At 33.4% G+C, this 72,089-nt stretch overlaps 1 protein-coding gene across 2 annotated transcripts; it reads left to right on the top strand.

Moving 5' to 3' along the window:
* Positions 1-28,254: 28,254 nt before the first annotated feature.
* Positions 28,255-63,902, top strand: LOC129230675 (sorting nexin-2-like). Of its 2 annotated transcripts, XM_054865090.1 has the most exons (11): positions 28,255-28,382; positions 37,350-37,401; positions 37,870-38,054; positions 40,491-40,731; positions 42,373-42,647; positions 52,483-52,515; positions 52,609-52,702; positions 53,024-53,229; positions 55,760-55,903; positions 59,936-60,088; positions 63,523-63,902. In XM_054865090.1, exons 1-11 carry the CDS (start codon positions 28,299-28,301, stop codon positions 63,571-63,573), a joined length of 1,518 nt encoding a protein of 505 aa, XP_054721065.1. In that variant the 5' UTR covers positions 28,255-28,298; the 3' UTR covers positions 63,574-63,902. The 2 variants fall into 2 exon arrangements, with proteins under 2 accessions (XP_054721065.1, XP_054721066.1); XM_054865091.1 differs by lacking the exon at positions 52,483-52,515.
* Positions 63,903-72,089: the final 8,187 nt, after the last annotated feature.

The following is a 72,089-nucleotide window of genomic DNA, read 5'->3' as shown; positions in this document are numbered from 1 at the left end:
AAAGAATAACCACTCAGGTACACAACTATAAAACGGAAATAATTATGAAGCGATACGAATTAATACGAATTGAAATGAAAAGATGCACAAGTCAGCAAATATATGCATATTTTTTATTAATCTCCAATAAATTTACATTTTTAAATAATTTCATTCAATAAACATCATTGATTATGAAATAACAAAACAGTGCATAACATTTCAAATTCATAGGTAATTCTTAAAAAACCACTCTGAAATCCATAACTATTCAGGGGCGAACAGGATTCCCCAAGATAGAACCAACCTTGACTCCCAAAGGTTTCAAAAAAAAAAAAAAAACCTTCGAAAGCCCACAGGTTTAAGGGGGGGACACCCCTAAAGCGCACAGGTTTTAGTCCGTAAAAAATTAAGTAAAATAAAATAAATAAACCGAAGGTACACAGGTTCAAGGGATGAAAGAAAAACTCAGCTTAGGTTTGAGGAAGCAAGAAAAAAAAAGAAAAAAAGAGGCTCAGGATTGAAGGGGTGCAAAAAAAAAAAAAAGAAAAGAAAAGAAAAAGAAAGAATGAATGAAAAAAAAACGAAGTCACACAAATTTGAGGGTACAAAAAAGAAAATAATAATAACGAAGGTGCACTGAGGGCGCATCGGCCGGCGGACCCGTCCGCCCCTATCACTGTCTGACCCCTTTTTTTCCAATTATACCAAAACCTATGTTGCAGCTGCTCTTAATTTTCGTCATTAGTTATTTTATTTTTGCTTCTGTGTTTTAAATTCATTATAAACTACACCCCCCCCCCTCACCAAACGAAAAAGGGAAAACAATATAGAAAGGAATACTAAGAATTAAAGAATTTATTTCAAAGCACTGGGATAGTTTTTGAAAAATAATTTAAATGAAGTATGAAAAATTCTCCTGTTTCTTGGAAATGTCATGCCCAGGGCACGGGCAAGGGGAGCCCGTGCGATAAACAGTGCGAGCAGAAAAATTAAAATTGAAGATGCAAACCAGTATTGAGCTGTGGAAATACGTAAGTCACTGCTTCCAGGATGACGTCAGAGACGGCCGTTTCCCCCCTCCTTTAGCCACGAAGCGGCGAAACTGGAAGATCAAAGACACGGTCCCACCCTCCTTTTTAAACACCCTGCTTGTTAGTTGTGTTTACTTCCCCCATGGGAGAAAGAAAAGGGATGTGTGTTAGTAAGTGTCCGAAAGATTTATGACCGTGGTGTGTCCCACAAAGCGAGCAAGAATAGCCGGATGGAAGAGAAGAATTACGTTTCGAAAGCTTCAATTTCGAAAAATTACAGGTCCTCTAAAAGTTGCTCCTGAATCATGGATTGCCTTCATTTGTAATTTAAAGAGTTCAATTTTGAAAAAAAAATTGGGAGTGGACCTCAGAATCTCTCCAACCCTTAAACCTTACCAAAGATAGCCTCTTTACAGCTACAATTTCGGGGGGGGGGGGAGCACTCCAAACCTCTTCTCCTCTACCATTATCAAAGATAATTAGAATGCATTTTCAGGACTGAAAATGAAAAAAAATCTTGTTGTGGGTCCTCGAATTTCTCCTCCACGTATCATCACGAAAAGATCGCATTACACTGCGTTTTTGGCTCTACAATTGAAAAAAAAAAAAAAAATCCGCCGGAGAAACCCAGAATCTCACTCTTCTTAACATTGTTAGAGATATGTTGCGTTTAAGGTTTCAATGTCGAAAAATGGGCGGGTGGGGGGGGTCGCACCCGAGCCCTTAATATTACGAAAAACAGTTAAAATGCATTTCTAAGATTACAAATCTGAAAATTTTTCTTAGATGGGCCCTTAAATCTCTGCTCCCTCTAACATCACCAAAGATCGTCTAAAACTGCATTCTTAGAGCTACAATTTCGAAAAATGGACAGGGGAGGGCCACCGAACCTTTTCTCACTTAACATTACCAAAGATCGTCTAAAATGCATTTTTAAGACTACAAATTCGAAAGATTTCCGAAGGAGAAACCCGGGACTCCCCACTTCGGAGTTAATATTTTACATACGGTTGGTTGAAATCGGCTTCCTCTTAAATCAGAAGTCGTATACAGTCAGAACAAACGGTACTGATCACAGGTATACCACTTTGAGGCGACGATATGTGCATACGTTTGTTAAGAAAAGAGGAAAATTATTGGGAGGTTACAGCCTTTATGTTAAACTTGCGTCGCCTAGTGAAAAATTCCTTAAAAAATGCTGTAGTTAAAGGTGATTGATATTTGTAAGTTGTATTGTTGACTCTATTGATATTTGTAAAATTCAAAAATTTTCCAAAACATCGTATTTTTCCAAATGGCTCCCTCCGAGAATTCTGTCTGGGTCCGCCCCTGTTATGAACAGACACCACGAGGTCAGCTGGTTCGTTCATGTTCATTTGAATTTCATGAGGCTTTAGTTCTAAAAGTAAGGAACTTTTGCACATTTTGAAGAGAGGGAATTTTGTTTATTTCTCATCCTTTCTTCATCCTGTCTGTTGCTGGGTATCATCAGATATTTCGGTTTCTGTTGCTGGAGGTCGGACCTTTTTCCGAAATTGAGCAAATAAAAATAGAATTAACTAATTTAAGAATCAGAAGCAGCCAAAAGTTAGATGGGATATTGTAGCATGAGAGAAAAACAGTTTAAAAAGTCTAACTACATTAAAAGGCACAGAAAGTTGAGTTAACCTGAGAACGATGTTTTAAATTTATCTGTGACCGGTGCCATTACCCTAACTACTTTCCAGATATGTGGGCACTGGGCAGTGGTGTACACAGAATATTTACAGCTGCATGTTTTGACTGAGCTGTCTCACACTTCATTAGAACACAAAATTTGAAGAAGTTTGTACCGTCAGGATCTTAATCGTAATCCTCATTGGATAGGACATCAAACTCAGTTTTGATGTTAATACCTGTGATATATATATATATATATATGTATACCAGCCACAGGTATATATATATATGTATACCTGTGATTCGCTCATTGATCCTGATTCTTCATTGATCCTGAGAGGACTTATTTCTGACTTATCCTCTTTGGTTTTAAGAGGACTTTTGGCTGGTAAATTCTGAAACGCTGGAGCACATAATTTGTTAATTTTCCATTTTCTCAGGAGAATAAGCCTAGCAGATATCCTCTCATGACAAAAGAGGATAAACTGAACTGATCAGATGTCCACTCTTGACCAAAGAGCATAAGACCAATTGGAAGCAATATCATCTGATCTAAAATTAGCGGCCTATGCCATGGTGATTAAGTTCAAGACCCAAATGGTGCGGACTTCTCCCTCGAATTCCTTTGTGCTCTACAGAAGCTTGAGACATCTCTGGCAAAATCTCCAGATGCATCCGATACAGATCATTGTCTGAAAGTAATATTATTGAAGCTCGCTGTAGAAGGTGAATCCGTTTACATTGTAAAAGCTGTTGGTCTTTACGAGCCTCGAATTTCAAAGGAACACTCCGTATAACTTTTAAAGAACTGACACTTAACAAAATTCAAATTGATAATGTTTGTAAGATTCCGGGCTGTTGTGCCGTGGTCTGCATGTTGTTACACCAAACGTTTCGACCGCATCTACCAGAAACAAGAGCGAACTTCTAGCTCTTCTCTCATAAATATGGGCAACTCTTTGATATCTGCATCAGTTGCTAGGAAGTCGCTTCCCTGGAAGCTTCGACCACGTTAACACTGAAGATGACCTTCGCAGAAGCGGTCGGAAGGTTTGGGGTAACCACACTCAGACTACGGCACAGCAGCCCGGAATCTTGCAACATTATTGACACCGGCAGTGAAAGCCTTCATTCTTACAAAATTCGAATTGATTTAATTAAATATTTTAGATTTGCACTTACGACATCAGCATGATTGAAGTCCCACTCGTAAGCTTTATTGCATTGGTTCCAAAGGACGGATATGAGTCGCTTGTCGTTCAGCTGGACAGCGAGCATGAGAGCATTCATGCCATCCTGATGAAAATAATTTAAACATTTTTACTATTAACACATTGTATAACACCAGAATCGATTATTTCAGAAAGGGCATAAGTCACTTTTTTTTTTTTTTTTTTCAAAATTGAGTTAGCTGTGGTTTCCCCATATTTGTATGTAGAGAAATCGGCTAGAGTCAGGGGCGTAGCTAGACCCGACTTTCGGGGGGGGGTTACTTCTTTTATACACACACACACACACACACACACACACACACATATATATATATATATATACATATATGTGTGTGTGTGTGTGCGTGTGTAAATTTTTTTTAGTATTAAAAAAATAAGAGGGAGCTAGATCTTACATACTTTGGAATGGAATGCCCCAAGTCCGATACTTGTGTCAAACAAAACAAAAGCAAACAATTTTTTTTATATTTTCTAATGTTATGGAAAGTTCAACTTCTTTTTCTTTTCCCTCCATTTAATTTAAAGAAAAATTTTCTAGCAACTGTCTTGTCAAAACCAGTCAATCCAAACCAATGAGCGTGTTCCGTTCATTTCAAAGTGAGTGCAGACTGCTTAATTTAGAGGCTAACACACATCTACAAAAGCTGGCATCCCTGAAAGCTAATAGATACTTCCATTTCCGCTTGTTTGACTTTCAATCTCATCGGTGGTCAGACTATAAAGACTATTTTTACTAACTTGGTTTGCACTAAAATTTTGAAAAAATAAAAAAAGACTTCTTACCCTCAAAAAATGAAATTGCTTTTCATATCGTTATATTTATATGTTGCTTTTTATGTATTTACATTTATGCTAATTTTAAAACAGTTAATAAAATTTGAATTAAAAAAAATAGGGAAGAGATATAGGCGGTAGAAAGTTGTTCGCTCAAAGCTGCATACCATCTGTTCTTCTCTCAAGTTTCTATTTTTAATTTTATTATCTGCTTTAGAATTTACATAAATATCTATTTGAGAGAGCAACAGCAATTTTCGAATGTTATAAAGAAAAGTCTTTTTTATTTTCTACTTTTTAATGCGAACCAACTAACAGAAATAGTCTAGATTCATTTCGTTTTTTAACATTTTATTCGCACACTTTCTTGGAAGAAGAGTAAAGGGGTGAAATTCACAGGTTTGACTTTTAAGATGAACATTTCAAGTTCATGGTTAAAGATCATTCAATTTAAAAGCCATTTCACTATGTTATCTGGATTAGTACTGTTCTTTGGTTGATCTCTTTCTTAAAATTGTGATTCCTTAGAAAACCGAAATGATAGGAGTAAAAAGAAAGTATAAGATTTTTTCAAGTGATGAAAAAAGGAAAATCGTAAAATATTGGCCAAGTTAGATTTGCAGCAATTGCTAACCTCAAGAGGATAAATAATGAATCCAAAAAAAAAAAAAAAAATCAGGAACCAAAAAGCAATAAGACTTTTTCTTGAAAAAGATATGCTTAAAGTTTCTTTTACTGTGAAAATGATTCCTTAAACTTGCAATAAAGCACTTAATAATGTAATAATAGAATAAATACCTAACAAAACTAATACAGAGGAATTTTAATCAAGAGCTCACATTGTCTCTAGTATCGATTTCAAATTTTCACCATCATATTCCAAATTTCTATAAAGTTTCTTAAAGCACCTGTATCTCAAAACCTCTTTATCTCGATTTTTTTCTTTTCTGTGAAATTCGAAATATACAGATTCGACTGTATGCAATATTCCCACTACGCCACTCATAAAATTAAACATATTTAGCAATTTGCAGAATCGATGACGAAGAAAGGCTACATATACGTGGATACAATTCAATCTCATTTCTAAAGCGAAGTGTCAAATTTCAGTCAATTATCAAAAAATTGTCATAGCAGAGGGAGGCGTCTTTATGCTTGAGGAGCAGATTTTCAATGGCATTGGTGGTGGGGGAAGCAAAGTGAATTTTTGACCTTTGTTACTCAGAAAAAAATCGTATTTATTTTTTTCTTTTTCCTCTTCTTTTTTCTTTCTCTTCTCTTTTCTTTTTCTCTTTTTTTTGAGACACACGTTTCGGGGGGGGGGTTTGTCCCCAAACCCCCCCCCTTAGCTACGCCCCTGGCTAGAGTAGCAGGGAAGTCACTCCTTAGCACTTTATTTAGGGTGCTGAACCTTTTTCGTTTAGTGCAGAAAGGACATAAGTCCCGGACTTAGGACCTATCTGCCCTAAATGATCAAAAATCGAATTTTCGAAAAAAATCTCCCATTCAAAAAATTAAAGAAAAAAATAATTTGCACTTTTCCATAGATATCTATTCGTAAAAAAAATAATGGACGAAATCGGAGACATGACGGCACGGCCGACTATTTAATTTAGACGATTTGACGTGAAATGATCCTAATACTTAATTTGCAAACTGCATCCTTATTGTGATATCCGTTCCTGGGAAGAAACTAAAGTTATGTGGAATTGGACTTACTTCGCGTGGAATCGTGGGGTCTGCCCCCTTCTGAAGCAACATGTGCACAATTCTCGGAGATCCTTTCTCCAAGGCCAAAGTCAGGGGTGTGTTTCCATCCTGAAATGGGAATCAAAATCAATCAATCGATGTTACTTATCATAGATATGTTGAAACAAAATGAATGCAGAATTCAATGTAAAGCTGGTGATTTTGCCGCGAGCTTTTTGATATGTCATTTAATAACTTCTTTAAAATTTTCCAAAAGGATACGTGTAGGGTGTTCTGGTTTAAATGCAAGACCTCCATTTTTGCAACCATTAGGCCTAGATGCATACTTCCTATTGCAAAAATGTTCAAGATCAGATGCAGAATCAAGATATTGAAAGTTTGAAGCATAAAAATGAGTTAAAAATTACAAAATTTAACTTTTTATGCTTGCCCTAGGTCCCCTTTCCTTTTGTTTAGAGAAATAATTTTCATTGAAAAATTATTCCAACATAAAAAGTTTAACATTAGTACGACCAATATTCACCAAGATATAAAGCGCAGCGTTTTGTGACTTACACCACTACACTCGCTATCAATAACACCTTTCGGGGGAACATATGACGGGGTAACAATGGTTTAAAATTATATGTTTGTACGGTGTGAAGTTTTTCAAACTGTACGAGGTTTTGTAGTGTCTTTTTGCTTATCATGGCATAACATTTGCATTTATTCTTGAACAGCAATGAAAAATAAAAATGCTTTTCTTTTTTACTTCGACAACCTGTCATTCTTCTGGAAGGGCGATAAGTTCCAATCTCATCCTGTGTATGGTCCCTAAAAACTTAGAACTCGACTACCTGCTTGAGTTTTTGTCGCACAAATGTCAAGTTTTTTGTGTTATTTATATTTTTCAATGGAGATTATTTCCCTAAAGATAAGTTAGGGGACCTAGGGCCCGTATAAAGAGTTAAATTTTGTGTTTTTGACTCATTTTGATTTTTGCTTCAAAGTTTTAACATCTTATATCAGCATCTTATTTTGAACATTTTCGCAATTGGAAGTATGCATCCAGAACTAAATGTGGCGAAAATAAAGGTCTTGCAGGTTAAAGCGAAACACCCTGTATACTGCAACGAGTTACCGCTTCTAAGGCAGAACTGCATGCAATATACAAGACAGCGCGGTTATCACATTCAGAGACAGCAGTTTCGTTCTTATCAGAACTCATCTCGCTGGTGAGGTACATTTCCCCTATCTACCAGTTTGTTGGCACTCTCAGCTTCAATATGACGTCAGCCTTCAGCTCGGTTAGTCACTGTTCTTCAAATGCAGACAGGACCCCCCCCCCCCCAGAGAAAAGGTCTCTATCTTTCTTCCTAGCTGTTCTCAACAAAGCTGACAAGTCTAACGATGTCTTCGGAGTCATTGACATCGGATATCTTCGGATCTTCGCTGGAACGACTGCGCCCCAAAATTACTGTCATGCAATGCTTCAGATGCCAGAGATTTGGTCATACGGCGACCAAATGCTTCCGATCCCCCCGATGCCTCAAGTGTGCCTAAGAACACAGGTCGTTCGAATGCCCCAAAGACAAGACCACCCCTGCCTGCTGTGTCCTTTGCGGAGGCGCACACACAGCCAATGCTCCAATATGCCTGGAAAGACCAAAGCTCCGACAGCCCCTGATCGCACGGACTTTCCTTGCGCAATACGACAATGCCTAGACCAGGAGGATCCCAAGTGCAGCTCCCAAGACCCCTACCGACTTCATCGCAGTCGGTAGACTGGGTAGACTGTACCGACTTCATCCCAGTCAATTCAGTTGCCTCTCACTCTAAGCTTTTCTCACCCCTCCCCCCCCCCCCAACTTTTATTTCTATGTAAGTGTGCTTCGGCACTTTTCTTCTTCTCCTACAATCTTTACCATGTCAGGCAAATGGGGGTCTCCCCAGGACTGTTAGATATTATATGGCTTGGCTGACTTATTCACTAATCCAGACTGATGAGTTCTGATACGAACGAAACTTCAGTCTCTGGATGTGGGCATATTGTCCCCATTATATATATATAGATATATATATATATCTTATCTTAATGTATAAAAATCTTTTGTGCGGACGTTTGTCACCATAAGGCTTTTAAACGGCTGGACCGATTTTGATCTTTTTTTTTTTTTTTGGGTGTAATTAAGTTGTGGCAAGCATGGTGCGATGGATCGAATCGGAAACGTTTTTGTTAATTAATTAATTCATTTAAACATTGGATGGTTATATCTCCCAAATGATTAATATTTATTTTAACCCATTGTTGAGTGAGAACTGAAATACATATTGAACCCGTTGCCAAAGGACAATACAAAAGCCAGCTCTGCTTTTTGTAATGAAATTTCCTACCGTGATATGTCAATTGAGAATAGATAAAACGTAGAGAAAGAGTGAGTGAAGCCTTAATTTCTCTCTCTTTTTCTCTTGAAAGCATAGATTGTACTGTCTGACCACGGATTGTATGGAAAGACAAACATTCGTTTTACAGCCGGAAATGGACAAATGTATTAATTTTAGCGAGGTCAGCCTTTGCAGATGCAGAGTCTCATTCAAATGAGCGGAATACGAGCATCAAATTTTTACTTTTCCCCCTCATTCAGATAGATTCGTCTCATCTGGACGTTTGAAAATTCCATACAATCCGTGGTTGGACAGTAGGTCCTGTGACACATTTTAAAGTACTGGACGGTTCACGCAAAACGTGTGTTCTGCCGTCGTAGTTGAACCATGAGACCGGATAGGTGATTTAGGTTTTCCTAACCAAATGATCGGAAAGAACCGAACATAGCAACATTTGTTGAATGCTTAACGGATTAACTAATCAGTATGTGGCGTACTTCAGAAAGCACATAATCTAACTTTGCCGCCGAACCCTGAGGTCCTTTTGGTTGTGTGGTTAAAGCATTGGGTTAGCATGACAAAGATCCGTGGTTCAAATCCCGACCTGGGCAATCATCGTCCACGCAATGATGATCCGTACGTAACAAGTACATTGTTAAACGAAAAGATGATGAAATTCAAAGACGAAACAAATTTTATTTTCGTCCAGATAACAGCAGGGTAGTTATGTACACAAAAGATCAGTGCAGTGGAAGATCTTCAACTTTAGTGGAAAGAACTAATTAGGCAATAAATGAAGTTTAAAAAGTTTTCGTTCAAAAGATCGGACCGCTAATCGGTCGGAGTTAGCTTTGATCACTGATCGGCTGGATTACAGTAACGTGGTGGCTTGGCAGCTTTGGCTATAAACGATAAAGTTGCATGATCATTTGTTGACATTTTAAAGCTACTGTTAATTTTTTTGTTTATTTGGCGAAACATTTCAAATTGAAAAGAATTGTTTTTCGTTTTTAAAGAGTGTTTGGTCATTTTAATTGAAAAATGTGTTTATTTTACATCGGAAGGGGCGGGGGATGAGTGATTTACGCTTATCCAGAGAACTGTTTTTACCTTTATCTTTTTTTAAACGATATCCTTTCGATTGTTTTATTCTTTTTCATTTGGGGGATGTTGCAGCGGGAATTCCCGTTTGTTCTAGTTTGATACTTAGTTTTTTACACTTAATATCTGAGGACGCTTTTTGTCCTTTGAGCATGGCTGAAAGAACAAGCCATCAAGTACGGGAGAAAAAATAGTTAATGTAGCAACTGCTCAGTGGGCATTAGATAAATCAAGTTGTAATAAATATATGCATTCTGACACCAAGCAGCTTAAAACATTTCCTTTTTACTTATTTTTTTCAACAAAACGGTTTAAACACTTGATAGTTTATTGAAATTTTTAAACTTTTCAATTTACAAAGTTTGAACAGAACAACGTCTGTCGAGTCCTCCAGTATACACACACACACACACACACACACACACACATATATATATATATATATATATATATATATATATATATATATATATATATATATATATATATATATATATATATATATATATATATATATATATGTGTGTGTGTATTTATATATATATATATATATATATATATATATATATGTATATATATATGTATATATATATATATATATATATATATATATATATATATATATATATATATATATATATATATATATATATATATATATTTATATATATATATATATATATATATATATATATATTTATATATATATATATATATGTATATATATATTTATATATATATATATATATATATGTATATATATATATATATATATATATATATATATATATATATATATACTGTCTTTATATATTTTCAGCCTTTCAGCGGAGGCATCCTCTATACCAAAAAGTGGTCTCGTATATCTCTCAGATATAATATTCCATACAAATGTTTGGCATATTTCGCTGGTGTACCTTGTGAGTTTAATGAACTTGGCATTATGGATTATGTATTGAGACTATTTTTATGTTTAAATGAATGAATTACCAACGTTTTACTGCAGAAAAATTGAAATTATTGCAGACATGTTTTTCGGGGTTACAAAGAACCCCTTTTTCAATGCAAAGAAGTGTTAGCTTTTGGATGAATTTGGCTTTACTCGGATGACTTTTCACCTAAAATCTCACACTTCTTTACATTGAAAAAGGGGTTCCTTGTAAGCACGTGTCTGCAGTAATTTGCAATTTTTGAGCATTAAAATATTGGTAATTCATTCATTTATTTCTCACGCATAAAGATATTTATTTGCTATTTTTATGTTTATTGAGTTTAGTGTTAACATAGAAGCACTGCAATTGAGAGGTACCCGCAACTGTTTAAGAAAGTTCTTGTAACATTCGATTTGCTATATTTTTGATAGAAGACTCTTTTACAGTGAAGACTGTTTAAACGTATTCTTTACACGCCATTCCAGAAAAACGTGTAATATTTAAGCCTAAAATTATAGGTAGGCAACCTTAGTTTAGCGTTTTAGTTCCATCTTTTACTCTTCATTTATGATAACAATTTTCGGAAACTTGATGAAGATAAATTGCTCATTTTTAGGCACATTTCAAGCCCTTGCAACTCTGATTAGTTCACGTGAAAGAGGTAGGAATTCTTACTTTCACGTTTTATTTACATTTTTTACTCCTCATATATGGTAGCAAATTTAGGAAACTCGAGGAGGGTAGGTCAATCCTAGTATAGACTAAAGAGTGTTCAACATTGCGTTTTTAAAACTACAAGTTCAAAAATTTTCCGGGGAGAGCCCCTGGACCCCCTCTTTTTAAAAGAGAATTTTCTTCCAATGTGCCCCTCTAAAACTATTTTCTAGTTGCGCCACTGCTCCTGTTGTCATGTTTTGACAGGCATAAAAGTTTTATTAATTATGCATCACTTGAAGATTAGATAGATATTCAAATTGGCGTTAACTTTGATATTTAAAATGTTTTTCTTTTCCAAAATGCATTATTAGCATATCAGAGGAGCTGCTGAACTCCAAATAATTTCGAGACATGAAGTAAAAACGTACACCATATTCCAAAGTTAATATTCACACATGATTTTTTGTATAAATTAAGTGTCAAACGTATTTTTTCCCTTTTTAAATTTGCATAAAAACATCTCTCAAGGTGTTAACTATATATGTTCCCTGAACGCAAGAGCACAGAGGCACTCACAAGATATTTGCACGACGGCGCCGATCAGGCTTGGCGCGGCCCTGCAGGCACGCACACACATACACTCAAACGCACACATGTTTTAACCGTATAGACTACGGGGTCCCACCCCTCCTCTCGTTTTGCACGCCAACCCCAGTTCACCACCTACAATGGCTTACTGCCGCTGGGTGCAGGTAACAATTGATGATCTTGATGTTTTTACCCCTGAATGTCTGGCCCCTAAAGGTTTAGAGGTGTGCGACAGGCTAGAATGACTTTCCCTGGATGCCCCGCATTTAACGGCACAGTATTGACCTGGTAAACCGCACCAGTACGGAGGAGATAGGGTTACAGATACACATACACACACACAGAAGTTATTAGTATAGACTAGAGGGTTCAGTCCCTGCTCGTTTCGCTCGTCAACTGTCCATTGAGCCACCCGAGGTGGCTCAATGCCTCCTGCAGCGGACGACAATTGATGTTCAAATGATTGTTGTCAATTGAGCATTAATTGCTCCTCTATTTCCTTTGAAAAACGGTCTGTTCGTGTAAGAGATATTGTTGCCAACTGCTGAGACAGTTTTGATGACCATAAAATGATGTAAAAATAGAGGCCAAGTATAACATTGCGCAATTCACACCTGCGAATGAAGGTCTGGTGAATGTGATTCTAAGTTCCAAAGTAAATATTACTCGTCTTGGTAGTGCGTCTGTTATTTTGACGAAACTCTTTTTGATCACTCTGAAAAACCGTATCGGTGTTTGATTATTAACGCAACCACCGCTCACTTGGTGAAGTGAGTTCATTTTGGCAGACATTGTAAAAGTGTTCATGATTGTACACATTAAATGTCTGTAGTATTATTTATTAAAAAAATGTTTTAAAAAATTACTAAAGTGTGCTTTATAAAATTAAGGTGAGCCACATCCGATTAGACTCGGCAACATTCTTCCGTTAGTACAAATATTGTTACTGCATGGATATAATTTTGATTAAGATTGTACAAAGTCATTGGTGGCCAAAAAAGAAATCGTTATTTTTTTCGGAATAAATCAAAAGCTTACCGGTAGTACAAAGTTAATGTTCTCGTATGATTCTAAAGCTGCTTCCACTGCTTTAGGGCCTCCTAAGAAGATTGCTCTAGCAAGCAAAGGTTGCCGTTCCTGCCATAAAAGAATATCATGCATTACTCGTGTGAGATCTGTTATCAGGACCAGATTTGGATAGCACCAAAATGAAAATTTTGGCAAAAGAATCGAACATAAAAAGTCACCAAAATATTTACGACCATGTAAAATTAAAGGAAAAGAAATACAGTAACCCCTCGTTATATCGCGCTTTTCGGGGGACAAAGGAAAAGAGCGATATATCCGAAAGCGCGATATAACGGAGGGCATTAAAAATAGTTATGTCTAATACACAGGTAAATTGGCATTCGTTCTTTTTGACATTAGTTTCTAACGGTTTCGATGTGGGTACCATCACACCTATTAAAATTTAAACAAGATTGAAATTCAAGTAAATTTTCACCGTCAGAAAGTTAAAATCATCAAATGGCGAATGAAGACGATCTTTCTGACCAGGAAACATCACGAGTTCAGTAATCATGAAAAAAGTTAAAAATGGTCACATTCGAAAGAGTATCTTTAGAAAAAAATTTGACCCAAATATTGTGTGCCCTCGTCCTTTTGTTTTTGAGATATGGGGGGTCAAAGTCTGTCGAAATCTTACGAAAATTCGCCAAATTTAAAGACTTGGCAAGAAATGGAAAATACCACGTTATTTCATCGCCTGCGTCTAGCAAAACTCTCATTTCCATTCCTGGTCATCTGCAAAGCGCGTAAACGATGTTTCGAATTAACCCTTTACTTGTGTGGGTAAAATTAAAATGTAACTAATTTAACTTTGTAATCGTGATAATAATGCATTTCAGAATTTAAGTGCATTTCAAGTGTGTTTTACTTAACTAATTTAAGTTTGTACTCTTGTAATGAAATGTGTTGTAAGTAATTAATAATTATGTACGAGAATTAATATGAATAAGTAAAAAAAAAAACATGCTTATTAAAGCTTATATATTGAAAATATATCACAAAGGAAGATGTCAAGTAGTTTACAGACCATCTTAAACTGAAATATAATGTAGGGGAGAGGGGGGGCACATGTAAACATGGGGCACATGTGAACAAACCATATTTTACCCAGATAACATGAGGGAAAAAATCTGAAAAAAAAATCATGTAGATGACAGCAGTAGTACTGTATGCTGCCTGAAATTTCAAAGATCTCAACCATTTTGTTTTTTAGTTATCATAATAACTTCTGTTTTAGAAGGTGCCAATAAACTTTCATGTTCCAGTTCTCAGGGTAAAAACACATTCAACACTCTCTTTATTGTGATTTGAACTTTATTCATTTTGAAGTGGGATTTATAAAGTAAGTTTTTGTACTCTATTTTTTAAAAAAAATTTGAAAGAAATATTGCTTTTTATCAGATTAGGCTTAAGTTGTTATATGGGGCACATGTGAACACACTATGTAGGGGCAGGTGTAAACTGTTTACATGTGCCCCCATACTGTTTTTTTTTTTTTTTTTTTCAGTTATTTCAATTTCAAAAATTGTTTAATTTTTTTATTTGGTTAGGTTAATTAAGAAACATTGAATAATTAAAAATTTTAATAATTGAAGTTGGTATCAGCTGTATCGCGACTGTGTTGGAGGCTCCAAAAGTGATCGCGGTTTGTGGAGAGAAACAAGTTGGACAAAATGTTTCAGGCGAGAGAGGTGAACTTGTATCATTTTGTGGTATAGTTAATGCAATGGGAAACACTGTACCTCCTGTTTTTGTATTCCCAAGAAAAAGATACAAAGATATTTTCTTAAATGGAGCACCATCAGAAAGCTTAGGGTTAGTATCCAAAACTGGATGGATGACAGCAGATATCTTCCTAGAAGTTGTAAAACACTTCCAAAAGTACTCCCGCTGTACCGCAGCAAATCCTGTTTTGCTTCTACTTGATAATCATGAAAGTCATATCAGTTTGGATGTAACATTATTTTGTCGTGAGAATGGAATAGTACTCCTTACATTCCCCCCTCATTGTTCACATCGCTTACAGCGTTTGGATGTAGGTGTTTATAGCCCCTTTAAATCTGCACTGAAAACTTCTTTCAATGACTGGTTGACATTACACCCAGGAAAAAGAATAACTATATATGAAATTGGTCAGTGTTCTTCACCAGCTTTCACAGCAGCCTTTACATCCAAAAATATTAAATCGGGTTTTTCTAAACCAGGAATTTGACCGTTATCTCGGCTTGCTTTTACTGATGCTGATTTCATCCCAATTCAAATAACAAGCTTAATGCCAGTTAATCTTGAGGATGCCTCCACCAGCTGCAATGCACATTCATGTCCTACCCCACAATGTGTGAGACCATTGCCTAGAATAGAATTTCACGATTCCACTCTAGGGAAAAGTAAGCAGCGTCAAAAAAGAAAATCGAGAATTTTAACAGACACCCCCGAAAAAGACATTGTTGTCAAAGCTATGGAAGAAAAGGCAGAGAAATGAAGATAAAATGTGAAAGAGTTGCAAAGAAAAGAAAGTTAGAACTTGCTGAACTGTTGAAAAAGGAGCAGTCAAAGGTTGTAGTCAGTGACTCCGAGTCCGACATTAGCTTTGAAGAGAGTAGCCATCAAGAAATTTGTGCTGAAGTCAACCTTGCACCAAAAAATTTAGCTGTGAATGACTTTGTTCTCGTAGAATTCACTACAAAAAAGACAAAAATTCACTATGTTGGCCGTATCGAGAAAATGGAGAGTGATGAAGCAAATGCTAAATTCATGAGGAAGCAGAAGAAAGAAACCTTTGTATTTCCAGAAACAGATGATACATCGATGGTAAACACTGATGATATTCTGCTAAAATTACCCCCACCTACAATTTTAGGTAGCACATATCGAGCTGCTTCTTCAGTTTCTTTTTCTGTAAAACTTGAAGGCTATAATGTTCGTTGAATCAAGTTAATTTATTATGTACTCAATATTTATATTTTCATTGTGTTTATTAATGTGTAATAAAGAGTACTTAAAGATATGCTTAGGTGCATTTTATACCATTTATCTATCTGTTCACTTGTGCCCCAGGTGTGTTTACAACTGCCCCCCCCCCCACCGGGGCAGATGTGAACAAAATGTAACATATTTTAGAATTAATTTTTAGGTTGGAATTAACTCTTGTAGAAGGGGGATAACTGCATGAAAATATTAGCAAATGTTTGATTCATCATATTTAGCACCTTTTTCTTTTTTATCTCAAATCAATAATGAAAAATATAGAAAAATGTCGTTTTTGTTCACATGTGCCCCCCTCTCCCCTACATTTGGATGACAGGAATTGCTGCTGCTTTTCCAGCGAATTCAGAAGAATTGCTTCCTTTTGTTTATTGACAAAATAGAGAAGAAAGAGACCTTCTCTGTGCAATACCATATGTTTTCAGAAATTGTTTCAAACTTAAAGCAAAGTTTTTTTCTTATTTTAGGCTTTAATATTTCGGGAGACAGAAGAAAAGAGCGATATATCCGAATGAGCGATATAACGAGGCGCGATATAACGAGGGGCTACTGTATTGCGGCTTCTTATGAATCTTCTTGCGACTATTCTGGTTTGCTACTAGTGAGGTATTCTGGTTTGTTCCTGTCCAGAAAGATTTCAAAATTAATCAAGGAGTCACTTAACCGGAGGAAATTTCGATATTTACGAGCGTGTAAAATTAAAGGAAAACCAAAATTGCGGCTTCTTATGAACCTTCTGACGACTATTCTGGTTTGCGGGGATATTTCGATAATTGGGAATCTGGCGATATTTCTTCATTGGCGTCAATTTTTGGCTTCAGCCCCTGCTTGGCAGATATTTTTCGTCGCAAATCTAAACAAAGAGAAAGGAAACATCTATTAACGTAGGGTTACTATAAATCAGCAGGGTTACCAAAATAAAATTATTTACGCTAAAAATGAGACGACCACGCCAGATTCCCAGTTATCGAAATATCCCCAGTTTGATGGGCTAATGTTTCTATCTCTAATGCAAATTGAAATTCTTGGCTGCATTACGTTTATTCTTAAATGGCTTTCTTAATTCATGCCTCAGCGATTTTGAAAATGAGAGCTAAAACCTCTGCGAAATTATATTAGCAAAACAAAAAAACTATTCCCCTTCTTAGCCTAACTAAACGACTTAATTACTTCAGTACTCTTACCAATTCCATGCATGTTGACTTATCAATTCGTTTGCTGCGGAGAGCTGTTTCTATTTCGAACTGCACCCAAGTTTCGACACTTTTTGTAGTTAAATCCACTTGATGAGATTTCGAAACCTTAACATTTCCACCGATCTGTTTGTCTTTCTTTTTACGAAATGTCAATGCCTTTCGATATCTGTTTGACTTATCCATTATTTAAATTTGAATGAACGCTTCTGATGACACATAGATTGTTATTTTCTTCACAAGAACAGTGAAAGCAATTCAAAAATAAAAATTTGCAAAACATATAAACCGAATTAGGGCTCGTGTTGTAATTTTTCTTCATCTCATTTTAGGCTATGATGAAGCAGATTAAACCTAACTACTGCCACCGTGATAATAGTATCATTATTATCATGAAGACAGCAGTCAGATTTGGGGGTTTTACCTTTGGTATAATTGATTACGATGCAATTTTCGGCAACCGCAAAATCGTTCGACAGCCATTCTTGAAATAAAGTGTTCCATATTCCATTAAAATATAAAGGTTCTAATCAGGTTCGGATCGATAAAATTTTGTCCTCCTGCAAAAAATCACCATGATCCCAACTGCTCACTGGATTGCCACCTCCCCTCTCCCCCAATAACATTTTTTTTATACTAATGACTTGTTTGTTTTTTACTGCTTTAATATTTCTACCTTAATTTTTAATTCTTTTGTTGGAATATTTTTATTTCATTATTATTATTATTACTCTTTTAAGGTTTTTAGTAGTTATGTGGGGAATTTAATTTTTTTGATTTTTGGTTACTCATTTTATGCGTAAGTTATATCAACAAGTAAACAAGTTTCTAGAGACTTGACAGTATTAAAATTGAATTCAATCTTTTAATTCAATTTATGTTTAAAAAAAAATACAAAATTTTTCTCCTGTAGATCTTTATTTACCATTGGATTTTTATATTACATGTAATCAGCTTGTTTTAGTAAATGATTCGGCTTTTTGTTCCGTATTTTTTACAAGTTTGGGACATGTTTTTGCAACGTGACGGCTTTCTTTTTAATATTTTCATGATCGTTGTTTGCTTTTTAACTACTTGATATTTTCTACAAATTCATTTTTGCTTTATTAATTAATTTTATTTCATTTGGGTTAATATTAAGGTAATTAATTTTAGATGTTGTTCAGTGGTGAACCAAAACTCACAGGATTTTTGTTCTTCTGAACTGAGCAAAACATTTTTTCGGAAAAAGCTTCGACCAGTTTTCCCGGTATTTCTGGTTTTATTTTGCGAATGTATTGTGAAGTCTTTTCTTGAAATTCACTGGGGTGACAACCGAGGGGGGGGGGAGCTCTTGCTTTTTTCGGGGGGGGGGGGCACCGCTGAATTTCATATTATTCCTCTATTTACGGTTGTTAATTTTAAGGTGTGTACGTTTTTTTACGTTGCGATAAAAAGCATGAAATCTATACGGCTTCCTTTTCTGATTCTAGAAACAAAAATGAATTCTAGAAAATACTAGATAATAAAGCAAATGAACGCATCGCATTTTATGGAGGCTCCTTTTTTTTTCTCATTATAAAATTTCTACCGTACTCCAGAGTACTACCCTTCATGGTATTGAAATGATGTAAATTCTCTTATTTGAAATGTACCCTCATTCTTAAATTTCTTCAATTTCACGTTATTTTTACAGTATATCCAATAATTCGAGTAATATGTTCAGTATTTGTGAACATCTCAAGTTTATAAAAGAGAGTTTGTAATACTTTGCTGAGTGTTTCTGGAGAACTTTCAATAAGCAGACAGTTTTAATGGGGACCATAATGGGAGAAAATATTGTTTTAAAAAGATATATGGAGGATAAATATCTCCTTGCTTTTCTTCACCATAAAATCGGGGAAATCAGCGCTTAATTATGTTATCAGAAAATCAAAAATCTCTATCTGGCATACTCTATGATGTGAAGAAGGAGTCTAGCTCTATTCAGTTATCTCGAAACACAAACAGAAATAATTATTATGCCAGGTTCCACGATCATGAAATTGTAAAACGCAAGCAGTAGCAATGCGAGGGCGTTGTCCGCTCTATAGCCTTTGCTGCCTCTAAAGATAGTTTTATTATATATATACATGTAAGGATAGGAACACCCGTCCCCGAAATCGGAAATTCTGGCAGCGCTAGTGAGTGTCATTAGCTAAGTAAGTGTGCATATATGTTCATAATGTTACGAAGATAGATATAAAATATGCTCAACCATTAAAGCAATCTTCTCTACTAAGTATAGGTATCAGGAGAGTTTGGTCCTGTTCGAACAGAAAGACCGGTTAACTTGGGCTCACCGAGGACTAACCAAAAGCGTTCTATAAAGAAAACGGTTAGATAATTGTATAAAAAAAATTTTGGGTGCAATAAAACACTAAAAAGACTGACATCGTCAAGGGTGCCCTCTCCCCCCCCCTCCAAGTTGAAAGAGCTAATTCTGTGGTGTACCCCCCCCCCCACCCAAGAACGAGACCTCCAAAATACAAATAAATACAAATGTGACGTCCAGCAACATGCTCTGGGCCCAGCTAGGCTGGTCCTAGTCCTAGTCAATTTATTAATCCCAATGAAGATCAATAGCCCTCTTAAAGCTATCCACTCCCTTGCTCATTACCACCTCTTCTGGTAAGCTGTTCGAAATGCCCCCACACACAACCCGATTAAAATAGTAGTTTTTCCTAATTTCCAGGTTAGCCTGAGATTTGAATAGCTTAAAACAGTGACCCCTCGTCCTGCTTTCCGTGCAAAAGTTTAATCCGTTAACATCTTTCATTTTGATAAATTTAAATAACTGAATCATGTCCCCTCTGACACTCCTTTACTTTAGGCTATACATATTAAGCCTATTAAGTCTGGTATCATAATTTAAATCTGAAAGTCCCTTTACTAGTCTATTGAAAACTTTCCAATACAGAAATATCTTTCCTGAGATAAGGAGACCGAAACTGAACAGCATACTCCAAATGAGGTCTTACTCAACTCCTATATAACGGCAGAAGAACTTTCTTAGATTTGTTTGAAATAGAAAATCGTGAAAGTGATTCTTTTTTTTTTTTTTTTTTTTTTTTTTTTTTTGCTGCTCCGTGGTTTATAACTAGAGCGAAAACATAATTGCAAAATATAGAATTACAAATATTGCTACGAACTAAAATGATCGCGAACAAATGAATGCAAAACAAATTCACCAAAAAATAAACACAGTGATTTTTCTGCATTGAGCTTCAATCAACTTTTAAAAAATTTGAAAATTTGATATTTTTGGTACAAACAGGCCAAAGTTTGGCAGAAATTTTTCTGACACAAGGGTACATTTATCTCGATTATCACTAAATCAGAAGTCAAATAAAGAATGATCTTTAAAATAACAGTCAGGGGACAGTCTCAAATAAAGTACATGAACTTTTTTCTTAGATTAAAATGAGAAAGATCTGTAGGTTTAAAAGTCTTCTTGAAAAGGACTACGAGCCTAGTTGTTTGATAAAGATATATTGTGTGCATTAATCGTTTGATTGCTGAAGAATTTTCTTGCAATTATGCTTATAAGTGCGGAGTAAAATGATTATATTGAAAAATAATAGAAGCGTTTCTGTTCAAATACGCATTTACTCTTAATTTTTACACAAAAGGTAATTTTCATCAAAACGAATATTTTTTTGCTCAATTACCACAAACATCACAAATTTCATAGATTCCTTATTTGCATAGAAACTTTACACTGCGAAACTTATACCCACAAAAACTTTTATAGTAATTAATTTTTGATACTTTCTGTGGTATTTTCGGGTTGCTAGTTAATCTTTCCCTTTTTCGACAACTAAGCTCAAAGTAAAGTGTAGAATATGTATAGTGTGAAAATTATAGCTACAAACAACAGCGTAATCTCACTTCTATGCATTTTTGACTCAACACAAATACAAATACAAAAGTGACGACCAGCAACAGGCTCTGGGCCCAGCTAGACTGGTCCTAGTCAATTTACAATCCCCAGTGAAGATGGAAGATCAATGGCCTTCTTAAAAACTATCTACTCCCTTACCACCTTTTCCGGTAAGCTGTTCCAAGGTTCCACTACCCTGCTAAAATAATAATTTTTCCTAATATCCATGTTAGCCTGAGATTTAAATAGCTTAAAACAATGACCCCTTGTCCTGTTTTCAGTGCTAAACTTCAGCCCCGTAACATCTTCCATTTTAATAAATTTAAACAACTGAATCATGTCCCCTCGGTCTCTTCTTTGCTCAAGACTGTACATTTTTAGCATTCTAAGCCTGGAATCATAGTCTAAATGAGAAAGTTCATTTATTAGCCTTGTAGCTCGCCTTTGAACCCTTTCCAATACATTAATATCTTTCTTAAGATAAGGAGACCAAAAGCACAAGAGCAGAGTGATAGCTCTTCCTCGGACTCAAATTACCCAAGTAGCATTTTATCTTGGCTCAATATTGGCGTGAGATTGTTCACGTTGGCAATGTCTTGGCCAATATTGGCACGATTTTTGCAATATTAAGCCAATATTGGCTTCCCATTGTATTAACAATATTGTTCTTAGATTGGCAGGTAATCTTGTGCCAATATTGGCGTCTCATTGCATTAACAATATTGTACTTAGATTGGCATACAATCTTGTCCCAATATTGGCTTAACAATGCGCAACCATTATTGTATTTAGGCTGTGAGACAATATTGGCGAAAAATTGGTCGAATTATGGAAAGCCAATATTGGGCGGAAGATGGCTCTTTGATGTTCAACCGATTTTCAAACAAATCTGAAAAATGATTCATTTTCCTAAGTGAGCAATTAAACACCGAGTCTGATTACCTGAAACTCCACTAACTGTTTTAAAGCTAAGACAAATTTTGAACGTAGAGAGAGTCCTCAAAAATTGGAGCTATTTGAGTTCACTTTAAACGCTTTTGTAATTTTTTAAAACCCGGCGAAAAAGAAACTTCAACTTTGTCTGCTCTGCCGTGTGTTTTGTTGCTCTTCCTCGCCGCTGCACATGGTAAATGCTTTTGTCCGAATATCGGAGATATTTTCCTCAAAATTTTATTGTTGCCTTCATTTCTTAAATGATGTTTTATCATTTTCATCAGTGAATTTTTTTTAACTATGTCTAATCCACTCTAAAATTCTCTAAAATTTTAAAAAGCGAAAGAGAAAAGCGTTATTGGAGCAACTCAATGAGAAAGCTTCTTTTGCAGTGATGAACTTTGTCTTCCAAAATAAAAGTAATGAAATAAGGCAAAAAAATTTTTGAAGAAATATTAAATACTGAATAAAATTCTGGATAGATATCCAACATTGAAGAAATTGCTGAAACGATGTGAAGCAGTGAAAATTTTGGATCGACATGGTGTTTTCAAAACTCGAAATCATAATCGAACAGTGACATTCTAAATTGCGTCAAACATTGAGAATTCTGAACTAACATTTGAAACTGGAGTAAATTCTGGATCATATTTGACTTTGAAAACACTGGATCAATATATAAAGATTCCAGGAGTTTTATTTTCATGATTCTAAAGTGAGAATGTATCATGAGACAAACTTTCCGTGAGAATTCAAATTTCTACTGGAAAACTGCATTCCTTTTCACAGTGCTCTATAACACCTAAACTTATTGACAATAATCTAGTAAACTTTTAGAAGTCTGAATGCAAAATCTGAAAGAAGATTTTACGGACTAGTTTTATGCTACCAAGTTCATTTCTCTACATGGATTTGCGTTTTGATGATCATAAGACTTTTGCTCATTACGGAATGAGAATTAAGTTCCATAGTCTATTTTCAGCTGAGCATGTACGATTAAATGGCAGTAAAGATAGTGTAAACTATTTAGGGTCAACCATTGTTACGGAAATAATTGAAGTTCTATCTGATAAAGTTGTTCAAGAAATGTATCCGAAATCGAATAAAACCAACATGCTTTGATTAACTATGATTTTACACCAGTGTTGAATTTTTTGCGCCAAACCCTTATTTTCTAATGACATGTCAGGAATCTCTTGAATATACGTTCAACACTATGACGTTTTTCATATTTCAAGTTAGAACTTTTTTCTAGAAATTTCGTAGGTTTTTTAATTGTTTCTACATGCATAAGTATTGAGCAAAAAAAATGGCTCAGTCATCTAGAAAATCTGAACTTTTATTGATAAATGTTGTGCAAATTCTACGTCCAACACCATGGAATTGACCATTTGCTTTACAAATAATTCTATTTATACCGTTGCCTGTAACAAACTGTTCTAGTGAATGTTCCTTTTCAACCTTATAAATTGTTTCACTTCATCTCTTTTGCACAAAAAAATTAAGTGTTCATACTCTTTCGTCTATTAAAAGTAGATTAAAATTTAATAATGTTGAAAATTTTGGAAATTTAAAGGTGAGGGGAAAAACATGTAAAGTAAGCCGTAAGTTCTTTTGCATTATGTATGGAATATTTTTTATTTGTTTAGAAATAAAAATGAATGTTTTTATTTTTTATAAAAACTAAGACAATACAGGGCTAAAAAGTGATGTCAGAAGTTAAGCCAAAATGCAAAGGGTTTAATAATCATTTTCAACTTTTTAAATTTTCCTTTCATTATGGTAAGTGGAAGTATTTTTTTATGTGTTTTAGTTTTCAAACATATGTACTAGACTGACTGCTTGTCCATAATTTCACTGCAATAAGTGCAACCTATATTTGCATCAATAATAAATGATTTTCAGATTATTCAGTGTTCATTGTCACCTACATTACATCCATTTTAAAAAAGAAAAACTTAACAACTTTGTTCGCAGTACACTCAAACCTGTTTGTGTGGGATCCCTTTTCTTTGTGGTACATGAAAATTTCAATCAAATTGTGACTCAATTGACTAACTTGTCTATAAAACAAGTGCTCGGTAGTATTTTTAAGTGATGAATCGTTCTCTGACGTATATTTTAAAAGCGGATTTAAATGGTTGGCGAGATTCAAAGTAGTTGCAAAACCAGAGCTGTCTTCAGGGTCCCATCTAACTGGTTAAGCCACAAAAAGTGGTAGGTACAGGGAACTCTGGAGTGAAAAGTGTCTTGAATTTGTTTAAAGAAGAAATTCCTACAGTTGTTTCGTAAGTTGTGGGTTATTTTCAAGTGAGACTGTGTTACGAAAGCATTTTTTTGTAGCTAATAGTGAAGTTTTGAGTGAATTTTTTTATGCGGTCCCTATTCACCACACAAAACTAGGTTTGAGTGTAGTTTGTTTCCACATTTATTATAATGAATGCCAATTTTGTGAAATAGATCTTATTATTTTTCTTTGACAATAATTGTTAGTTCATTATTGAATACTTTTTGTTTATGTGAAAATATTAGACATATGCTGGAGTATTTGATAAAGAAATTTTAAAGATCTACTTACTTTATTTACATTAACATGGTCAAACATTTTACTGAAGGAGTTAATTCTTGCAAAATTAAGTTGCTATTTCTGAACTATCCGAGTCACAGAAAAAGGTACTTAAAAATGATGTTCATATTTAATTTTTTTAAATAGGAATAAAAATTCCTACCATTAATTGTTCAATATTGCAAAATAACTTTACTAATCAGTTATTTCAAATTAAAAAGTTTATTATTAATTTGAATGACAATGAAAATGATCAAGCAAAGATTTTGAGCAACTTTTGCACTGTACTTCAATTACATTTACTTTCTGTGCAACCGTAGAATTGCAATGAAACCAAATGTGTACAAATTTTCTATTTGTTCGTCGAGGGAGAATTAACTCTAATCTGAATTCTGCTCAGGAACTTTTGTAACTAATATTTAGCAATGTTAGTAAGTTTTGAGCAGAATTCGGAAATATCCGATATTTTCAATTAGCACAAATTAAAGTCTTTAAAATAGTAAATGCTTCCTCAAATCACTCTTTATTTTCTTATGTTATTATTACAATATGTAGAATTAAAATTAAGGTTTCTTTTTATTATATTTCATTTTACATTTTCATCAATTTTTATGGAGTTAGCATTGACTGTTTCATTTTTCTTCTGTTAGCTACTTTTACAGTTATATGATTCAAAAATAAAATATACATTAATTGGTGCACAGTCATAAGAAATTCTCTTTTTTTCTGACCAACATTTAATAACTAGGCACTTTTAGTATGAATTAAATTGATGATGTTGTGAGATTTTGGGCTGTTCTGCTGTGGTCTGAATGTTGTTACCACAAACGTTTCAACTGCATCTGCGGCAGTCATCTTCAGTGTTTACGTGGTCGAAGCTTCCAGGAAAGCGACTTTTAATTCCTTCTTCCTTTTCGTTGAAATTATTGGAATCCTTACAATTTCAGTCCTGGTTAAACTTTAACAGCTACCTACACTGCTGGCCACACGAAATGCAACACCAAGAAGGATAGTAGTCACAGTGAAATGAAATTTTATACACGTGATGGCAACCTTACTATCAGAAAGTGATTACAAAATGAGAACAAATTGATCATTTATTACTGGAAAAATCCCAAATGAATGTAGGTTTAAGTCTCCTGTCGAGCTACCTATTGCGTGAATGTACGAGGTAATACAGTCAAACATTGAAGCATATCAGTCTGTAGGATATCCTACTACACAGGTACTAGAAATGTGCACCTAATTCCATCAAACTCATAGCCTATGCAATTTACCATCTCAAGTGATCCCAGATATGCTCAATTTGTGACAAAGTAGGGTGACGCACTGGACATAGAAAGTGGAAAAGGAAGTCCCCCTCACACCCTTGCTGTGTGTGAAACAAGCAGTGTCTTCCTGGGAGCCCCGCCATGAGTGCCAACACATGTGACTGAATAATGATATTAACGAAGTTTGGTGTCATGGGGACCGCAGGGTGACCTGTCGTAGTGCTGTGGATCAATATTAGAAGTGACTGTTTTGTACATGATTGCAACCCATAAAGGCATCCCAGCTGTGGGTGGGGTATGCCGCTGAAAAGCATTATTTGGTAGTTCACAACGTGTTCTCCATAACCTTACAAAAATGTTTATTTTGCGAAATTCGATCTGGATTCATCGCTATGAGAGCAATCAGGAACCATTCGGTTGCTAGCAAATCGATTTGAACTCGAACCTACTCCAAGTGTATGCGACCCTAATAAAGCCTGCTTTTTAAGAGCACACCACATCGACAGCTGTAGTGATGCTATGGGGTGCTATATTGTGTGTGGGACAGGATCACCTCTAACATTGATTCACTGCACTATCACAACCTAATGGTATATTTTTGTCATGTGTTGAGACTCGTGTTCAATAGGGCAATGCACCGTCACACACAGCAGGGAGGGGGGGTTCTCTCCCACATTATCACCTTTTCTGACCTGCGTGATGTCATGATTTGTCGCAAATTGAGCATATCTGGAATGACTTGACGGTAAATTGAACAATCTATGAGTTTGATTGAATTAGTAGTGCTTTACATTAACTGATAGGAATTGACGTATTACATCATATGAGACTAGTATACCTCAATGTTCGACTGTATAGTGTTGTACATTCAAGCTAGAGTTGATTCAACAGGGTACTTAAACCTCCATTCATTTGGGATTTTTCAGTGATAAATGTTCATTTTATTTTTATTTTGTAATCAATGTTGCCATCAGGTGTAAAATTTTGTATCATTCTGACTGCACCTTCTTGATGTCGCATTTTGTGTAGACAGCAGTGTATATAGCAATAACAATAATGGAAGCCACTATTTAACCAATATTGGCTTAAAATCGGCATGCAATAATGGCTCAAGAGTGTGATTGCAATGTTGGCCAATATTGTCAAAATGTATCCCCTCCGTGCTTCAGCCAATATTGTGAGCCACTATTTAGCCAACGTAACGCCAATATTGGCCTTAGATAGGCATGCAATAATGGCTCAAGATTGCAATAGCAATATTGGCCGATATTGTCAAAATGTATCCCCTCCGTGCTTCAGCCAATATTGTGAGCCACTATTTAGCCAACGTAACGCCAATATTGGCATTAGATCGGCATGCAATAATGGCTCAAGATTGCAATAGCAATATTGGCCGATATTGTTAAAATGTATCCCCTACGAGCTTCAGCCAATATTGGGTGTAAATCGTACGCCATCATTCAGCCAACCAAGTACAATATTGCGCCAAGATTCAATGCTACTTGGGTAATAGTATAAAGAAACTAAACATCAAAATATTTTAGACGCTCCCATATGCTCTATGTAATTTTTTCATCAAGTTTAATCACACTTTTCGATCAAAAGCTTCTGAGGAAACGGACGCGTTCAAATTATTTCATCTGAAGACATTGTATTCATAAGTAGAGCTTGTTCAGCATGGCTTCAGGGCCATGACAGACTAACTTATTTAAGGTGTAAAATGTGTCAGGAAGTGCGCAAATATTTTAATGATGAGAGTATCGCATGTGCGAGAGACAAATAAATAAAAAAAGAGCAAAATCAGATTGAAATCACTTGAGCATGAGACTTCATCAGAAACAGTCATGTTAAAACTCCGCCATTACAGTATTTTTTTTGCGAACTCCCTGAAAATCTCTCAAACCACCGGTTGGAAACCTCTGCTATCGTTAAACACACTGGAAAAAATGAGATCAAAATCGCTGTAAAATCAACCACCCCAACATTTTCCCTTCCTTGCGGACACCTCGGGACGTTCCCAAACGTCATGAAAATGACCATTTGGGTAAACCGTATATCTATTCGAACATAACCTTTTTGAGAGTACTTCTATCACTTGACAACAAACTTGAACAACATTTCTGAAAAGATTTATTTAACACTAAATTTAACAAAACACACACACACACACATTGAAATTAATTTAGTTTTGGGTCTTTTTTTCTTGTTTGTAGTTTTGTTTGCTCTTTTTATTATTATTATTTCACAGCTGGTGTCTGTCAGAAATTTGATTACACGTTTATGATTCAGTATTCAGTTCAGATGCATCTGGCAGTCGGGCGTAGTGCATCAACTCGCGCTCTGTTGTAAACATGGCTGATTCCAGGGAACCACCTCCTTTCGAAGACAGCATTATGGACACTGAAAGTGATGATATTTTTAAATCTGCCGTTGAAGTAAGTTCAACTGAATGTTTAAAAAAGAATTTAGCAAAAAAGAAAATAAAGAATCGGAACAGGAAATTCTTATTAATCCTATTACGTTCGCTGGGCAGATCACTGTTCATTATCGCTAATATATCTTTCAAATTATTATTTACTTAATATCAAATTATTCGTGTATTTGTTTGTATATGTATCGAGAATTTATTGCGTAACTGTCCTTATAATGTCTCAAGATCCTTGTGTCTAGGTCAAAATATTAATTTTTAAGTGATATGACAAAATTAAATCGCCGGCAATTTAATTATTTGTTTGCCAAAAGTTCCAACTCTCACCATGCTCGTGAGATTCATAGCAAAAATGTAGGTGACACTAGGGGGACTTGACCCAATTTTTGGTTTTTTTATATTCCTTTTTTTTTGTAGAATAGTTAGAACGGAATTTTAAAAAAATGTATGTACAAAAATAGTTTATTTGCACATAATTATCGATAAAAATGATAGCATAAGTCTTTGTTGAAATGGTTTGAAAAAGTTATATTCCTGAAGCCTGCTTATAGGTCAAGTGTCCCGAGATTTAGGGAGAATGCCTGACCCAGTGGCGTAGCGTTAAAGGGGGGGGGGGGGTAAAGGGGCACTCGCCCCGGGCGGATCTTTGCTAGGGGTGGCAAAATCTGTAACACTACCTTAAAATCAAGAAGTCTTTTTATTTATTTATTTATTTTTATTTTTTTAGACAGATGGCGAATTTTGTCTCACTAAATCAACATCAAAAAGTTTGTTTTTTTAAGACAGCTGGCAAATTTTGTCTCTCTAAATCAACATCATAGCAGTTTTTTTTTACTCTTCAGTTCTTAATTGTTTCAGGAAATTTTTCTCATTGAGACACGCGCACGAAATACTGGATACTAGCATGCATGCGAACCATTCATCACTGGAGCTGACATAGTAAGACGAGAAAGAGAGTGTTCAACCTCGTTGGAGGGGATTTTAAATCATGAAGCTCGACAAGCAGTCAGGGGCGTTCTGGGTCCCTCAAGAGGGCGACAACCTTAACTACCAAAGGACGCAAAAAGAAAAAATCCTCAAAGGTGCACAAATGGTTAGTGGGCGTAAAAAAAAGAAGGAGAAAAAAACGAAGACGCACACGTTTGAGGACACAAATGAAGTTTTTTTTTTTATTCATTTGAATTTTTTAAGTCTTGAATTCAAATTATGTTTGAATTCAAGACAACATTCATAACATCAATGAGCAGGGGCACCGACTTGGAAAAATTATTGGGGAAGCTGGATGTCACCGGGGTCTAGGGAGTACGTTAAAGCACAAAGGGCCCCCACCCCTTCGAAAATTCAGATTTTTGTGCCTTGAAAATGCCAACTTATATATTTTCTGGTGCGTATAATTTATACAAACAATATGTGGCATGGCATTTTCAAAGTAAAACGATCTAAAAATTGGTACACAAATTTTCTGCTTCAATTAGATCATGTCACTTGCCTTAAGTGAGGAACAATTTTACAGTTCTATTTTTTGGGGAGCCGTGAAGTGCCATAGCTAGGTTACGGCACTATACAAGGTAGTGCACTTGACTTGTATGGAAAGGAATTCCCAGTGGCACTGATTTATAACAACTATTGGGGGGAGAGTGCGATAATGGGGGCCTTGCCAGGGGAAATTTTCTAAATTTGAGATAAAAATAGTGGTGAGTTTTAAAGCTTTTTAAACATTTTAGTCATATGATCAACATTAGAACCCCAAAAACTCTACTCTCTATAAATTGACACTCGGAGAAACTCGACAAGCCACAACATTTTTTGGCTTTGAAAAAAAAAAAAAAAACGCATGGTATTTTCGAAAAAAGCTAATTTAATTTACAGTAATAATTATGCTTTTAGTATATTATAAAGCAGTGAATATATAGCTCTGAGAAGATTGAAATGATATTTAAATAAATATAAACTATCATTAAAAGAATAAAGCATAAGATTGCTGTCGCACTGATTACTATAAGTGAAATAACTAATTTAAGCTTGTTTTGAATAAGGCTCAGAGTTCATTAAATAAAAATAATGGGTCAAAATTAATGCTTTAATAGAGTTAAAGAGTTAATACAGATTACTTTATTAACTCTAATAACTGAAGAAAACTATCACGCCTTCCATTTAATGTACAAATCAAACCCTGATATATTTTTTCCAGATCAACAACACTTAGATGAGAGCGCCTCCGGCGACCGACTTCACCCAAAGGTTCGCGCATTGGGACAAATTCTATGAGTGCTCTCAGCACCGTAACACTATCATTATTCACACCACTCGTTTTCAATTAACCTGTTTACTACCACAATAGTTTTTTTTTTTTTTTAATTCATTACTGAATGTATTTTGCAATGTAACTATTTTCAAACAAGGAAAGTAAAAAATATTAACATAATTTTGTGATTTTAGAAACCATAATATGACAAATAATGTTCTTAAATTATTGAGGGGGCTTGGGCCCCCTCAAGCCCTATGGAGTCGGCGCCACTGTCAATGAGTGCATTTAATCAGTGATGAAAATTTACACTAGATGCTGAAACTATTCGTCACCACACCTGTAGCCTTTGCCTTTTTGTGAATGAAAACAATCGTTGCTCTAAGTGAAATTTCATTTCTTAGTTTTACTAATGCTTCATTAAGCCAGTTGCACAATTCTTGCAAAATAGCTACTTATGTTTTGTACACTTCTTGTTTTAAGAATCCCCAAAGAAGTCCACTGGTATCAGGTCTGACGATCTAGGAGGCTAAGAAATGGGATCCATACGACCGATGAATTGTGGATACGGTTCAGTCAGAAAATTCCGAATGGCATTTGAAGAATGTGTAGAGCTCCAGCATGTTGCAAAATGATTTCCACTCTCTCTGGAGCAGGTATAGCGTCAAATAAGCAGATCTGCCAAACCTTGAAAAATGAAAAATCCTGCAATTTGCATGAGAAAATCCTGCAACTATTGCAACAAGTACTAAAAAATTGTGATCAACACATATTACAACAAAATTGCATTGAATACTAAGGAAACAAATTCTGTAATATTTACCGGAGTTAATTTATTGAGACATCCCTAATATGATTGAATACATTCCATTGATTGTTGTTCTTACTTTAATATATATTTTATTTACATCTTGACTAATAACAATTATGGTTATTCTAAAATAATATTTTATACTAGCCGCCTGCGGCGATCAGCTGGTTCGCCTTCTTACGCCATTTGCCTTTTATGCAAGCATCCACCTACGGCGACTGTTTGGTTAACTTTACCTTTTTACTTAGCGTTTGCCGCCTTCGGCGGCTGTTTAAATAAATTTGGCAGCAGTATTAATCAATCAATCTCTATCTTTTTTTGTGCTATTCACATTTTTATGGCAAGATTGCCGCCTTCGGCAGCTATCTACCTTTACGATCCACCTCTATTTATTTTAACCTCCCCGCCCATTTCATAATAAAAACAAAGATCACTCAAAAAACCGCTTTTTTTTTGTTTAATTCGAGCAAAAAAAAGTTATGTCCAAAATTCCCCGTAGTGTGCAAAAACGTAACGTTTGACAAAGAAAAGAAAATCTCGCTGTTTTTATTGAATTAAATGCGCACAACTATGAAATGTTTTGTTTTATAGATACAGCTTGGAGGTGGGGGGGGGGGATGGAAAAAGAAATAAATGCAATCCCTAAATAAAACAAAAAAAGGAAAGAAAAAAAGCAAGCGCTGCCGGAAAAACACGTGGTCATCCTGTCATAAAATGTAGAAGTAAGCTATATAGTAAAAAAAAAAGTAACATTGTTTGCAATTAAGATTCCGTCGTAAATATCGAATCGAAATCCAAGTAGTGACGTCAGAGGCATACAGGAATGAAGAACCTTTTTTCGACCAATGCGTGGAAAGACATGAAGTGTTCAGCTTAAAAAAATTGTAAAAAAAAAAACTATTGCTTATTTTTAAGAACTTTTTCCTTCTGAAGAGGGCGAAATGTTTTTACTATTACCAACTTAAATTTTAGAAATAAGGCTTTGATACTTCTTGCACGATGATATTAGAAAAAAATAAAACCCGGGAAAAACTGCAAATTAAAATTTTTTTCAAAAATTTGTAAATAATACAAAAATTGCTTCAAATTTTTTTCATTCATCATATTTAAAATTAAACTTCCTACACTACAGTACAAAAAATATTTGTGTGGTGCGATTGGTTCGGGGTTTGTGAGGTCAAAAGTACTAAAAAGTGCAAAAAAACACATAAATCATTAAATAACTTTTTTTCTCCAACCCCCGTTGGTGTTCCTTAAATAACAGGTCTGTCTATCTCTCACTGTACATCGACCTGTAGATTTATCTTTCTCTAGATCCATGTAAATTTACCTCTGATAGTAATTAACAATCTTTTTTTCAAAGAAAAAAATAGATTAATTCGAAAAAAAAAAATTTTGTACGCTCAATGTACATCTATCTACCTATTCGACCTATCTCTAAATTTTCTCATCTATCTCTATTTATTTTGATCTAACCTCCAATCTTATTCCCTAACAAAAAGAAAATCATGCAAAAAAAGCGTGCTACTTATTTATTAAAATAGCACAAAAAAATTGGTGTCTCTGTGGTACCCCGGAGTTTGCCAAAGTATAAAAATCATTGTTTTTATTGAAATTCAAAAAAAAAAAAAAAGTGACTGGGACCAAAACGATCCGATGTGGTCTGTCCGATTAACCGAAATCGAATGTTTAGCAAAACATCCGGGGGGGGGATGAGAAATAACATCTCCTTTTCCTTTATGGGCTATGGAAAAATCGCAACAGCACAAAGAGCAAAACGCAAACTGTTGACCTTTTCTTGATTCTATAATGAATGGATAATCAACACTGTAAGACTTGTTTAAGATAGAATATTTCTTCCAGACATCGTCAAGTTCCACCAAAATTCAAAACTTTTCCGAAGTTTTCTTAACATCCTTGCCTACGCAATCCACAGTAGCTAATGTAAACAAAGTAGCAAGAAAGCGCGAACACGTTATTTGGCGCAATGCCAAACATCTCAAACAATCCTGCTGAGTGGAAAGATTTGGGGTCGCCAACAACGGGGAACAGCGTTGAGTTTGGCGCCGCTACAGAGCGATCTATGACGATCGTTAGAAGGGTGAACCAATTGCAGACTCTCGGTACGTAAAGGAAAGTCGCCGTCCACAACGAAAGAAAATTCGAATCAGTACACGTTCTTTTGATCACGACGGAAAAATTAGAGGAATTCCGGAAAAAAATCACAAAAGTCCGGTAACCCGGAAGACGCGGCAAAAATCTGGCATTACCGGGCTAAATCTAGAAAGTTGGCAAGTCTGAATAAGGCTGGCAAATGATGTTCAATGAACTCTCAATATGTGTTTCTTGTTAGGCTACTTCGAAACACATACGAACCAATGAAATGATCTCTGATTACGCCAAACCAAACATTTCAGCTGATTCGAGTTTGAAGCAATGAACTTCGGGTTAAAAAAGGATTATGTTCAGCATATTGACGGCAGTTTTTCAAATTTATGATGCCCCCTCTAGTGAACAACGACTCATCTATTCACAGTATCTTCTTAGAAAATGGTGTTTTTTAATGTCTCAGAGTAGTAGCCATCTGCAAAATGTTACCCGCTTCTCTAAACCTGAATTGTGCACTTCTTGTATTAGTGTGAAATGGTAAGGGTGATACTTGTTTTCTTGCAATGTTTTCATAACTTTACTTTGTGAAAGTCCACCTTCTCTAGCAATCATGCGTAAACTCACACTTGGGTTTTCCACTATTCGGTCCAGCATACTCAACATCGGCAGAACCGTGACCCTCACCCCTTTCCTGCTTCGAAGAGGGTGGAAATCATTTTTCAACACAATGGTAACCCTGTTCATTTTCAAATGCCGCTCGGAATTTTCTGACTGAACAGTATCCCCAATGGATTGGTCGTATGAGTCCCATTCCTTCGCCACCTAGATCGCCAGACCTGATGCCAGTGGACTTCTTTGGGGATTCTTAAAACAAGAAGTGTACAAAACATAAGTAGCCAGTTCGCAGGAATTGCGCAACTGATTTGATGGAGCAGTAGTAAAACTAAGAAATGAAATTTCACTTAGAGCAATGGTTGTTTCCGTTCGCAACTGATTTCATCATTGATTGGATGTACTCACTGATGTTATGTTACTTTTTTGTTATTGATTTTTTCTTTGTGAAAAGCATGGGATAGTAATGTTTCTTTTCCTTCTACCAAGGCTTCACTTTATATGCCTCTTATAAGACATGCATCGAGTGAAGCCTTGCTTCTACTTATGATTATCTGTAGTGTTTCTTCACCTAATAAAATGTTAAAAATGTTATTTTGATATAAAAATATCATTATCTTAAACAAAGCAACATGCTTACGTGCAACAGAAGATTTAAAACAAAAGTGCAACCCTTCGCTTTATTTCCTTTTTCAACAATTGCTGTTTTTTACACTGTTTCAAACAAAAGCCTGAATTTCTGCTGAACTTGAAGCCCAATATGATTTGTTGTTTTGTCATCTGAAAGCTGGTAAAATGGGTCAGTTTTTGGTAGATTTGACCGATTATAGCTCATACGGTTGTTCTTGAAAACTTGATTGTAAACTATGGCACCATTTCAAATCTGACCCTGTCTAATGTTTCAAAGCTTGTAGCTCATTGTAAAATGTGACTATCTTGATGAGAAAAGTGTCATTTTGTAGGATTTAGTCTGCTTTTTCCAAATATGTACTTATTTTGTGTATAGGTCCTACATGAGTCTCAGAAATCGGTCGTTTTCTCAGAACTTTGTTTTTTTACTCATTTTCCTTATATCTACCATAACTCAGTTACGGTTAAGGATTGGCCACGATAATGGGTGGTTCTTTGTTCCGTTTGGGATCTTCCATCACCCGTTTTCGTATGGCAAATTCGATCAAACTCGCCCTGTATAAAGAGGATAGTAATGCTGAATTATAGGCGTGCTTAATTTCATTCGAAATCTTAATTATGTATGTGACTGTAACTTCAATAAATATAAATGATTCGGAAAAGTTTGGGACTAAAGGTCTGTGATGCGACTCATGTGCAACATACGGTGCTTCAAGATTTTTTTTTTTTGAATTCATATTTATTTTATTTATCTTATTTTCAACATGCACATTTTTTCGGACATGGAGCTCATAGAAGTGAAGCCGATACTTTGATTTTGCATTGAGAATTACAATCCAAAACAAATTGGTAAAAAAGAAAAAAGATCATTTTTTGATGATTTTTTAAATGTTTTAGGGAGGAGCACCACCTTGAGGGTCCCTCTTTGCAATGCTCATGTTTTTTAACTTTTCTTTTCTCTATGCCCGCTCCAAATAAAAATAACGGTTTTAAAACAGTCGAAAACAGAAAAAAATTGGGAGGGGGAGGAAGTGGCACTATCTCCAAAATGGGATGGGTAGTGGGAAACGGTGGTTATATTTGGATTCAGGGGGTCATTTTATATAATGACATTTTATATAATATTTTACAGAACAGACTGATACAATCAACATTGATAGTGTTGTTAAAGATTTTCCATTGATAAAAAGAAGAAAATTAATAGTTTAGGTTAAGAGGAAAAAAAGTTTTCAAGTATAAATATATGTATCTATCAGGTAATTTATAATCATATTTTTGTTCCTTTTTCTATCCAATAAAAGTTTTAAGAATTACTACTAGCATATACAATTTTTGATCACGTTTAAAATGCTTTGATTTAAGCAAAATATATTGCTCATAATGGCAATAATTTTTGAAAAATATTTCAATCAACAATATTTCCTGTTGATCTAAGATTATATTAAAATGTAAAACATGTTTTGACTAGTAAAATCCTGTTTTTGTTCTGTAAAATGTTAATAATGTTGTTTTTGGGGAGGGGGGGAGCATTTAGCAGGAGAATGTAAGAAAGGCGGCAAATAGAGAGACATGACTTCCTGAATGTAAGAACTCTTACATATTGAAATCAAAAACTCAGGTTTGATGAACACATGAGCTTGAAATGCACAAAAATTAAATTGCCAAAAATTCTGAAAACAAACAAAATGCATAAATTAAAATCTACATTTGAATATTAGGAGAAATGCAATATTTTGTGTCCTGATAAATTTTTGAAACACTTCCAATGAAAAATCAAAAGATTCTTTTTTTTTTAAAGTTAAGTTCATTTTGCATTAAATCAATGACAAAATTTTTCAAGTTTTTTCTATAACCCTATGGCAAATGAATTTTTTTATTGCTTCAAAGTGAGATCAGTAACATATCTTAGTGCCCCCCCCCCCCAGGCTTTTTAGGAGACTTTAAGTTAAGGTTCTATGCACCCTCTTTGTCACTTTGAAGTTTTAGTAAAACTTTTGTCATAAAAACAAACTTTTTGTAAAAGATAAAGGTTCAAGCAAGCCTGATCTTGAAACGTAACTCTCTCATTTAACTTATGCACTAGAATCTGATTTGATTATGAAACTGAATATTCCCAGTAGAGATGCACTGAAAACCATATTTTTCCAAATGCTGAATACCAAATATTTGGTTAAAATTTAAACCAAATATTTCGTCGAATACCAAATATTTACAAATGAACAATTACATACAAATTACAATTTATTCAACTGATTTTCTGCTGTCTTAGTCGCTTTGGTAATTGATAATTTTATAATCAATGAAATTGAGGAATGAAATTCAAACATTGCAAGATATTTTTATTTTTTGTCTTTAAATTCAAAGGATTAATAAACTTTGATTGCAATGATTATAAATTGGTTGTTTTGCTTTAATCAATATTTAATGTTTCATATGGTGTAACATTATGGTGAAGAAACCTTATAAAATGTTTTTAATGCTTTTGTTGTTTTTTTTTTTCTTCTTTTTTTGAAATTTAAAATTAGACTTCATTGCAGAAGGCACTGAAATATATTTTCCATTTTTAGACACAGTCAAAAGATGATTTTTCAAAGAATGGTATTGATGATCTCCTTAGTGGTATGTATATATTTTTAAGACAAATATTTTTCCGGGCTAAATTTTGAATTATATTTTGTTAATTAATTGTTGATACAGTGAAACCTGCCTATAACAATACTGTCTATAACAATAAATCTGTCTATAACAATATTTTCCTTAGTCTGAGCAAAGTGTCAGCATAAAGAATTTAACTCTACAATGATAACCTGTCTATAACAATATTTTTTAAGGCCTCAACAGTATCATTGTAGAAAGGTTTTACTGTAATAATAAAAGAACCTTTTAATTGCACAGATCTCTAAAAGATAGAAAAAGGAATGAGAGAAAAGAATTTGCTCTCCTTTCCCCCAAGATGTATTTCATATGCTTAACTCTTATGTTATTTTAAAATAAGTGTTTTAAAAATAAAAGGTGAGAAAATCATCTTTACAAATATTGTTTTTCATGTGAAATACCCTTCTTAAAAGTGTCTTATAACTGAAACAGGTGAAATTGAAGAAGTAAGTTTAGATGATGATGCCCCTCCAGTGTCTCAGCCGTCCAAATTAGAATTCAGAACCCCCGAGGAAGAATTCAATCAGTCCAGTCCAGTTGCTTTTTCCCAACCTGCTGAAATAAGACCAACAGAACCTCCAAAGCCTCAAGCCCGTAGCTCAAAAAAGAATGAAGAAGTAACGTTCCTTTTTGTCTTTTTTATACATTTATATTTTTTACTTCCAACAGGTGCTTTTTTAAAAAAAATCAAAATTAACAATAAATGATTAGATTCTTTCAGAAAGGGAGTAAGTCCTGCAGAAATCCATTAGACTTGTGCCCTTTCTAAAATAATCAATTCAAATATTGTCATGTTTCTTGAACTGTATCTGGCCTGGATCTATAAATTTTGGGCCCCCTTGCAACAAAAACCGTTGGGCCCCTCCCTAATTTATTGAGTCATACGATATTAATTCACTTGCATTGCATGATTTCACTCAAGCCATTTCTGCTTGGGTAAGTTAAAAAACTGAATATGCTTTTTTCATGTACATAAAGCAAAAGACTAGATACTTATTTATTAAGATAAATAAATACCTTTGTGCTAAACAGTAAAATAAGAAAAAAACCTCAAAAAAAAAGCACAAATCGCCAATATTGGCAATTTGTGCTTTTTTTTTTTTTTTTGACGTTGTTTTTTCTTACTTATTTATTATCTCTAGAATTTAAGAAAATTCTAACTTCGTTGTTTTCTTTCCTTTATATTTTACTTGAATACTGCGTCATTTTATTGAAATTGAAAGTCACAGTAGCGATTTCCGTTTTTTTCCTATGTAAACAGAGTGGGCAGAAAGCTTATGAAATTATGTGTTGCAAATTTAAAATTGTGACAAAGAGGTAAGAAAAAAAAGAAAAATTCTTCTCTACAGGAATTCTATGTAAATGCACAAGTTTTAACCTGTTTTGCTATCTTGTTGCATATGTAATTAATTACCTTAGTAACAGTTTGATTGAAGGCTTACTTATTAACCATACCTTAAACACATTTAACTCAAGTAATCATGCACTTTATTTTTAGTTTTTCTGTATCAAATCCAAGGATTTGTGAAGAATATCGGTTTACTAACCTTTCTGAAAACTCCAAACTCTGATAATAAACCTTTTATAAAATTCAGAACTCTAAAAAAATATCCTTCATAAAATTCTAAAGTTCAAATGCAGAATCTAGTACAGTAGAGAACCAATTATCCGGGACGATCGGGACCATCGCTGTCCCGGATATCTGAATTTCCTGGTTTTCTGGATCGCTAAAAAGCGCTATTGGCCATTTGTTTATAAAACTTAAATTACTATAATAAATAGTAATACATATTAAAATGAGAAGAAAACAGTTCAGAAATGCTTATTATTGAAAGTTATCCATAAGACCTGACATTCATTTTGAAAAGGGGAAAAAAAACCCACTTTTCCTTGTTTTAAAACAAAAGAAAATGAAAGGAAGGACAAGCAACAAGTTTTTGAACATAAATGTGCGATTTTTCTACTGTAGTGTATAAAAGAATTTGTTTTCTTGAGCGCTCTTTTTTTTTTTAAATTTCTTACAAAGGTTTGGTGTTTGCGATTACGGTACTAAAAAAAATTGTTATTGATAACTATCCAAAAAATTTGCAAATCTGGTTTTCGGTGTTTCCCGCGCTTTTTCGACGTCATTTACGCTCCAAACGTCTTTAATTAGAGACTATTCAATAAAATATTGTATTAGAATGTGACAATATTCATTTCTTTAGTATTCAGTTGGAATAAAACACGAAAATTTCAGATTTACGAGTGTACTTTTTAATTCAAGAAAATATTTCGGAAATTTTGCCAAGCGTTAAGGATAACCCTCTGAAGTTCGTTTTTGAAAACATTTTCCCGAATTATGGATGAGTAATATGGTATTTATTAAGAAACCGCTCATATTCTTTTAGGTATTTCAAAAAAATGCTTAGTTTTTCAAAAATTGACAAAAATGCGCATTTTTTAAAAATGGCGGGAAAACTTGCAAAAGGTTGCCGGTTTTCTGGTTTCCCGGTTTTTTGGTTCCCGGATAAAAGGTTCTACACTGTAATATCCACTGGTAAAAGAATCTTACAACACATTTTGACTAATTTTACAATTACAATCTAACCCAGATTTAACAATTATCAAGGGACTGGAGAAAAGTTAATGTTAAATCAAGGATATCTTTAAAGCAAGGAACATAGACAGTCAATGCCCCCCCCCCCCCCCAAATGTCCAAACACGGACAAGTGAAATGTATCGTTAAATTGAGGAAATCGTAAAATCCGGTATCGTCAAATAGAAGTTTTACTGTATTTTATTTTTGTATTGTAAATATTAATATTTTTGGTTAAGTAATTAACCTTCCCATGTGTAAAGAGTTTAAGACATGCTTTTCAAGTATGTATCTCCCTTACCCCTTCCGCACCTTTTTTAATTGCGTGGCTTGCATAATCTGCTTACCAACTTGCCTTTTTTGTGTATATATATAGACAAAATAAATGTTTACGCATGTGGGATGAAAAATTTATAAAACCATGCATTCTTATATAGAGCTTCACTTTTAAATGCTCACATCTTTTCATTTTCAGCAAGAAGAAAATGATACAGTGCTGGACATTTCTGTGTCTGATCCTCAAAAGATTGGCGATGGCATGGGAGCATATGTGGTGTACAAGGTCTCTACACGAACAAATTTGCCGTACTACAAGAAAAAAGGCTTCTCAGTCTCGAGAAGGTTCAGCGATTTTCTCGGCTTGCACGACAAGCTGGTGGAAAAACATTTGCACTTGGGAAGGATCGTGCCTCCAGCTCCCGAGAAGGATGTCATAGGTTAGCGTTTTAAACTTGTTATGCAATTCACTCCTTTGCTTTCCACTATATATCTTTGTCACGGTTGAGGTATTTGATAGTATTGGCAGTTTTTGCCAATTTCAAGTAGTCAACTCTCAGTAACTTGAAGACCCGAAGAACCTGCTAAACCTTCAAGTTGTTGGTTGTTCGAGTTATTGGAAGTTCCTTTTCGAACCTTCTTAAAAGTAATTTTTTATTTTATTTTAAAGAAACGTGCATAATAAATTGACTACAACGCATATAGTTTGGATGAAGTTAATTATTAATATTTTATTACATAAAAATATTTATGAAGAGAATAATTTTTATCACCAGTTTATTTTAAAAGCAATTTTATCCACTGTTAATATCCAAGGCCTGATCTCTTGACTTTAGTTTGCATTGCTTTTGAACGTCTTTTGTCCTAAAGCACAATTTTTTAGAAAAAAAGCTATTTTTTTCACTTTTTGCCGAATTTTCGGGTTTTATAAACATTAGTGAATAATGAAATTTTAGGTCTTCAGCTATAGCAAAAAGTAGTAGCCTGATCAAATACTTTTAAGATATCTTGCAACACTGGGGCAATAAAGAACTCTATTGTAAATAAATTATTCTCCTACTACCTGATAAGCAAATAATGTTGGTTTTTTTTCTTCTTTTGGCTGCAGTTTTTTGCATAAAATGGAAACAAAACCTTTGTAAACACTTCAGCTTAAAAGGAGTACAATCGAGATATCAAGACAACTTTGTATTGAAAAAACTAAAATATTTAGGACTGAATGAAAACTTCGAGATAAAGGAATATTCAAGTTAAGACTTCCAGTTATCGAGAGTCGACTGTATCTGGAAAGGGAAAAGAGCCTATTATCACTTTTACCCATTATCAAAGATTTATCTTGCATTTAATTCACTATAGGATTAAATATATAGAGTTAGATTTTAGAGAATTAGTGAGTCTCTTAGGTCTCATAAATATCTTTTTTATTTGAAAAAGTATCTAAAAGTTCCAATTTTCCCCACGTTGGTCCCAGAAGTAATTTTTTAACCTATACATTTTGGCTTGTGTGTGTGTGTCCCGAGAATCTATATGATCTAAACTTTCATTGACAGCTTACTTGTTGACACCAAAAAGATTTTACCGAAAATGAGGTGTATGAGATGTTTTTTTTTTTGTTATTGATGTTTCTTGACATTGCGAAGAAATATTGCAAAAATGCTGAAAAGTACACTTACATCAATAAAATTTACTGTGTCTGATTATTTCAGGTTCTCCCCCCCCCCTCAAGATTTTCTTTTAGTGACTTTTGTGAAAGCTAATTGAATTTTAGGATAATTTATTGAAATTCATAAAATATCGTTTGAGAGAAAAAAAAATTCTAGTATTCACAATTAAAGGTTCAAAAATCTAAATAAAATTTGACCAAATTTTTTGAACAAAATAAAACTGTTTTACTAATGGGTATAGCTGATTCTGTTTTTGGGCTTCAAGTTTTTGTGAAGGGCCATTTAGAAATTTTGCAAAAGGTTTGCAAATAGAACAAACTCCCTTTTAAGTTGAACACCCTGTGTATAAACCAAAAAAACAAAAACAAAATTCAAATATTGTCAGTAAGACTTATCAAAGTTCTTTTGCTCCTATAGGCATGACGAAAATCAAAATGTCGAAAGACGAATCCGTCTCTTCGGCCGAATTCGTAGAAAAGCGACGCATAGCCCTGGAGCGCTATTTAAACCGTACTGCCAACCATCCCGTCCTCCGAATGGACCCAGACTTTCGAGAATTCTTGGAGATGGAGTTGGACCTTCCAAAGGCCAAGAGCACTTCTGCCCTGAGTGGTGCCGGAGTCCTCAGGCTGTTCAACCGTGTCGGAGATTCAGTCAACAAAATGACATTCAAGATGGATGAATCTGATCCAGTAGGATTTTTTTTCTTTCGTTATGTACAAATTAGTTATTGTGCAACTTTTTCCTAAAAATTTATTTTTACAAGTCATTAAATTTTTTCTGATTCAAATTTTATTTTGAAAGTACAAGTTTTTTTCTTCAACTTATTTTGGTTTTAGCCATAAAAAATGATATGAATAACAGAAATGTTGAAAAGTACATAGTCAAACCAAATGAATTATTTATTAAACTGTAATCAAATGAAAGTAATAAAAAATTAAATTAAATTATAAATGAAAATTCAAGTTAGACTGAACTCAAGAGTGTAGGAAATCTCATCATAAAAACATTCAAAACAATACTCATTGCTACAGTGAAAATACTGTGTTAAACTTCTAATTTATCACTATGCTTATATTTTGCTATATTCTAGCTACATTGCAATTGGTGCAGTCAGACCTTGATTTAACGAATTCATTGGGACCAAAACTTTTGTACGTTAAATCGGGGTTATTCGTAATATCGGGATTTGAAAATTTTTTTGAAAGATGCACTTACCATATCTTAAACCCCCTTATAAGCAAATGTGCAAAAATATCCATAGTTAGAAAGTGCACACTTTTTATCCAGCATTCCACGACTTATTACATGCTAGTTAATTTGAAATTTTAAACTACTGAGTAGTATATGTTTGACAATATCCTTGATACCTCGACTCGAAATAGTTCTCTTTCGACTTGATGGAGAGAAGAAAATACAGTGTCTTTTGCAGCCTGCTGCATGAGATATGTTCTTACAGTTTCCAGGCTTTGTAAAGCATTTGAAAAAGTAAGTTTTAATGAGTTTATTCTCGCTTTTCTGCATCAGAATCACTATTCATTGGCTCGCCCGTCGAAAATTGCCGATTCCCCCCCTGAGAAAAGTCTTTTCCTGCTTCGGACAATGTGCATGTAACATTTGAAAAACAATCGAATATTTCCTAACTCAAATTAACAACAAAAAAAAAATCTTTTTAGGCTGTTAAAATAATTTATTTCTGGGTTTATTATTTCTTAAATAGGGGGTTTTGACTTTATTTTGTTGAGGGAAAAGAAAAATTCGCTAAATCGCAAAATTCGTTAAATAGAGGTTTGTTAAATCGGGGTCTGACTTTAGATTAGATAACGTACTGAATGATAAGTATCGCTATACTTATCTATCTTACATTCTAACAAAGTGCATTCTTTTTGAAACTTTCTGTTCGAATTTCACTGCTGATGAGTGGAGTCTTATTAATTTTGCCCTGTTTATTTTTAAATTTGAGAAATTTCTTGTTTAGCTTACTTAACATATTGCTCTCTTTGTGAATATTTAGGTCTTTGAATAATTTTCTTTTGACAGAAAAACTTTTTTCTTCTAGTTTCAAAGTGTATATATCCCGAGAGGATGAAATGGTTTATCATTTGTCTTCTAAAGTTTGGGTTCAAAACTTTGTAATATTAGTGCTTGTTTCTCCCAGGGGTCAGAGTCTTCCACTGTTTGGAAAACCTCCACCTTTGTGAGAAGTTCTCCCAAGTTCTTCTCCCTTCCCACCTCTTTCTTTTTTCATCATGGAAAATATATGCTTCTTGAAGTACAATACAATGTTCTGAAACAAAATTTCTAAAGAGGGAATAATGATAAAATTTGGCGTCTCAAAATTATTTGAAAAATATTTTAAACCCTTTTGGACACTTAGTTAATTTTTTTAAAAAAATATGTTTTTACCACTTATTTTGTCTCTAACCATTAGGGCAATATGCAGAACACTGATATTTTTTAGTACTCTTAAAATTTTTCTAATTTATTCATGCAGACTAGAATGATAGTTCATATTTTAAATCTTACAAAACCATGTTTCAAAGTAATGTTTGCATCTGTTTTCCCATGGGTCAGTTTTCTGCTGTTTGGTGAATGATAGTGGTGTAAGTCAGTTTCTATATAGTGTTTACTCAGGGAGAATTTTCTGCTAGGAGGAGGATCATTAGTCCCTGTATGTAGTTGACTTTCAATAAATTCATTGTAAACGTAAAATAATAGTGGTGCAAGTGATTTTAAATTGCTTGAAAAGAAGTAAAAGTTGATTCAAGTGGTTGATCATGGGGGTTATAACAACCTCCATTAATTGATTGGCCATCAGTAATCCTTGATTACTGATGGCCTAGAATTGCTCTTTAGAGATTGAATTTCAAGAAATTAACTGAGAACCCCCTAGATCCACCTATTTGTCCTCAAATATTACACTTATTACCCCCTCCCTTCTACAATTTGTGCTGTCTTCTTTTAGCAGTGCCCTCTCCAAAACCAGAAGTTGGATTTGCCCTCATAAACAATTTGCAAGTCACTTGATAAAACATGATGCACAGTAATAAAAAAGTGCCTTTGTTTAAATACTCAAAGTTAAAATTTATAAAAATCTTGTTTTTATTTTATTATTTATTCATTTGATTCATTTTACTTTTTTTTACTTAGAAATTTATTATTATTTTAAAAATTTGTTGATGTTTTATATTCAAGACCTTCAATTAATCAATACTAAGTTAGGATGAATTACACCATTTTCATTCTAACCATACAATGTGTACATGCTTGTGTATAAAACAATGGCACTTCGTAGTATAAATCTTTAATTTATTCCTTTGTCATTTGTAGAATATTGTGATTGATAAGAAATAATTTTACACCTCTATGCTGAAATGTAAAGGATAAGTTAACAACTTTAAAATGCACAAATTTGCAAACAAAAAGTAGGCACCTGTTTGTGAGGTTTCTCTGCAACTCTAAAACATGCAAATTACATAAATACGTTTGTGCATAAAAAGTAGAAATAAGAAATAATGTCAAATGGCACAAATTGCTGTTTACTGCAGACACGTGTTTTGGTGTTACAAGGGATGCCTTTTTCAATGCAAAATAGTGAGCTTTTGGATGCAAAGACATCTGGTAAAAGCAATGAGAAAGAACAACAGGCAGCTTAAATAGAAAAAATATCAAATTAACAAAACTCAAAGCTGAAATTTATTGTCATATTCCCTACAAGAAAAAGCAGTTAAGCAATAAATTTCTCCAAAAATCCCATAATAAATTATGCTGAAGAAATGAAACCATTGATAATTAAATTAGCAATAAATTACGTGCTAGAAAAAATTGTAATGAATTAATTGCAACATTTAGCAAAGGCAGCATTAACTTAATACTGGGAAAACCTGTGAAATGTTGGGAAAACAGCAAAACAAATTTATAAAATTCTAGCATTACTGACACAGTGATGCCCATGCTAAAAATTTAATGGAAGTCCGTTGAATAAAAAAAATTGACGCCCACTCCCCTCTGTGAAATGATCATCTTTCTTTGTATAAAATGCATACACAACTTTTCACACACACAAAAAAAAGTTTCTTTGGAATTTAAAACTGTATTTAGCGAGTGAAGCGGTTTTTACTGCAATTTAAAATATTTCGCCAAATAAACAAGCAAAAGAAAACTGTGAGACAGTTCCTTCACTTTTTATTGATAGATTTAATGAAGAAAGTAGTGCCTAAATTTCAGCTAAGCCTAAAAAAGTGCGAGCTAAAAACGCCAATTATTCCCACCGTAATTAATTTAGAGCATTGAAATCATTTGTTTAGAGCGCGGAAAATTCTACCCTTTTCATCGATATATAATAAAAATGTGCAAGTAATTTTTTCCCCTTTAATAGCCAATAATAGCAATTTACGTGAAATTTGCCTAAATTTGAATAAAAAAAGAACTATCAAATAATATCTTTCAAATGTAAAAATAATTCCGCAACTCTATTGCTTATCGCCAAACTTGCCCTGCAACCACGCTATCATAATCCATCCCTCTAACGAAAAAAAAAACATCCAGTGAAACATTCAAAATCGTCAGAAAAAAAAAGAAAATGTTGTACATTTCACTCAGATAAAAACAAATTAAAAGTTTCTTTTCTTTCAAAACAAATTGCCAAAACAACTACATTTATGGTTGCTTTAAAACAATAATCCTAGACTGAACTGTTCAGCGCCTAACGCGCCAAGTTACCACGCTACCGGAACCCAGGCCTTTTGCGAGTGAAGCAGGTGTTTTTTCTTTGGCAATAATAAATTTTTTACCAAACAAACAAAAAAGTATAAAATCACATTAACAATAGCTTTCAAATCTTTATATGTTAAGAGCTGCTTTGCCCAGTCTACCCTGAGAATAAAAATTTGTGTCAAGTGACATATATTCAACAATCAGGCTTAAATAAAAGAAGAAGAAAAAAAAAACCCATGCAAAATTACCCTTCCAAACAATGACGACAGATATTAAAATACTTTTCAGAAATTAAAATGCAAAAGATGGATTTTAAAAGTCTAACCATGGAAACATGAAATAAAGAAAGGTTAAGAAATTAAATGCAAAATAAGGAAAGAAACAATGGATCCAAAAAGTAACCATGGAAACACGAAAATAAAGTGGTTGACAACCTGAATCAAAATGACATTTTTTGAAATTGAATTAAAAACACTTGGTAACTTTTTTCCTTTGAAGATAGAAGCTAAGTTTTTCAACTGTAGGTCTAGAGAGATCTGGAGTAAAAAGTGTCGCTTTTTCCAATGGTGTCAAAAGAAAACTGTGGAATAATTCCTTCACTTTTTGAGATTTAACACTAGAACCGCGGAAATTTCCGTATACCTAAAACCGCGGGCAGGGGTTAATTTGACCCAAAGCTTAAAATGGGTTCTTTGATGTTTAGAAAGAGGTAAAAAAATATTTTTGATGAACAATAGTAATACTAAGATTATACAATATAATAGTAAGATATAAAATTCTCTCCCATTAACTTTAATCATTTATTCATTTCACTTTGTAGTGTAAATTTCCTCCCAGAAATAGTTTATCTGCTATTACATTGTCCAGAAAAATTAGATACGGTATCTTCATTCGAGGAAATATTTTCTTCATCTGGGGGCACATATTCATTTTCGCTGAAAACAACTTCATCATCATTATCGTTTTCAGATTCATTTTCCGAAAATTGTTGCATATATTCGAGGGCCTCGCCATTTGTAACAAAAGTTCCAGATTTTATTTCATCTGGATTTGAATTTGACAAATTTTTTCGTTTATGTACATATTGTCTTTTCCACCCATAAGTAGTTTTTCTGCTAGTACATTGTCCAGAAAAATTAGATACGGTATCTTCATCCGAGGAAATATTTTCCTCATCTGGGGGCACATATTCAGCATCGCTGAAAACAATTTCTTCATCATTATCGTTTTTGGATTCATTTTCCGCTAACTGTCGCATATATTCGAGGGCCTCGCTAACTATTAATTTACACGTATTTCTTCCAGCCATTTTCACTTCAGATCAATTTTATCTCCGTGTAAACAAGACGACAAAAAATCGAACAGACTGGTACAATCAAACTATCCAAGGCAATGCGAACAACCAGTTGTGAAGTCATAAAGAACTGGATGTGCACCAGTTCACCACTTTCCCTTCTAGGCTAAAACAAAAAACATCACAAAGAAAACATTCCTTGAATACACTAACCAGACGCATTTTTCCCATAAGGAACGATAATGTTAGGGGGGGGTGTCTGCAACACTTGTTACTACTACTGCAGACACCCCCCCCCCCCCTTCCTGCACTTCTGTTACCAGTAACAATTTACTGACCTTGAAGTATTGTTCTGCCTTCATCTGGGAAATTGAGAGAGGACTGAAAAAGCATTTCCTATTCTAGGAAAGGTTGAACTGCAACTTTAGTGCTTGTGATTATAATGGGGTCAAAATGACCCATTCCGCGGTTTTAGGTATAAGTATTAAAAACAGAAAAGTGGTAAGTATTTAACGTGTCATAATTTCACAGATTATTATTGGTTTAAAATTAGGAAAAGTCACGAACTTTTTTTCAGTTTTGTTCGTAACTTTTTGAGGAAATCGGAAACAAAACTGCTTTTGGGTCAAAATGACCCCATCCGCAGTTCTACTGTTAATGAAGAAATTAGGGCCTAAATTTCAGCTAAGCCTAAAAAAGTTCGAGCTAAAATGCAAATTACTCCCGCTGTAATTAAGTTAGAGCATTGAAACAAATTGTTTAGAACGCCGAAAATTCTATCCTTTTCAACGATATATAATGTTAATGTGTGCAAGTAATTTTTCTCTCCCATGTTCAGTATTTTATGTGAAATTTGGGCCTAAATTTTAATAAAAAAAGAACTATTTATCGGATTTTTTCAAATTATAGCCTATGTCACTCAGTAAGAAAGCATCTTTCATATAGTGAAGGAATTTTTGAAATAGGTACAGTGGTTCCGGATATCATCTCGAACATATAAACACACAAAAATCCGCCCTCTCTCTTTATAATATTAGTGTAGATTAGGGTGTCCCAAAAAAATGAAAGTCATTTTTTTTAAACGCATACCCTTTTATTTTTTTCTTTTTACATCAAAACCGTTGTAAAAAAAGTTTCATGCAATTTGAAGCACGGTAACCCGTGCCGACTTGCGCCTAAAGGCCTAAACGTGCAAATAGCACGTGTATTCATAAGCAAGCGAACGCTGGCGACGCGATACTTTGCGAAGCTCAAAACAGCTGTAAATAGTACACAGAAAACAAATGAAAACAGAAAAAACATATGTTGGGGAGGGGGGGGGGTTATCCGTGGCAATTTTCAAACCGTCAAACGTGTCAGTACGAATACATTCCGGTCAGCAAGCGCAATATAGTCGTTCCATAGGGAACGAAACATGGCACTGGAGTTGCGAAGTTCGAAAAAAGAGATTTTTTTAATAGGAGTCGTAAAACACCAAATTACAGGTTTGAAACTTCCCTCTAACGGACAAGTTCTGTCGGTTTTGTTTTATAACATTCGAGAAGTAAATTTAACCATCAGTGAAAGTGCAAATCTCGCTATTCCAAAATGCATCATCTTTTGGGAAAAGGCACGCATTCCCACCAAATTGTTGCCAAATTGTGTGAATAACCTTAAAAATCTGTATCAAATTTAGAGAGACTTACAAAAAATACAAAACAAAAAACTGCAAGAAGTATTCAGGCAGAGCTGTCAAAGAAGAAAACAGGCGCATGAAATACGATTCCGCTTCAACATCCTCGGAATTGTATGAACCTGTACAAGAAAATTCCTCTACGATCTCTAGTAAAAATATTAATTCAGAAGATTTCCCTGAAACATATAAAGCAGTACCTGGAACAAGTTTATCAGAACCTGGAACTAGTATATGAGAACCTGGAACAAGTATATCAGAACCTGGAACAAGTATTCCAGAACCTGGAACAAGAATTATCAGAACCTGGAACAAGTAAATATGTAATGAGGAACGATTTTATTACTCCGAAGTCAGTTGATGCATTGGACAGGTGTCCAAGTATACGAGAATATGTGTTTATTCTTGAAGCTACTATTGACGCACTTGGGTGTAACATTGATGAATTTCCCATAGGTATCTTCAATTCAAAGAATTCGAATCGAAAAGCGTAAGGAGCACGAGGAAAGAATAAAATTGGTTTTCAGTACGAGGTACCACATGTAGTGAATTTACCTTGGGATATGAAAATGTTGCCTGCTTTGAGCGCTCAAAAATCAAATGAATATCGGTTATCTATGGTTATTTCATAAGGATGTGACAAACAACTCATTGCTGAGTCTAAACTGGATAATTTTACAAGAAAAGAACAAAAACAGGCTGTTTGAAAGGCAGTTTTATATTGGAATCTTGAAGACAAAGTTCAAAACTCTTTTGTTGTGATACTGCAGCTTCCAAAACAGGTCCTTTCAGTAGTTCTTGCGCTATTCTTGAGCAAATATTTGATAGAGAAATGCTTTCCTTTGCTTGCCGCCATCATATATATGAACTGATCTATCCCACTAAAATACAGTGCTATGGAGGAGCTGCGGAGTTGTTCCGAATTGTACATTAACTTGGAAAATTTATTTGACTTTTACCGTGCTGAACTCACTAATATTACGGTCAGGGATGGCTATAAAGAGTTGATAGAACTGCCGATCATATTTTTAGGTGGAGATACAGAAAATGAATTTAAAATAAGACCACCGGGAGCCATGCTCCAAGCTCGATGGACGGCTCGAGCAATTTACTCCTTCAACTATTACTATTTAGTTCACAACAAAATTAGATACGAAGGAAAATGAAACATTGTTATGTCTCCTTTTTTTGTAGCAACAATATACGTGAAACCATGGCTTCAATGCATTTTGGCACTCAAAGCACCCAACAAAGATTTGTGCTTTTTGAAAAAGTGTACGAAAATGTGGACCCAATTATTTCAAAAGCTGCTCTACAAAAATTCATCCAGCTTTTATGGTATGGTCAATAATATTTCATTCTTTGATGTGATAAAGACTGTCTCAATGTTAAGAGCAGTAAGCGATGCAGCTGAAAAAGAGGTAAAAATGATGCAGGACTTTCATGGTTTGCTCACAGCTGATGAGGAACAAAAACAATGTGTGTTACGTTGCGTTTAAGAGCACCAGAAGCTCTATCCTGACTGCAAAAAGCAAACATTGAAATAAAAATATGTACAGTAATGTTTCTTGTAGTCTAATATTGTTGTAAATATCTGCTTTAAATAAATTGATGTCACGTATAGTAAAGAATTATACAGTTAGCAGTATTTTCACTGTAGTCGCTGTACAGGATTTCAGGTTCAACTTTGACCTCAAGTCGGCACAGGTTCCCGTTATTTTACTGCAATAAAACTTTTTTCTCATGTTTCTGAGGTGAAAAGGAAAAAATTTGGAGGGTATGCGTATTCGGTTTCACAAATTTTTTTTTCGCCATTATATCTTGGGACACCCTAGTGTAGATATGTAAAATAAAACAAGAAATGCAAACTTAAATGCAATTAAAAATAATTAATAAGGAAAGAACAATAACACCTGTAGGAAAAAGCCCGAAGAGTTCAAAGTAAAGGGAGGAAAAAAGACAGAAGGAAAGGGACCTCCCCCATTTGGGGAGACCCTCTCCCCAAAGAGAGGGAAGGGAGTTGTATGAAAGGAAGCCAAACTTCAGAAAAATACGGAATGGCTTTAAGATCGTTCATTAGATTAGAACTATTCTTCAAAATGTGGAAGGATTCCCAAAAATCAAGATCTGAAGAATTTGGACATTTCTGGATAATTTCATCAGAGTTAAAATCAAAGGAGTGACATGATTCACAGCAATGTTGATCAATGCTAGACCTGTTCAATTGTTGATTTTTCACATAATTTTCATGCTCTTTCAAATGAAATTTTAAAGCATGCATTGTGTCCAATTTAGGGATTTTTAGAGAAATTTATTTCTTAACAGCTTTTTTTTTTCTGGTAGGGAATCTGATAATAAATTTCAGCTTTGAGTTCCATTATGTCTTGTTTATTCTGTTAATTTGATATTTTTACTATTTAAGCTGTCTGTTTGTTGTTCATTCTCATTGCTTTTACCTGATGTCTGTGCAAAAACTAGTGAGTTTTGCATTGAAAAAGGCGTTGCTCCTTGTAATGTCAAAAAATGTGCAGTAAACAGCAATTTGTGCTATTTGATATTGTTATTTCTTATTTTTTGCTGAAACGTGTCTGAATTTTTTTTTTTTTTGTAGATTTATATTTTGGCATTGTGTAGTTATCTTTAACATTGTGATTGATACTCAAAGATCACTTAGTGACACTTTTATTTATTCCGATTGAGATCCCGGAATCACCGGGCAGGAGAGTTAAAGCATGTGTAGCAAGTCATCTTTTAGCTTAAAAAAAATCACTCTCAGTTCTGTTTTAAAATGTATGAGAAAAGATCATATTTTTCTTTCATGCTGTCTTTGTGATGTTGAGGATAGGTTTTAATTACGAATCCACAGTATGCTATTCAGGTAGGCTGGACTGTTTTTCTCTTTCTTGAAATAAGTTTTTTATTTATATTTTTTTTTCTTATGTAGTATTTTCTAATAATTGTTTCTCTTTAGTGGTTTGAAGAAAAGCAGCACCAAATTGAAAACCTTGACCAGCAACTTAGGAAGCTACATGCCAGCATTGAATCATTAGTGGTGCATCGGAAAGGTGGGTATCTAGTACCTGTTTCGCCTTTTTTTTTTCAGTAATTTGTTATGCTTGTTGCCCATTTCTTGAACACACAGTAATTAATTCTTCAAAAATCACAAGTTTTGTATCGCCAAAACAAATTAGTGATGAATTTAATGGAAATTATATCGTGTGTGCTTCCCAAAAAAATGGCAAATCTGCTGTAAAGAAAATGCACTCTAATTTTTCTAATTATCTTCAAAAAAAAAAAAAAAAGCAACAGAAAGTGGTTTGAAAAATTCTGAAAAAATACAAAAATGAATGAAAAATGTGAAGTATTAATTCTAAATTGCTTTTCAGAGCTTGCTGCAAACACCGGCGCATTCGCCAAGAGTGCGGCCATGCTCGGAAATTGCGAGGAACATACTGCTCTCTCCCGTGCACTCTCTCAGCTGGCGGAAGTCGAGGAAAAGATCGAACAACTCCACAGTCACCAAGCCGGACAGGATTTCTTCCTGCTCTCAGAGCTACTTAAGGATTATATATCGTTGATCGGGGCTGTGAAGGTAGGGTAGCCATCTTTGTATTCCCACTTTAAAATATTTCATCGTTGAATTGGTGGGCTTTCTTGGTGGTTTGTATATAGGGCAACTCCTTCATTTAATGTCATCAAACACTATCTACAAGTGTTAGGGTTAAAAGTGTTTGGGGAATGGTAAAATATTTTCACGATTTGTAGTGAAATCTTTTCTAACAATTTTAAAACTATGTCCCTTAAACATGAACTTGATTCTGGTCAAAAAAGTGAATTGTTCTAAACAGTGGCAGCGTGGGGTACAAAGGGAGGCATTCCCCCCCTTTTTCTGGTTTATTTATTTTATTTCCAATTTAGGAACCAAAATTAGAAATTATAAAAAAGGCAGAAATGTAAATATTTTCAGATCATAATTATGTGTTTTACTTCGCGTATAGCTTTTTACGAAACATTATTTAGTACCATTAGTAACTTTTAGTTTGTGTATTCATTGTTTAGGTATTAGTAAATCAAATGTTTTACTGGAACAAACCATACTTGCTTAATGAAAGTATTACCAAGTGTTTGTGTCATCTCAAAATATCTTAGGGTAAAGAATGTAAGTCTAATTAATGCCTAAGTGTTTCTTTTGGGAAAGTTATTGTGTACATAATTCATCAAAATCTTTAAAAAACCGTCAGTTGAGACTGTTTGATTTACATCAATTACCACTCATATGCTCTCAAAACAAGCCTTAGCAAAGTTTTGTACGCCCACCCCCTTTTTTTCAATCATTTTTTTTTTTTTTTTTTTTTTTTTTTTTTTTGCTGCCACTAAAAATCCAATGACTTTAAGTTTTTTTTACCCCCCAGCCACATCCCCCCACCCTTTATTTTCAGACCCAATTGGTCACCTCTGGTTCTGAAGATCAAGTAAAATAACAATGCTATTAATTTTCAAAGTTTTGATAGACATTTTGTGGTTTATCTAGAATAATTTTTTCTTACCATAAAATGAGAGTTTTTCTAATTAAAATTTTAAGTATTGATGTACTGCTGTCTAGTGCAGTTCTCATTTAGTTAGTGTTAGAAGTGTTTTGGTACAATTTGTGAAGTGCACATGGGGCAAAGTGAATTGGTTTGTTTTGTTTACTTATTCATTCATTTGTTAGATTACTTATGTACACATTAAGTCATTTACATTCTTTCATTTATTACTTTTCTTATTTTTTTATTCATTCATTTATTTTTTTCATATTTATTCATTTATTAATTGTTTCATTATTAATTTCTTAATTCATTCAATCAAAAATATTTTTAATCTTCAAATAGAAACTATTCCACAGGAAAATATTTTTTCACCTTGCTGCATAAAAATCAATGAAAAATTTCTACTTTTCTTTGAAGGTACAAATTTACTGCCAAAAACAAAAAATAATGTTGTGGGGCAAATTTTATTATAAAATGCATAGTTCTTTCTTTATGTACGGTATTTTTTATTGCTGAATAAAAGTGTGATATCCTTTATGAACAGCCTTAAAAAAAAAATAATTTTTCATTCCTCATTTATAGTAAGGATAATACATACATTATTTGCCTCTAACAAGCTGGAGTATGATTTAATTCTTCAGATTTTCAGATTCTCTCTTTTGAGGTTGTTCCCAGTTTTTTCAGAGTAAGAAGAGAAACTACGAGTACGGTATACATTAGGCGCCACTTAATGTGATCACTTTGGGACAAATATAATCTGATAACAATAACCGAAAAGTATCCAGGAGACACAAAATGATTTTTTTCCAGTTAAGGTGCACTTATTTTGACAACCTCAAATTAAAATCACAATGACTCAACTGAATGCAGTTTTAAATTATAAATTATTAAATTAACAGAATGGAAATATGTGAATTATAAAAAGTTAAAGCTAAATTATGCAATTTTTAATCGCATAGTAATAGGAGAAGTAAAATGTGACCGTTTTCCCTGACATCCGTAAACCAGTTTCAAAGCAAATTCAGCTTTTCTATCTTTTCCAGCATGATTTTGCTCGTTGTTTAAATTTTAATTTAACTTCGCTTTGTTTTCAATCTTGACACAATTCTTTAATAGTTTACAAAATAATGGCAACAATGGAGGTCCTACATCAATGCCTGCAACATGTCCAGCGACTGAATTTGTTTAGGTGGAAAAGAAAGTTTTCTTAGGGGGAGTCTGGTCACTGGGGGGGGGGGGGGGTAATAATAGCTAATTTCTGTAGCTTCATTCCTAGAAAAATTTTGAACTGCTTTTGAAAACCACAAAATGCTACACAGAAAGTTATTCCCGTCAGGGTTTGCCTATGTATTTATGTTAATTGAGGAACAAAAATGGGGAAAAAATTTAAAGTTTATGAAAAAGTGATAATAATAAAAGAAGACGCTGATTACAATATCCGACTTTTTGTAACTCGTGTTAACATATAAGTGTTCTGGGGCTTCGTGATTTTGATAACATTAAGTGAATGATAACATTAACCGAGATCACATTATGCGGTGCCTACTGTAGCATGTTCTCTGATGATTGCATGGTTTTTTTTTTCATTTGCAGGATGTGTTCCATCAGCGAGTGAAAGTGTACCAGACATGGCAGCATGCCCAACAAGTCTTGACCAAGAAACGTGAACAAAAAGCAAAACTGGAGCTTGCTGGAAAAACAGATAAAATTCCACAAGCAAAAGAAGAAGTCATTGAAGTGGGTATTTATATCACTGCTCTTTTCACCAGTTTCTTAGACACTTTTTGTTGAATAATAAGCTAAATGCTATTAGATTTATGGATGTGTAGTTATTTCCCTTACTGACTAATTTTGAAAGTTCCCTGTAATATTTCCATGGCTCCTACAATATCTCAAGCTTTAAATTGTGTTTAATAAAGTGATGATGATGATGCCAATGTATTACTAAGTGTGCTACAGTGAAACCTGTGTATAACGATACTGTCTATAACGATAACTTGTCTATAACAATATTTTTTTGGCCCCAGCAAAATGGCAGCATGAATAATCATACTGTCTATAATGATAACCTGTTTATTACGATATTTTTTTTTAGGTCCCAACAAGTATCATTGTAGACAGGTTTTACTGTATGTAGAAATTAAAAAACAGGCAGTCAGATTAATAATTAAGAGAACAAGTAAATATCAATTGTATTTTTGTGTTAACTCAAGGATTTGCTTAGCATTTTGAGTCAAGTGTTAATTCACTTGAAAATAGAGAACCAGACCCTTAAGAGACTTTTCACACTAATCAATTCTAATAATTTTATAAAGTGTGTTTTCAAGAGCATGAGTTTTGTGGAACGTCATTGTGGAATGTCAAGTCCTTTTTTAGCTGAGTTGAATGATATTTTAAAATTAATAAATTCTTTACACAACTTTACCTGCAGGTATAAAGTCAAAGGATAGCTTGCAAGTTAATGATTTGCTTTGAAGTAACTATTAATTGTTGAAATAATTATTAAGGTATTTCTACTTTTGGTTTATGTTACTAAACTGGAATGTTTTACTTCAGTCAGTTTTTGTACTTTTTTGTCAGTTTTATTGTCAATGCTTAAAATTGAAAAAATATTTGCTTTTGTTTCAAAAAAATCAGGAATTTTTGTGAAAAAATTAACTATAGTTTTAATTAGTGAGGGGGAACAATTAGGGAACAAATGAAAATTTTTAAAACCCAGTTTTTTCCAACTAATTTTTGCTCAAGAAAAATTGAAGATTCTAAAATTTCTAGCACAAAATTATGTGTTCAGGAACTTATGCTGTTTTGTTTAATTATATTTGTTTAGTAGCCCGCATGGAAACACCAATTTTGATAATTGAAAGCTGCAAAATTTACTTTCCCTGTACATCAAAGTATTGCTTGTTTTATCTCATTAACAGTGTAAATGTACACACAGAACAGAATTAGTGTATCATTACTATCAATTAGTCTTTCCTCAACACTTTGCTCTTTGTCTTAGACATTTTTTTTTTTCAAATATGGTAACTAAACTTTTTATATATACTAGCATTGATTCTTTCCAACAAAACAGTGACAAAATTTGTTTTTTTCAGTAAAGTAAGCTCTTCTGAGGGACTACTGTCGTGTGCAGGTAAACGGTAGTAACTGCAGATTTTTAGATTTTCATTTTTTTGCATGTTTGATATCTATATTGCAATAGTTTTATGGTACAAACATGTTAATTTGGTTGCCGCAGAAAAAAAACTTTTTATCAGTGATAATTAGCAGTGACTGCTTTTTTCGCAACATTGTGCAGGAAGTCGGCAGTATGTACTTACTGCTACTTACCTTCCCACAGAAGAACAGAAACTTTCTCCCATGGACAGGCAAACAGTAGTAACTGCAAATTTTTTTATTTTGATTTAATTGCATCTTTGGAATTTTTTTTACCCATAACTGTTCTGCTGTGGGAAGGTAAACGGCAGTGACTGCAAAATTTTCCATTTTGATCTTTTTTTGCACTTATGAAATCTGTATTGCTTCAGTCTTGTGGTGCAAACATTTTTATTTGCTTGCCGCTAAATAAAAGCATTTTTTTTATCAGTTCTGATTAGCAGTAACTGATACTATCGCTACATTGTGCAGGTTATCAGTAGCATGCATTTACTGATCTATACCTACCCATAACCATTGTCTGAAGAATGGAATATAAGTGAATCGCTGCCAAAATTTACTCCAAGACGCAAAAACCGTTTTCATGATTTTTTCAAAACTCAACGAAGTGCAAGCAATAGCACCCAGATTGGAGGTCATTGTGTGGCCTCTGAAAAATTTCCTTTATTCGGTAAATTTAGAGACAATATTGCATTTTTAAACATGATTCATAGTCGTTTCTCATTAGATATAGATATGCGTGCCTGGTAGTTTTTTATCATTCGGCAAAATTGGGAATTACCGCCTCCTCAAAAATTTTACTTTGGGCGTCCTTCGTCGCAAAAGAGACTTGAAACCATTACTTAGGGAAAATAACCAGACTTTATTTCAAATAAAGTCGAAAAAAACGTTTTGTAATTTCACAGGCCTCAGACTTTTTTTTTTTTAAGTTCTTTGCTTACTCATATTTGTGTTCAAAAACAATAAAACAAAATCATTTCTTGCTAATATACAATTATAAAAGATAACATACGAGCAAACACTAGCAATACTTGGCAGATGATAAATAAACGTGTAGCAACAGAACGATTTTGTTCCATTTGTTTTGTCGATATTTTTCACAACTTTTAATATCAAGCAGCTGCACTTTTAGTTGTTCAATGAGAGCCATTGTTAACATACAAAGCATTTCTTTTGCCTAAATTTTCATACAGATTTATTGCTTTATTGCATAGTGCAGAACATTAAGCGATTTTTCGTAATTTTTTTAAAATGGCTAAAGAATTGTCCAGTTGCCAAGTGACAACACAGGAACACAAACGAGTTTTCGATAATGCCATAAGCAATCAAAATATATGCCTTGTCAACTATTCGTTGTCAAGAATCGGAGCCAGAGCACTCATCCAATCCATCCTCTATTCGAAATTTCATGCAGAATGCTGAAGTTCTTCTTCCAGTGGAGACGGCAAATTATGCTGCCCCATGCCTAAGACAGCATACAAAAGTATGATGTAGAACTCAGACTCAACACATTGCTCGAGATGCATTTAAAAAAAAAAAAAGAAAAATACAGAAAAAAAAGAAAAGTACCAAAGTTTTTTAATATTCAATGTTTTATTAAAGTCAAAAAATATAAACTACAAATCTGAGTTTGTTTACCAAGCACTGTTTAAATCAGCAAGTATATCTGGTATCTGGGTAGGTACGTAAAGGTTATTGCATTAAATTTCTGTCAAATGCAAGTAGGTCATTTCGTTTGATGCATATTTAAGTTACATCTGTTTTAATAATAAACCAACATATATACATAATGACATTTATTTCCATTTGTGTAAGAAAATAAAATTTTCATTTTATTTTTAAGTTACATTTAGTTCATTTATTTCAAATTTATGTCAAGTGTATACATGGTATTTATTTATGTTTTAAAAGAAAATATATTATTCAAAATATATTTCATATTGTGTAGCTACTGCTAAATAGCAGTCAAAAGTGTATGAAAATTACTGGTGCGAAGAGCAGGTAAACGACAGTATCTGCTTTAATCAAAATTTTGATATCAAAATGAAATAAATTACCAAAAAAATATTTTGATACAAACATAATCACTTAAAATCAAATTTTAATACTTTATTGATGTTTGTGGGAAATAAAAAACAAGTTTCTTCAAACATCTCAAAAATTCATTTTTGTAGATACTTCCGTTTACCTGCACACGGCAGTATAGTAGTTGGGAGGGAGGTTACTAAATTGCTAAAGAAAAAGTAGGGAATCACTATCCGATTTCTGCAGTTAAACACAAATTTCGAAATGTATATCACTATATTATTGCTCGGGGATAAATACATTTGTAAATGGTGTTTACTGGTGTGTGAAAAATTTTCATCTCTAGGTGATACGTAATTGTATCCCCCCCCCCCCCCCCCGAAAACGGTAAAAATGATTCAGAATTTCAATTGAAAAACAGAGTAAAGGCATAATTTTGTGAGTTATTTTTATCAAGAAAAATATCTAATCACACAACTAGATGAACTTTATAAAAAGCATCTGCTTTCAATGACTTCAAAGTTTCTTTTTGTATGGCTAAATGATTAAAATCAGTTTGCTGTGATTTAACATGATTCAAACTTACAGTGGGAAGCCAAATCTGAAAGAGGTCAGGAAGAGTTCGAAAATATTTCGAAGATGATTCGTAAAGAGGTGGAGCGATTCGAGAAAAGCAGAGTGCATGACTTCAAAGTGAGCATCGTCAAATATATGGAGTCTCTTCTGGAAACACAGCAACAGGTCAGTATCCACCTTTCATGTATTTTCAAGGTGATTAGAGCTACTTTAAAGTAAATTAAATACTTATATAAGAAAACAAAGGAAATTATTGTGAAGCAAAATTGACTTATAATCATGTGGAAAAAATTGATCTTGTTTAATACGTTGTAGAAAAAAAGCATTAGAGAATTTATCATCAAAATGTTTTAAGGTTGACCTGTCTAACTTGAATCCCACTTTTACCACTTTCAGTAAGTGACTTTCCTTTTGTTATATTTACTGGTAGAGAAGTAATTGTATGAACTAAATGTGATATGCCAGTTAATACTTCAAAAAGGCTAACTTAAGATTAAAAACACGTTTTTTATAAAAAGCAATCTAAGGTTGTCTCCAGTAAACAGGATTGATTATTTCAAGTAATGTCCACTGAAATCATAACAAAAGATCATACCTCGATAGCTTATTTAAGTATTAAATATTTTTTTCTCAATTTTATTGTTTGTCTACCCAAAGTTGAAATTAGGTAAAAGTGGTACCCTTCCCTATCCTCTTGCGTACCAGTTATTTTCCCAATAACTAGTATGCAAGTAAGCAACCTTTGAGCCCTATTAAATTTGACAAAACAGATTTTTTTAAAAATGAAGTGTTCAAAACTCCGCGCAGTGAGTCTATCGAGCCCCAAAAACCCATATAAATGCCGTACTTTCAAGTATTGTTTGTAAGAACTCCTCTAAAGACCATATTGAGTAATCAAAAGCTCTAAAAACTTATATTTAGAAAAACTTGAAATCTATCATTCATAATTAAGGAATAATTTAGAAATTCATTAAAAACACTTATTTTTCTTGCAGGAAGTGCATTAAAATGTTATTAGAGTTGTATAATACAGGGGTAGAAGTACTCTTATATATCCTATATTTTCAAAAAAAGCATCAAAAGTGTCCTATATTTCCTATATTTTCAAAAAAAGCATCAAAAGTGTCCTATATTTTTAGCAATTGTCTTATATTCCCATAATTTGGTGTATATATTTTTAGAAAATGACCTTGGAAAAACCTTTAAGTCACTCGATTCACACTTTCTTTCAAAGCTTGACAACAAATAACTCAAGTCCGCTAAAAAACAAGATGTTTGTACATATAAAAAAAAATATTTTTTTGGAATCTCTAGCATAACCTGTCTTTTAATTTTGTTTTAGGTGTCGAGTATTTTGACAATTTTTAAAATTGTTTTAAACGAAAGCTTCAATGATCCATATTTTATAACAAGCTCTCCTAACTATTGATGAAGTACTTTGTCAATGAATTGGTACAAACACCAAAATGTGGGGAAGATTCATTTGATATTTAAAAAAAAAAACCTTTTGAAATGCTCAAATTTAGGTAACTATGCAAAAAAAAAAAAAAAAAAAAAGAAGAAGAAAGGATGAATGAAATCTCCCTGGATTAAAAATTTGAATTTCTTGCAAAAGTTGGTTTACATTATTGTAACGCTATATTTTTAACAGAATTCGTTATTGAAAATTAAGCTTTTCAGAAATTAAAAAAAAAAAAGTTGCATCCTCTTTATTAGAAAGGAATGTATAGTCAGCTTTTAAATATAAACAGTTAGAGCTTTTAGTGGTGAACCTCATTTTGTCTTTTTCTCAGTTTGTCTGTTGAAAGACATTTTTCTCATAAACAAAAAGATACCGACATAAGAAAGGTCCTCTTAAACATTGACACTATAATGAGATTTTTAAGGTTAATTAAGATGCTGTGATTGGGAAAGCATTACCAAGGAAATCCGTTTTATTACAATTTATTCTCTAAATACGAAATTCAAAAAGTAATCGAAAAATCTTATAAAGACGCATAACAGTCGGAGGCAAAAGAAAAAGTTGGTGCACCTTCAAACAAAGAAAAAATAGTGAAACTTAAAGATTCTGCACTGTCTGATTCATGTAGCAGTCAAGGGATGAAAAATGGCTTTGATCTATATAACAGAAGCTTCGCGAATCCTTTTTATGCTGGTAATAAAATTATTGAACTTGCAAAAGATGAAACGGAGAAAAAAAGGTTTGACAAAAGCTTTTCAAAAATATAAATAATTAATAATTGTAACTAATTGTATTAAATGTAAATAGATGTCACATTGTTTAAATTTTGTTTGAAATTTTTTTACGTAAGTAAACAGTTTTTTTTTATGAGTTATTCTTTCAAGAACTCAGGAAACTCATTCTAGATATGTTATAATTTTTTATTTTTTTAAAAAAAAACTGTATGCAGTATGATTAATTGAAATCATTGATAATAATTGCTGCGAGAATAACTAGATAATATAAACTATGTATTGTTTACCTTTTCAAACAAAATTATTCATAAATTGTGTCCTATATTTTTCATGGAAAATGTCCTATATGTTAAAAGTTAACCACTTCTACCCCTGATAATAGCTCATTTTGAAGATAATATTATGCACTTAGTTTGATATAAAACTTGAGAATTTTCAACAAAATCTATTATGTTTCACGAATTTAAGATAAAAATTAAAATAGTATCTTTTACAAATTTCTAAAAAAAAAAAATATATATATATATATATATATATATATATATATATATATATATATATTTGAACACTCTGTTGTGAATACCCCCATATTCTGAGCACATTTTGCTGGCTGGGGAGCACATATGCATTAATTCCTTCTCCCTCTATAATGAACACCCTCATAATCTGAACGTTTTTGTTCGATTTATCCCATGAGTGTTCAGAATAGAGAGGCTGTATTGTATTTTAAACCAGGAAGTACTAAAATCAAGAACGTTAGTGATAAATTCGGTGATTTTATATAATCTCTAGTGATTCATAATCACAACTATAATTGGTAAGTGTAATGAATTATTGAATAGTTTTCAAACGTACCAGTTTATTTATATAATCCCAACTTGTAAGAGGGAATGTAATATTAGTCCAAAATTTTACCAGATGTCTGTTCTTAATTTTGGATGAACAACTGATTTCGATTGACTATGTTCCGCTGTATCATTTCAAGAATGTTCTAGAAAATCTTTTTTTTTTTTTTTAATTTTGTAAGAAGGGAATTTCAATAATGTATTCACATGGGAGAGAAGTGCAAATCCTTGGGGGGACAATCTTTGAAATTCTAAATGTAAAACATAATGTCTTAATATGTTAGGTTATAACAAATACACTTTACTCTAGAAGGATTTGGTTTGCTGTAGAACTGTTCTGATAACAGTGCATGGCAAAAAAAAATAAATAAATAAATACATTAAATTAAACCCTGGGAAATGCAGACTTTGAAGAGATTTATGCTACAGGACACACAAAGAATTTGGTTTTTAAAAGTTTTCTTAAATAGCCTGTTTTGTCTTTCTGATAGTCAATATTGTATATTTTTTATTGAATTCAAAAATGAATATTCATGCTTCTTTTTTCTTTCCTTTTAGTTAATAAAGCATTGGGAATCATTTTTGCCTGAAGCCAAAGCAATAGCTTAAAATGTCTACAAATTTTATTAATATAATTTTGCTTGCAACTGTTCAAATCATTGCTGGTACCAGTGATTTAGTATCGTCATATGACGTGAAATATGTTCAATTTTTTAAGATAATGTAAAAAATTTCCTGCGACATTTTTACATTCCTGGTTCAAGTTTAACTTCATATATTGCATAGAAATTTAATTATAAACTGATGTTTACATGTACATGTTTTTTCCTACTATATAGCGATCATTTATTGCATAAAATTATATTGACTTATATTAAGTATTATGAAAAATGTAAAAAGTTGTAAATGTTATGTTTTGTGATTAAAGTTACTATTTACATTTGATGTATCTGATGATATTCATTCACTCAGCATCTTGAGTATTTATACTTTATTGCAGCAGCTTTAACTATGGTTAAAAATAATGAAAATCAGTTTTAAATACTTTTGACTTTGCAGTCAGTTAAAATCAACTGGTATCTGAGACATTGCTCGGGTGTTTTTTACCCCTCCCTAGAACTGAAAACTCTTTTTGGTATATTGAAGAGGAGTGAAATTTATTTTGGAAGAATGAAATTTACAAACACTATATTTCGCTCCTCACACCATAATTGGTTAATTCTAAAACAGGGTGGTGACAGATCAGGGAGAAGTCAGGGAACTTTATTAATCAGGGGAAAATATGGGAAATATCAGGGAATTTCGAAAACTAACAAAAAATCAGGGAAAATTTATTAAATGTAGAATTTTTTTTTTTTTTATGCTTTGCAAAATTAAGTACCCTAATTTCCTACAGATCTTCCGCCGATTATCTGTTGAGAAAAATAAAATTAAGGAGATGCGATTATACACTGCTGCATATTTGGGCATTTTTTTCTCAACGTCAAAGTATTGAATCTCAACTTATTAAACACGGGTGTCTGTAAAAATATTTATTTTGTATTTCGAATTTACCTTTCACCAATTCCATGCTACATAAAATAAACAACCGTACAGGCAAAGAGGAAGCCGTCATTAATGCCTTAGCGCCCTTGCCTTTACTCATTGTCTTGAAGCAATTAGCGTACTGTAATCACGATTTCAAGAAAGATTTTACGTATGAAAACTGAAACCTCGAATGAGAGTACCCATTTGTTCTCAAAAAAATACACTATTTTTATTGTGTTCTTAAATAGTAAATCTATCGTTGGTCATAAAAGACAGTTTTTTCTTGCTCTTCTTGCAGATATATGAGGAAGAAGATTCAAACTTCAGATATGCTTCTGAAAATAGTCGTTTTATGAGCAGAAAAAGCTGGAAAATGCTTAAATGGAAAAAAAGTTGCGGGAATCCCGCGGGATCAATCTTGTGAAATATCCTGCGGGATTCAAGTTCGAGATTGGAAACCCTAGTAGTGAGGAACAAAGAGATATAAGTGGACATTTTAAAATTTTAAGTAAACGTTTAAAGTTCTGGGTTCTACATAGCCTTTCATTGAAAAGTTTTTCTAAATCATGCTGTATAGCAGCACCTACCAGGGCCACTGGTACTATTTCTTCGCCTTAAAAGAGGAGAGGTTCATCTACCATTTCTACTGGTTATCCCCAAATTTTTAATTTTGGCCCTTGCATCCCTTTGCTTCTCACTGCCTCATTTGATGTCAAATGCAATATTTTAAACATTCCTACAGCTTATCTTTCTATTTTCCATGATGCTAAATTTTTATTTAAAATTCAAAGCCTGAAAATACAGTTATCTAAATTTTTGAGGTGTTTCTCTAATTTTTCATACGTGAAATACGCTGGTAAAGATGTTTAAAATATCTGACTATTTAGACTAATATTTTTAAACAAAAAGTCTTTGAAACATTTAATTTTAAAAAGATCTCTAACTAACTTAAATCATTACATAAAACCAAGTTGATTTAAATAATCCACTTTTACATTTCAAGCAGCCTGCTGTTGATGGAAATTGTTATCAAAAGAATTCTTGTCCTAAAATGTTAAAATAGGATTCAAACCAAATGTTTAATAAATTTATTAAGTACATAAAAATTTGAAATGTTTACTAATTTTGTCTAAAACCCATTTTAATAGAATAATATCACTTTTAAAGTATTCTTAGTCAAAACTAGTTTTGACCACCTGAATTTATAACAAAAAGGTTAGTACTCATCTCTTGACTGAAATTTGAAAACTTATAAGCATATTGCAGGACTAAAGTCAATTTAATGTCCTATAAAAGTCATTTTTAAGTACAAAAATATTGCGTAAGTAAATAGTAAATTTTATTTGTTACAACATCTATATAATATTAGTAAGAAAAATTATCCATATAAAAAATAGAAATGTTACCAACCAATTTGCTCACAAAAATTATACATTAAAAATTAAGTCATTTTTTGTAGCCTAAGAAAATATGGCAGTGTTTTCTGGCTTGTTTCGGATTTGCAATTTTTATTTTCTGTAATTTAGTGGTTAATCAAAACACACTAAACATTACTTATTAACAGTGTTAAAAAAATCTTGTGTTAAATCTAATTAAATGGAGAAAAAAAAAGAGGAGAGAAAGATTAAATTTTTTTAAATGTACTAGAAAAAAAAACCATATCATTAACTTGTTCAAAGAGAAATGCTTATTTATGTGGCTACCTTGTAGAATGCAACCTTTTTTCAAAAATCATGAAAAATCATTGTGTAGTAAAAAGTAGTTCTGTGAGCAGCAGACCTTTACCAAAACATGAAATTTTCGGCAAAATTTTGTTATGAAAACTCATTAACTAAGCATAAGTATTGTCTAGGGTCTGGAGGGGTAAAGTGGTCATAAAATCGTAGATTTTCAACTTAAGTGATCATTAAATACAATAAATTCTTTAAGCACTTCAACTTTTTTTTTACATTGCATTATTAAAGAATACAATACATAGAATTTCAGGAAAAAAAATATTGATTTAAGTAGTTTTATAACACTTTCATTTCTCTATGTATTTATGACCACTTGGGTTCTGACCTGGGGATGCCGGCCGGTGGATTTTCGAAATGCAGAAACTCATCAGCGTCCATGTCGTATGATTATGCAGCATGTAAAAGATCCCTAGGGTATTCGTTTGGTTTAGAATTCCCTAGGCAAAATTAAATTTCTAGTGAAATTTCGCATAAAAGAGAGCTCAGGTGCCTCCCCCTGTTGGAAACTGGGCATCAAAAAAACTGTGTCATGCATCAGCGCTTTAATGGTGAGATATGAAAGACTGATGCATTGTAGGGGAGCGCACTAGGTCTGGTTATGGTCCAGATGCCTCTTCAAGTGGGACTCTTATGCAGCTCCATTAGAAGAAAAAAAAAATGATTTGAACCAACATTTTAGTTTTTAAGAATTATTTAGGGCAGATGTTAAAGTTACTGCCTGTAGTAGCTCTAGTACACGTATCGCAACAAAGGCACAGCGACTGATGAAAGTTTTTCAAAAAAAGTCTCAAATTTTGCAACAGAGAGTGCTTTGTGATTGCGATGCATGTGTTACAGCAGCCGGCCACAAACTTCATCAATCACTTTAACGCTTTCTTAAAGCCTAAAATGTTGTGTAAAATTGTCTTTGTGTAATAAATTTGTGACCTGTTTTGCATCCTTCTGGTTCTGACTTTGTATGCATGTAGCGCGTCAGCGTTGTGTTTGTGACCATATGATTCTTGTTTCTTCTACTCCCCTCTTACATCTTTTAAGAATTTGCCCAAGAGTTTAATCTCACCCTGTATACATGTATATCATATGCTTGTGTGTAAGTGTCTACTCTAGTTTCGAGTACTTACGCATATATACGTGTCTACCTGAGTAAAGAAATGTTCGTATATATACGAGTATAAGTGAGTATATACGTGTATAGTCGAATGTATATCTGTATAGATTAAAAATACTTGCAGATATCCATATACTACGCATTTATTTATATGAGTATGCATACGCATATACTCTTATAATTAACCCTGTTTACTGTAAAAACAATAAATTTTAAGTGAAATTAACATTTCATTTATGCCTGCCTAATACTTAAAAATTAAGTGACATTAGAAGGACAATATTCGTTAAGCCTAATATTATGACCACTTTACCCCATCTTACTTAAACTGTTCTAAAAAATTAACCAAAATAGATTCAGTTAACTGCTAATGAGTAAGAGTTCTTGAGACATATAGGAAGCTTCCTGTGCAGTCAATCTGATCATAATTCTAACAAACAAAATTTTCCAAGAAAGTTAAAAAAGGTGTTTAGATTTTGAAATTTTTCATATCCACACAAAATATTTTATTTTACCAAATAAAATTTTGCCAGTTGTGAAATTTTGTATTCAAAATGTAGTTTCTAACTGCCCTATCGTAAAATAAAATTTTCACGTTCATTCGAGCTATTAATTTGATGTATAACCACTTTACCCCATTAACCACTTTCCCCCACCAGACCCTATACATACCTTTGACACTGATCTATAAAATGCACAACTTTTCAGAAGTGAATAAGTTTTCCTTTTAAAAAATACTAAATTTTGCTCTGTAAAAAAATTCTTAAGACATTTCTAATTCAATGTTTTCAAATGATAATTAGTATTCACTAGAGTTGGGCGATATATTGATATACCTTCATATATCGTATATACTCGCATATTAGTCGATTTTGCGTATAAGTCGAACCCCCTACTTTTAAGAGAAAAATTGAAAATCCGTGTATAAGTAGAGTCCCTACTTTTGGGGGAAAAACTGGAGCGTTTTGCCGCTAATTTTGAATTGAAACTTTAAAGAGGAAAATGAAATGTTATAAACATTTTTGTGTTAAAAAACGTCTGATTTTTATTCTTTCGCACTGAAAGGGTTCACTTTTGAGATCAGGATTTTTGTAAAGAGTTCGATTTTACTATTACGATTTTTTTCAAATAGTGCTTTTATTTTGATTTTTTTTATCAATCAAGTTTTATGCTGTAGCCATATTACATCATTTTTTAAAGAAAAGAGCATTAATTCACGACTATCAGGAAAATTTCCCCATAGGGAAAACTCCATACTTTTCGCGAAGTCGGCCGTTTACTGCAGTAATTTATTCTTTATTTCAGTCAGACCATGTAAAATTATAGCAGAATGTTTAAGTATTTACTTATTTAGCATCTGCTTAAAAGGGCAGAACTAAAATCGGGAAAATGTTCACATTTTCAAGCGTTTTTTTCCAAGAAAAAATCAGCAAACATTTTCGGAAATTCTGCTTCGCGTATAAGTTGATCCCCTAACTTTAAACCTCATTTTTTGTAATAAATTTCTCAACTTATACGCGAGTATATACGGTATCGATATATATCTGCTATAGCGATAACGATATCTATCCGTCCGATTTCAAGATATTTTCTGCATTCTTCAAACAGTTATTTAATTTTGAATTATAGTAAGAGTGAAAAATTCGCAAGTCCGCTAAAGGTAAATGTGGACCCCTTTGATAGTTAGGTCTCCAGATCCCCTCCCCCTATAAAGTTTTCAAAACTTATACTACTACCATTCAGAGCGGGTTCCTTCTAAGGACCCCTGCTCTCTTTCTGACAAAGCCTCTCGTAGGTCTATAAAAGTGAACATGTATTGGTTAAGAGAGCATTCTAATGCAACAATTAAAAATTAACCAATTGAGGTATCAACACGATTCATAGTTCATAAACTATTGATATTGCACTGAATAAAATGTTTAAGAAAAATACTGAACAGAAATATTTTTATTTTTAAAAAATGAAAAAATCCTAATATGAATACTTATGTCACACATTTATCGCACAACAGGGAGCTCAACTCGATTTTTTCAGTTCTGAACAAATATAACTTTAATTCCGTCATTAAAAGGGAAAATATTAACGCCCTTCATAACACACGAACAATTTGACGAAATCTCACTTTGCTGGCAACAACAAAACTGAAACTTCCTAATTTCACCAGAAAAGCGGCACATGCGAGTTGACGGAACTTCTGGGTGCAAGCGCGAAAATAGGGTTTTTATGTAAGTTCTATGCATTAACGTATTTGAAGCCCTAATTATTATAGCACAGCGAATCCAAGCATACTTATAGTTTTACATTATGTCAGTAGTTCACTGCAGCTCTTTTATTTGGTATTTTTTGACTTCAGTTTAAGAGTCGTCATCAAATACGGGAATTGAAAAAGTGAAGAAATTTTCGTATTCGTTTTTCGGTTAAATAGCTTTTGAAATAATCACATTGATGAGATAATTGATTTACCTAATAATATGGATTTTGGATTGGATCTGCTGAAGAAAAATTAATTGCATTTTTAAAATCAATATTAAAATATGTGTGTATTGTTAAAAAACAATAGTTTTAAATTTATTATGTATTTTAATTAACCAAATAACGATTTTACTGATGCAAATTCAGTTTACATCAGATTTTTGCCAAATATGGCAGAGAGATCCTATAATGCTCAAGAATTCACATTGGGCAGTTTTTGTTCACAATCTGAGTCCCCCTCACTCTCCCACCGGGGGTTTCCTTTTACAAATCCAGTTTTCATCGGATCTTTGCTAAATTTGGTACCGCGGTTCTTTGATGCTTAGGAACTTTCATAGGAAGTTTTTTTGCCTACCTATGAGGGAGGGGGTGGGGTGTAAAAACACCTCACAGAGGTTTTCTTTATGCAAATCCAATTTACATTGGATTTTGCACAATTTTGCTTAGAGGTCCCTTGATACTCAAAAATTCACATATAGGGCAGTTTTTGTTTGCAATCGGACCTCCCCTCCTGGGGTTTCCTTTTACGAATCCACAGTTTTCATCGGATCTTTGCCAAATTTGGATCAGCAATTCTTTGATGCTTAGGAATTGTCATGAGTTTTTTGCCTACCAAGAAGGGAGGGGGGGGGGGAGGAGGAACACCCCCATGGAGGTTTTTCTTATGCAAATCCAGTTTACGTTGGTTTTTTGCAAAGGGAGTTTTCCACACAAATGATGTCACACTTTTTTTCAACATTTTTGACAACCCCCACTTGTCCCATGTGACGCTACATTATACAAGCACTTGTCACAATTTCACCAACACCCCCAAAGCGTGACATTGTTTGTAAACAGCCTCTAACTAGTTAATTATTAGCTTCCAATAGCAATAAATCCATTATGTCCCAAATATACCCCGCGTCACTCTAGCCACAGCCAGGGTTGCAAACTAGCACATTTTCTTACCTGTAATTCCAAATAAATTTTATGTTTTTAACCAATTTATTTTCATTGGACAAAAAGTGTAACTACAATTTATGCATGCAACATTCTAATCAGAAAAGTTTAAACATAAAGAGAACCAGAATATCTGATGTAAAAAACATACATAATACTAAAATTCTTTAAATATTAGGAAACAAGAATAGTAAACATGAAATAAATGATAAAAATAAAACAATGGAATGACAATTTTAAGCAAATGCGAAATAGATTAAAATCTCGTGCACAGCCAAGACATTAATAAAATTTTGTGCAAGGAATGAATACAAGAAAAAACTTGCATAATGCTCAAATGAAAAATAATGTTCATACATTAGAACTGTGCAGGCTCAAAATGGAAGGAAACTTGAAATAAAAATAGATATGATGAGAAATAAATTTTAAATAGCTTTGTTTCCTTATATTGAATCATTAATTGCTGATAACATGCAGATGATTTAAATTGATTTTTAAAATTCAGAGCAAAAAAAAAAAAAAAAAAAAGGAGAGGTAGGAATTAATCTACATTTTAATAAAACTTAAATTATCAGATTTTAATGTGAAGCTTAAGTTGTATCTTGAAGTTGAAGTCAAAAACTACTTCAAAAGTAAATATATTTTAAGTATTACAAGAAAAAAATATTAACTGAACTCCAGTCTAGTTCAAATAAGGAATTAAAGGGAAGATAGATTTTATGATTGCAACATGATAAAGGCTGCGAAAGGAACCAACTTTTCATAAATTATTTGAAAATATGGGTAGAATGGTGTTTCAACTACAGTATTGTCATTATTAATATTATAATAATAATATTAAAAATGATAATAAATGGAAAATTGGGGTATTTAAAATCTCGCTAAAATGAAAAAAAAAATATGTGTTGGAGATTAACCCTTTTTAAAAATAAAGTATGAATGACATTAATCCCCCTTTAATTTTATATACAAAGCAAACACAAAAAAAAGTTTTAAAAAATTATTATTCTGAAGAAAAAAATTAAAATTTAAATTTTACTTGACTGAATCCAAGACTAGGGTATAAAAACTGCAAGTATAGGGCATAATTTCTAACAAAAAAAAGTATGTGAGTCCTATACTGTCATGCTAAGCGCAAAAGTTATCTGCAGCCAAGTTTAAAATGAGAAATTCATTTAAACTTTTGTGCCTGGGTCATTCCACGTCAAATCAACACAATTTGGAGCAATTTTAGGACGCACCGTCACAGATCTGGATGAAACTTGGTACACCAAGAGATTTAACCTAGTTATGAATGAAAACGCTAAAAAAAAAATTTTCTTTCTCCTCATTTAGCAGTTATT

Source organism: Uloborus diversus, chromosome 9 (genome assembly GCF_026930045.1).
Source record: "Uloborus diversus isolate 005 chromosome 9, Udiv.v.3.1, whole genome shotgun sequence".
NCBI classification, from domain to species: Eukaryota; Metazoa; Arthropoda; class Arachnida; order Araneae; family Uloboridae; genus Uloborus; species Uloborus diversus.
This window is presented reverse-complemented; position numbering and strand designations above follow the sequence as displayed.

What these genes read in the sequence shown, in the direction of transcription:
- LOC129230675 (XM_054865090.1), top strand. Translation starts at nt 28,299, where the DNA reads ATGGCTGATTCCAGGGAACCACCTCCTTTCGAAGACAGCATTATGGAC. An exon ending in TATTGATGATCTCCTTAGTG is followed by an intron (nt 37,402 to 37,869) that starts GTATGTATATAT and finishes TAACTGAAACAG; the next exon opens with GTGAAATTGAAGAAGTAAGT. An exon ending in TCCCGAGAAGGATGTCATAG is followed by an intron (nt 40,732 to 42,372) that starts GTTAGCGTTTTA and finishes TTGCTCCTATAG; the next exon opens with GCATGACGAAAATCAAAATG.